Below are 72,089 nucleotides of genomic sequence, written 5' to 3'. Positions count from 1 at the left end.
TGTCACCTTTGACCCCGTATCTATCAACAATTCCATACAACAACCATTTAACTTGCAACGCACAACAGGGCATGCCTCGTCGGCCACACAAACTACCACCACCTCATCATCTACTGCTCCCTCCCCACGCTCTTCAGGCTGGGGAGGACTAACTAGTTTTTTGACTCGGTATCTGGAGCCCCGCTGTAGGCTTGCTTAGGGCGTGTCTCGCCTGCTTCTCTTTGTGGCTCCCCACGGCGCACGTTTTGGCAGAACCTGGCGATGTGTCCGCGACCCTGGCAAGCGAAGCATACGATTTCTTCAAAATCTCGCATACCGCGCCTGTAGCTTTGTGGCGGTCTCCGGTTTCCAGCGAATGGGCGCTGTTGAGCGCGCGCTTCAACCTGGCATTCTACCTGCTGAGATAGCAGCTGTTCTAAGCGATCTAACCGCTCTGTCAAGAGAGCAACCTCAGGGTTGAGCACCGCTCTCTCTATGACGCGTACTCTCGCTGCGGCTGTCGTTAACGCCTCATTTTGTTCCTCATCCAATGCGGCCTCCACGGCTTGGTCGAAATTGCTCGGCTTGCGCGAGAGCACGAACCGGCGCACGGGGTCTTGCAGACCAGCCACGAACAAAGCGGTCATTTCCTCTTTAAGTATATCCTCCGCGTATTTCTTCTTAAGCTGGTCTCCTTCCTCCTCCCTGCTTAACGTATCGCGCGCTAATCGCTGAAGCCGCGACGCAAACGTTCGCACGTCCTCCCCTACCATCTGTCCGGCGTCGCGGAACCTTTGTACTCGCACGTGACGTGGTTCAGTGTCAAAATGCTCAAACGCGAGCTTCTTAAATTCCGCAAATGATTTTGTGGATTTTACTTTTTCGTCTCGCCATGCAAAATCATGAGCAGCTCCTGCCATCTTACACCTCGCCATTCCCAGCATTTGAGCATCGGACCATCCCCCCATTTTCCCATTCTCTTCTAGCATGGAAAAGAAATCGCAGATTGGAACCCCTGTCTTATCTCCCGTAAACGTCGGAATGACGCTTCCTAATGCCAGCATGCTTTCTCCGAGCGACGGCTGTGGAGTGGGAGCTCCCTCAGATACAGTCATTTTTTTGTTTCAAGCCCTCCAGTGCCTCAAGCCTCTCAAATGGGGGTAAAAGTCCCACAATCAGTCCCGTGATTCCCTTTTGATTACAATTTTGAAGTCATGAATGTCACAGCATTCAGAGGACATTTGCTTTTGAGACCCCACTTCTGACACCAGTGTGATGACCCCCATAATGCGCAGGTCCACACGGGACGGAGAGGCAAAGAGACACCGTATGGCTCAGTTTAAACAAACAGGTATATTCAATAATTACACATGGTTAAGGTTATACATCAGAGGCTGGGGCGTCCGAGCTTACGTGCCGACGACTTCATGGGGGCGATGGAGTGGCTCCGGAGTTGGGCTCGAGCGGTTGCTGGCAGAAGCTGCACGCCGACGGGCTTCGGCGCTGAAGGCCCTCTTCGCGAACGATGTCGTCCTGAGCGTGCTTGCAGTAGAATTTCAATAGTCGTCCGTTTCTTCGAGGATGGTTCACAAACCCTTCCTCTAGTGTCGTTCGGCTTGGAAGATGAACAGGAGGCGAGCTTGTAGATGATGACAGCAGATCATAATTTTACAACAGAACAAACTTTGCACTACTTTACTCATCGACCGGGCAGGTTAGTGCCTAAGTAGCATCACATTACATGCTAAGCATGGAGCCCCAGCTCAGACTGGACTGCATCCGTTTACATGCGCTTTTAAGCACTTGATTAACAAAGGACTAAGGGCGGTCATTTTCAGTGGCCCGCCCAAAGCATCAATTCTCCAATCCAAAATAACATGCGAGATGGGGACCACCCCTTGGGTGGGGCTTAGCCTCGAACCCAGAGTCTGTTAACAATACAAACTAAATAAACAACAAAAACGCCACCACTCTCTCTCAAGTGAGAGTATACACAGGCTCTCTCTTCGGAGCTAATTCACTAGCGCCTGTCTTTCCACATTCTTGGCGAGTCTTGCCTGTCCGCCATGACAGGTGTCCGTCACGGCCCTTCTGGGAAGCTGTGGGTGCCTTCCCGGCGATAGCCCACGACAAAGGGAGGGGAGGGAAAGAATGTTGTCCCAGTGGCCCGGAAATTGGGGAGGATAAAGCCTGTTTCCCCGGGGCGGCGGCGGGTCCGGTTGTTCTGGTCGTCACTCAAAGAGCATGGCATAATGTGCCCGGAAATTGGATAATTGATGATGCCGCTGTCACGGGTCTCCGTCTACGCCGCGCCGTCGAACGTGGATCCTCGTAGCATACACGGAATGTCACAATGCTATGGCTGAGCGCTGTGCAAAATTAGAAAAGGAAAACTCAGCGCTAAAGAAAGAAAATGCCGCACTATCACAGGAATGCAAAGGACTGAAACAACAACTATCTGACCTTGAAGACCGGGTGACAAACCAAGAACAGTACTCAAGGAGCCGGAACATTGAGATTAAAGGCATTCCGGTCAGTGACGATGTGAAACTACCTTCAATCTTGAGCAAACTAGCAGACGTCATAAGTGAACGCATTTCTGATTCCGATGTAGACATGTGCCATCGTGTGCCAAAGAAAGACAAAGGATGCCCTAACATTGTCGTGCAGTTCCGCTCTCGTGCGAAACGGGAAGCGGGGATTGAAAAGGCGAGGAAAAATCGAATTTTAACCTCTGATTTTGGTTACCAGAGTACTGATGGTTCCAGTTTGGCCCCCGGTATTTATTAATAAATGAACACCTTTGCCCCGCCTTGAAGAAACTTCTTGGACAAGTTGTTGAGCAAAAGAAGGAAAAAGAATGGAAGTACGCATGGACAAAGGGCGGCGAAATTTTCGCGTGCAAAACAGACACTACTGCGCATATCTTGCGTTGCGACATCGATAAGATGAAGTGATCTTCGAATCCGAGTATTTTGCCAACCGCCATTCACATCAATGGCTGGTAAATCGCTGAACCCTGCGGATGTGACTAAAATTTATCATAAAAAGCCTTGCACATCTTTCTTCCTGTTAAACACTCAGTCAGCACGCAATAAGTCTGATGAGCTGTGTGCCTTGTTTTCATGTTTTGGCTTTCCATTTGATGTTATTATGCTTTGTGAAACATGGTACCAACACGAACACGAAGTAATACAGATCCCGGGTTACACAAGACACTACTTAAATCGCTCAGTCAAGAACGATGGAGGAGTACTTTTCATGGCCGGAGAAAGTTTTCAGTGTGATAAAATTGACGTTTTTACGGTGGTTACACCGGACTTTGAAATATTGACTGCCATTTATAACAAAAGCATATTTCCTGTTTTATATCGCCCTCCACGGGAATGTGGCAAAGTTTTTCACATATATGGAAAACTTCTTATCCTGGGAAAATGAAAACAGTTATGAACTTATCTTGCCGGCGATATAAATATTAACATGTTGAACGAAACACAGCTACGTACTGATTTCACTCGACTATTAGAAGCTAATGCATGTTTTAACACAATTACTGCTCCAACTCGCATTAGCAATGACTGTGAAAGTTTGCTTGATGTTTTCATTACAAACATTGGATCTCAGCGCTCATATTAGCAACCATTTGCCAGTATTTCTCCTCATGGAATCGCATGTCTCGGGTAAAGAGCCAAAGCAGTGTCCCCCATTGACTATTCAAAATATTAATCTGGCTACACTTGAAGAGTTCCGCACAAAAATGTCAAAAATATATTGGCTCGAGGTGTACAATCAATCTGACGTGGATGCCGCGTACGAGTCATTTCTGCATCTTTTCAAGAAGGCTTACTCGGAATCTTTTCACCCTAAAACACTGAAGCCTAAAGAAGCTAGAAAACCTTGGATAACCAATGCAATTCTGAAACTAATCAAACAGAAAGATGCTCGATTCAAACGTTTTTTGGGCACAAGAGACACATGCCATCTATCCGAATTTAAGAAATTTCGAAATAAGTTAGCTGCTACTCTCAGACAAGCAAAGAAAGATTACCTTGATAGGTTGTTTAATCCTGAAGATATAAAGCGAACAGATATCACATGGAGAAACATTAGCACAGTGCTTAACTTTGGACGTCAGCATTCAGATGGCGTACGAGAATTGATACTTAATGGGGAACGTTCGTCAGGTACGCATTTAGCAAACGCTTTTAATAATTATTTTGTGTACCTTGTGAATAGTTTGCACGATCCACGCTCCGCAGAGTACCTCAAATCCAGAAATGGTGATAGTGCTTTTCTGCATCCAACTAGCGCCGAAGAAATTTATCTCACGTTCTCCGCTCTGCGAAACAGTAAAAGCTGCGATATTGTTGACCTGCAAAGACGCCCCGTAAAACACGTTTTAGATCTGATATGCCCAGTTCTTGAGCATGTGTATAATTTGTGCTTTGTAAATGGTATATTTCCCAAGCGCATGCAGCTCGCGAAGGTTACAGTGCTCTTCAAAGCCGGTGATAAAAACAACCTGTCTAACTACAGACCAATATTCATTTTGCCTGTATTTTCAAAATGCCTAGAAAAATTAATAACACTGAGAATGACCGCTTTCTGTGAAAAACACAATCATATTACTGACTGTCAGTTTGGTGTCCGAAAGGGTCGCTCGACAGAGTTAGGTCTACTAACACAAAAGAAGCTAATACTACAAGCATTTGAGAAAAATTTAGTGACACTAGGCGCTTTCATCGATTTTTCAAAGGCTTTTGACACAATTAACCACACCACCCTGCTAACAAAACTTGAAATTTACGGTTTCAGGGGCCTATTCCTTGGCTTAATCAAAAGCTATCTGCAGTTCAGGTGTCAGAGGATTTCAATAATTAACTGTATTTTTAATAACTTACCCATTCATTCTGGTGTATTTCAAGGAAGCATTCTTGTACCTTTGTTATTTAATATTTATGTTAAAGACATAATATATATTGACGCCACTGCCCAATTCATGATATACACTGATGACATGTCTGTTTTTTACATCCAGTTGTGCAAGGGACCTGTTGGCTCTTGCGAACGCTGCTTTAAGTGAACTTAATCGATGGAGTTCATTGAATTCACTGTTTATAAATAAAGACAAGACATAAACTGTACTTTTTCAACCTAAAAACAATAATGTCCACATTGACGGCCATTTACAAATGGGTTCCTCGATTATCAACTTTATGCCATCCATTAAATGCCTCGGGGTCATATATCAAGAAAAATTACTTTCGAATCTTTATACAGACTCAGTTGCTAACAAAATCGCTCGTGTCGGGGGAATACTAACGAAACTGATTTTTTCTTCCCTTAAGCCTGAAAAAACTGCTTTATAACTCTCTTTTCCTGTCCCATCTGAATTATTGTCATTTAGTCTGGGGAAGCACCACGATGTCTAACAACACAAAACTTGTTCTATTGCAGAAGAAAGCATTGGGCGCTATCGCTAATTCTTCATATGGTGCTCATACGCAGCTTCTTTTCAGCACCTTTAATTTACAGCCAGTCACCTCCATATAGTATTTTACTCAAGCGTTCCACCACTGCAAAAAAACAGAACACGAAATTTTCTTGAGCATTTATCTCTATTGATAATGAATTCTAACATTTACAACACACTTCACAAACAAACATGGTACGTTCCTAAAGCGCGCGCTAACTACGGTCAACAAATGTTACGTCACACACTGCCATCTTTGTTAAAATCATTAGAAACTCAATAGACACCTATCTCTCCTTTTAATGGGCTCATTGTGGATTTCTTTTTTTTGGTTTTGCTGTGGTATACACTGACGCCATGAATACCAATTTTCTTTGCTTGTAAATAACTTATTATTTATAGTTATGAATTTCAAGGCTGTATTGTATCATTTCATACTATACGCTTTCTGTAATTTAATGCCTTGCAGCATTCTATCGTTGATTTTTTTTACCCGTATGTATTTCTTTTATAGAATGTTCACTAATGCTTCGTTTCGTATATCCATTATTGTATGTTTGTGTTCTCTTTATTGTGTATAGTGCCATTTCTGTAGAAGGTACAGACCCCGTCAAGCCGTATTCATTTGGCTTTTTGTCTGTACTCGTTATCTGTACATGTATAGATGGAAACAAACTTGAATTGAAATTTGAAATACAGCTATGAACAACGCCATGGAATTTTTCAAGCAGGACGTCAACTATACAAGAGGAACTACACGAAGAAAAAGCATCAAAAAGGGATTCAAGCATGTCAATAATTGAGTTGTCTTCAGCGCGAGAAAAGTCGAGAACAGTATGGTGGCTAGCGGGCTCAGGTTTACACATTACATTAAATTTAGTAAATACTGCATTGGGGTCAGACATTCCTTCGACTACTGTTGAACAAGAACCATTACGTGCCAATTCTTCATTAATAAATACAAGATCTAGTATGGAGGCATCTCGGGCAGCTGTGGTCGCAGTTTGGGTGAGGTCCAATGAAAAAGCCATGTCAATCAGTGAATCGCATAGTGCCTTACCGCGCCCGGTCGATGATAGTGAGGACCAATTTATTCCAGGAGCATTGATGTCACCAGAAATGATCATCTTGTAACCATTTAGTCTGTGTTTAACTGTTTAATTGGTTAATTCTGCAATTACTGCGTCATCACTGCTAAAGGGACTATGCAATGAATTAAAACTCGCTTGCAAATGTTTTCATTGCTTAGAAGTGATGCTAAGGACCATCCACATTAAGTATGAGTGTTTGGAAGTGAGCAGGCAACTTATTATGAATTTTTAAAAATCGCGTTTTTTAAAATTCGTGGGCCGATTGGTGTTTTCGTAGTGAGTGGTTTCATGGAGGAAGGAAAAACTAAAAAAGAGGCAGTCACGTGACATTCATGTGACATGTGACGCAAAATGAAGCCATTTTTGAAGCTGGAAACGAGCTCGGCGCCGTATTGTCCGGGCGAGCTCTTGTTTATTTTTATCCGCGCTCTTCTTTACGTTTCTCCGTGTGCGCATTTCAAACCACGTGAAGGAGCCGGCCTAAAGAGACTCCAGTGCGAGTGGCACTTGGTTTCTGGCCGTTGTTCATGTATGGGAGACGTCGGAAGCGTTCGTGCGAAACATTCGGCTCCTTCCAGTCATTGCTCTTTGCCGCATTGTCTCTACATGTGCCATCCCCAAGGGTGTGACATTCCCGTAGAGCCAATGGGGACGATTTTGAAATGCGACGGTGGCGGTGCCTGGGAGTTGGCGGTAAAGGCATAAATTGCTCAAAACTTTTTGAAACAAGCTCAGCCAAGCCAATCCAGAAAAATCCAATATGGCGGCGTTTGTTTACCCGGCTGGTTGCGGGCGGTTGCTCGCGCGTTCGTGGTGCTGGCGGCCGCTAGCTCGATGCAAGCTTCGTAAATACTGGTGACTTGCTGCTCCCGCGCTGCATTCCCGCTTGATTTCCTAAGTACTTACGACATCTGCTTACCCGCTTTTGCATTTCGATGTGTCTGTTGAGGCAGCACGGTGCATGGTGGCGAGCGGCGCGGCCAGCGCGGCTGATTAGCAGCTGCTTAGGGCGCTCGCTCGAGTACCAAAAACGTAAATAGTTTTCTCCAAAGAACAGTTTATTAAAGGAAACATCAGTAGTGACAATCGATGTACAAAAGTGATTTTAGGCATCTTGGGCATTGCAATATCAGTGACAATCGTTCTAAAAATCAAAATTAATAAATTCCATTATGGAAACCTAGAACACATGAGCCGCCAGATACCAGGATCGCTGCAATCGTTCCGACCGTGGCGACACTTACGGCGCGGACGCGCAACTTGCAACATGCCACAGCACTGCCATCCCCGCTCTCTCTTTCGAACGAAACAGTCCGGCCTTGCATGGCCATAATCAAGTAGCATTCGGCGAACGTACTTATCGCAGCTGTGGTAAGTGCGGGAAGGAACTTTCACTTATTACGGTGGCCCACCATGGTACGCAGTGTCTTTTTCCGCTTTTGCCTGCGTGGTTTTGCGACGGTGGAGGTATGTATCCTTGGGTTGCTTGCAGGCTGCACTTGGCAAAATATACTGGTATACTTACATCGGGTTCATCCTAGTCTCGTGTTAATCGCAGGGGTTCAAGGTTAATTTCACCAGATGAGGTGAAGTTCAAAAAAAATTAGTTCAGTGAAATTGTGTATAAATACACAGCTGCTGCCAAAATATAGCAGAAGAAAAGAAAACCTAATCTAGCATACACTTTGAAGAGCATGCTTGTTTGTGTTCTCTCTTTTTTTCTTATATAAACTGTTACCCATGGTGCCACTGAAATAGAACTTGTTACTTTGCGCTGTGTATCATCTTTCATTCCTTTTTTTATGCAGTGTGTCTTGGATCACGCTGTGTATTTCATAATTCTTCCAAACCAACTATCCCACCTTAGTGCAGTGCTAAGTCCAGTGTTCTGTTTTGTGGCACCTAGGCAACTCAGGCCATCATGCGCCAAACTCAAGGCAAGAAAAATTGCTTTCTGCAGACATTTTTTAGAAATATTAATTATCGGTGGTGTAGAGGGCGTAAAACATTGTTTTGTATTACCTAATGATGAAGAAAGAAAGAAGTTTTATGAATGGTTATTATTAAGAGCTTTGAAGTAGGCCGGATAGTCAGCAGGCATCCTTGGCTGGGCAAGGTAGTTGAGCCTCCCAACCAGTAAAACAAAACCACAGCCTTCTCAGAAATTAGAAGGTGGCTGAGGTGTATAAAGAAACTGAAGCGAATCAGTGGTTAAAAATTTAGAGTTTGCTGAGAAAACCTGCTTCTCTTAAAAAGCTAAAAACACATGTCGTGTCATCAATTGCATCTTCACTCAAAAGAAGCATTGGGTGTAAAGGAATGTGTTCATTACAAAACTAAGTAAAATATTTTGCCCTAAGTTTTTCAAGTTTTGTGCATGAGTATGAAATATGATTAACTGTTAGGACATCTCCACATTTTTCACAAATCGGCTTGTCTTCACTTGTCAATAGAAAATTGTATGTAATGTGCATGTGGCCTATACGGAGACAACATAAAATAACCTCAATGAAACGGTCCTGATGCAAACATGACTTCCATTCACCTAGAACTGGCTTTACCAAGTGCAGTTTGTTGTATACTTCATTGTTCCAAGCGGTCTGCCATTTTTCCTTAATTTCCTTTGTACTAATTTAATGCAATCCTTAAAGGACATATTTACTTTTTTTATTTCCTTGCCAAGAGATATAGCAGCACACAAATCTGCTTTCTCATTGCCTTTTATTTTGATATGACTCGAGACCCAGCCCAATTTTATGTTTTGTCCTAGAGCTGTGGCTGTTATAATGTTGGGTATGATGTCACCAATCATAGGAGGGATTGCATTTCTGGAGTGGAGAACAGTAAGTTAACTTAAGGAGTCTGTGTAAATAATAATGTTTGTAAGGTTCTCGTGTACTGTTTGTTCAATGGCTACACAGATGGCACAATATTTGGCAGGGAAAATTGATGTCCGCTGTGGAAGCCTATTTAATTCCAATTCCCTTTTATCACTGCACTTCCAAAGTAAATATCTGTTTTTGAGCCATCTGTATAAAAAGGTGTGAAAGTAGTGTATTTTTCCTCAAGTGCAAGAAATTCTTGTGTTATATGTTGCTGTGGAGTTTGTTTTTTACAGAACTGTGTAAGAGTGAAATCAGAGATTGTAGGAAAATGGTACCATAGAGGCAGTGGATCTCATCTTCGAGCAATGCCAGTGTGTGATATCACATTCACTAGCCCATACAATAGCTACTGGGAAGGAGAAACTGCACACGAAAGAAATGACGTTGAAATACATGTAAAATACCCGGGTGTATTTCATGACGAAAGTTACAGAATTATGTTATCCAAGAATTGAAAATGCTATGCAATGCCTCTTCTAAGGCAAGGGAGAAGAATGCAAGACAAGTTATTGTGACACATAGTCCTTAAACCAGTATGGCTTGCAAGAGTTCCTTCTCGGTCGCTCCGGTTCCAAACTGGATTCCTGAGGCGACGTCTTAAGTCCAGGTTCCGAAGACTGCCGTCGGCGTCTGTTCCTAAACGGAACAGGTGGGGCTGGCCCACTTTCATCACGCAGCACTGAACAATGGGCACGCAAGTTGGGAGGCACATCTTGCCTGCCCACAGATAAATCCCTTGAACACTGAGCACTTGTGACATAAGGCACATCACACCTGTTCACAGGTATATCACTCACATCACTGTGGAGGTGGGATGATATGGATTGTCCAGCTAGTGGCCGTGAAGAAATGGTGAAGCGGGTTCTAGCTTTTGAAGGCTGTGGTATCGATGATGCGTCAGGAGGCGGCCGAGGCAACACTGGGCCTGCCGAGCCTTTATCCTGTGCATAACTTTTAGAATCGCATGGAAAAGGTAATAGAAATAAATCAAAATATTCATTCTCTTCCCAATTCATTTGTCTCGGTAGTTTTGCCAGCTTAGAAGCATTCCAAAGCTTGCCATCATCTAGGCAGTATGATGCTGGGCCATGTTGTTGAATGACCTCCCGTGGTGCGGAGAAATGTCTTTCTCCTTTGAATTGATTGAAGGATTTACAAACTTTGACAAAATCCCCTGGTGGAATTCTGGGTGGTCATGCTCCACGCTTGTTATCTGTACATTCTTTCATCGTCGTCTGTTTCTTCTCAATTCTTTTCCTCAAATCTTGCATAGCTAGATATGGATTCCAAGCATACAGTGACGGAAATGAAGGAAACTCGACAATATCTAGCTTTGTATTATGGCATCTGCCATGCAGAAGAACTGCCGGTGCCACCCACCTCAATTGTGGCATGAGGTGTAGATCTATGCATCTCAAATACTGTGCAATTGTGGTTTTCAAAGGCCGACATTCGAACGATGTCAGTTGAACAAAAGACTTAAAAGTTCTGTTAAATTTGTCCGTTGGTATGCGGGGGATATAATGAGAAGTTAACCTCATAGCCCTGTTACTCAGAAATTGATTAAATTCCTTTGACATGAACTGAGGGCCTTGATCAGATACCATCTCTTCTGGATAGCCTTTATGGGCAAAAACTTCAAGTAAGGAGTCCATAATGTCTGTAGTTGTTACATTATCTGTAATCTTCACTTCCGGCCACTTAGAAAAATAGTCAACTAAAGTAATGGCATAGCGACAATGTCGAGGTGCTCGCTCAAAATGGCCGACTATATCGATTGCCAACTTTTGCCAAGGCTTATATGGAAAAGTAATAGGCTGCAAAGGTGGCACAGATGTTTTCGCTGTTTTTACAAAGTGAACGGTAGTAGATGGAATGATCTCCTCTGACGCACATGTCGTAGCTGGAAAGTAATCTTCCTTCGACGTGCTCTTGCACTTCTCTTTTGGAGGCGCTAATGTGAACCAGCAGAACACCGTAGGCACCTCACCTGATAGTAACCTCGCCCTCCCTCCAGTTCGGTCTAAACATAATTTGCTGAAATGGTCACTGCAAAGTCAGCTGCCTGGTGAAGTTTTCCACCTATTCTTTCTTAAATTCATGCCCCATTGACGCTATACCCTGGGCTTAGACCGCGACAATGTGCATGACAACAAAGAGCAGAGTTGGCGACGCTAGCGCAACGGGATGACACAGAGCTGAGCAGACGAGGCTCTGTACGTCCTGTGTGCAGCGACGTCCCGTCGTCTGCTAGTGTCGTTCCATAGCGATGCAATGGGCCCTTATTTTTGAAACATCTTTCCCAAAGAGTTTGCTGGTCTCCTCATGCAGTTGGCGGCGCAAAAGGTTGGCATTGTCGTTGAAAAAGACGAGAACGGCAACAGGACGAAATGATAAGTGGAAAACGAAAACAAACTGAAAAACTGTGCTTAGGTGCGATTTCGTGCACTTCCAAAGGCTGACTTTCGGGACAAGGCCGCTTACTTCTGGTGGCTTCACTTTCGGGCGCCCAATGTGTCATCCAGCCCCCTAGTGTAGATCAGTGGTTGTTTCAAGTGCAAACAGTTTAGTTGACAAACTTGACCGGTTATTGTTGAAAACAGAGGTAATTTGATCAGAAATTCCTAAATGCACCTCGCTGGCCTGAGCAGAGCTTTGGAAATACGTTACCAGAACAGATAAACTGAATAATGACTGCACCAGGTCTGCGGCTTTATGATAATTAACGCCATTGGATTCGTCTATGCAAGAATGGATCCGTCAAAGCGGCGTAGTTAAAGATGCTAATGCAGGTGTAAGCTGAAATGTACTCGTATTGAACGCGCCATGCCATGCCTGCCTCTCTAACAGCGCGCAGTGCTAAGTACCACGATTGTATGCGGCACTCAGCAGTGCGCAAGCCTGCACGTCGTTGCTGGAGATCATGTTTAAAAACAAGATTGTTGCTCACCGTTGTTCACCGTTGTTCAGGTAGTTTAGGATTTCGCTTCGTGCCAGGACCGGTGGGCACGTATGATGTTTGGAATGCGCTGGTTAGGAAGCGGATGGTGATTTCATGTTTATTTTCACCTTGGGGGTAGGACGACTGTAGCAGGTTTCGTGATGCGGTTTGTCGGTGCATATATGCAATTCGTGATATTGGTAAACTGTAGTGATATCACGGCGGGTACTCAAACGTGCTGGGCACTAAATGCAGTGCTGTGATGTTCGAGCGCAAGGATAACTTTATCACATTCGCCTGGTGGTTTCACGATCAGGGTGTAACAGAATTAGAAAAGTCCAAATGGAACTGCCAGTAACACTTCGGAACCGTTTGGAAACTGAATTAATATAGTAATAGGTCCTTGGTGGACTGTGTTATTTTTACTTTTCTGCTGAGCGACGGGCGGACGACAGAAGTAAACTCCGCGAATGACCGCTATGTCGTATGCTCGCCGCTCAGCAGAAAAGTAGAGAACAGCAGGAAACGTGCCCTCGAACTGCTGTCCTTGAAGGCGATCCCGCTCAAGCCGCAGCTCACGACCGCTCTCTGCCTTGCTCTCAGTGCCTTGGACTTTTCAGCCAGGTTTTTGTCCCGTTGGAAATGGGTTGTTGTCCCGTTAGGCCGTAGACCATGGCTTTGACCTCCGCAGGTGGAGGTCTGGCATCTTGAATCGCCAGTCTGCCGGCTCATAGCTTACCCTTGCAATCATTTAGTCAAAATTCTGTCAAGGCGTACCGTGGTCCCGTTGGCATTGGTCGCAATAGGAGATGGTGCAATTTAACTACAAAAACTCTCGTGATTCGGGAGCAGCTGAAGGCTGTGACCAGCTGCCATTAGGAAATTTCAGAGGTTCTACCGTTCGGCAAGAAAAGAATTGGAAGTCCTCTGATTTAGATGGTGTGGCGGACTTACTCCAGTGCACGTCTTTTGGCCCAGTGCCGGTCAAGAAGTTTATTCCCGAACAAACCTGCCTGCACTAAAGATATCATCTGCAGTGCTGATCCTTCAGCTGATTTTTGAGGACGTTTAAGAGGCCAGAGTTGACATTCTCTTCATTTACTGCTGTAGCAGGAAGACTGGCTGTTCTCGTGTGCCCACTAATCGGTGATTGCCACTTTTGCAGGATTCTCTTTCCCATGCGAGTTCAAGGTGTGGCCCATAGTCAACCGTGTCGACCCACTGAGCCACGAGCTTTGCAGTGTAGGAACTGCTCGTGGTTTGGCCACAGCAGCAAGTAATATAAGTTGACAACACACTGTCGCTATTGGGGGCAATTATCATCCATCAGATACTCGCACTTCAGAATCATTCAGGTGTCTTTGCCACTGTGATCACCCACATGAGGATCTAATCTACCCAAAGTGGTGAGCAGACTGTCCTTGACATTATTAAGCATGACAAGTGCTTGTAAGAGGATGCTTATGCCCTGCTGGACAGAAAAAGTCGCTTGTATGCAGGTGCTGCCTGCACAACAGGTACTGATCTTGAAGAAGGCTTGACAAAGTCAGCCATTGCTGCTGTAGAGGAGGCTCTCGCTGATATTTTCAACCATATGATCAGCGTGTTCAGCGATGTCGTTTCACAGGTCATCTCAGCACAGGTTGCTTCATCTGCATTGACTCTTTCATACCCAGTGATTCCAATTGGAATCATCAAATTTAGAGGCCACCAGTCTTGAGTTGAGCGAGAATGATCTGCTGTGTTTGCAGCAGTTCCGACATTTAGCAATTCATCAACATATGTTAGTGGCCTTTATCCTGACCTACGCATGCTAATAGGCAGGACAGGGTTTGAGAAACTGGTACGCTTTGCTGTCTCTATTGCCTGGTGCCACGGCCTACTTTGCATCTTGTAGAAGAAAGAAACCCATTTTTGTTTTTTTTCTAATCACATCGGAGGGTACAAGTAAGCCTCACGTTACTGCTTCAAAATAAATTTTTTCGGGTAAACACGTTTGCAAGTGCTAAACCATTTTGCAAATATTAATGATTCCAAATGGAATCACTGGGACCTGGAGGCCTATTGTAGAATAAGCAGTGCGGTCGTATTTGAGATGCCTGTGACTGCTTGTGTTGTGTACATGTTGCCTCTTTCGCAGTTTATATGCAACAATAAATGTTTCTTTCCGAAGAAGATGCATACATTCAGCACTAGAACTTTTCATACGGAAAGGAAGAAGTTTCAAGAGTGGCCCACCAGACTTGTTGAGGTGTCAATTCATCCAATGATGAAGAAATAGCATTCATCGCATGTAACTCAGCAACAACAGCAACAACAACCCAAAGGCAAAGCACAAGACAAAAGAATTGAACCTCTATGAAATATCATTCATGACAGCAAACTAAAAACAGCAGGACAATGTAGAATCAAGTGGTAGTGCAGCTAGGCCGAAGATTAAAAGCCATACAGCTTTAAACCTCCAAAAGCTTGCCAACTCATCCAACAGTTCGTGTTGGATTGCCGAAAAAGTCATCAGTGAAAAAAAGACTTATTGTGGAAGCAGCACAATACTGCTGAGCAAGGCAGAAATGATGAGTTGTTACCTTCACTGAAAGGAGCACCTTTACCGTACGAATACTTCAAATGCTTCTGCATCAAGTCAGTGTTTGAGATATTCGCATTACTAATTTTAGATTGTGCAGTAATCGGGTGCTGTAAGTTCGAGGCTGGAAATTTGGGTACTTGAAGCATGGCTACCCAGCCTGTTACATGGCATATCTGTAAAGAGCCAATGCTGTTCAACCAACTCAAGAATTCTGCTTATATAGGGCCACAAACAATGAGAAAAAAACAGAGGTAGAAGCTGTGTCGTGTCATTCTCGCATATTCCTGGTAAGAACTGTAGCATCCTCTACTCCAGTAGGGACTAGCGTAGTTTGAAAACAGCTGATATTCATTGAAAATTTCAAAGAAATCTGGAAAACTAACCATTTCACACTCTATAAATTCCAATGATTCCATTTGCAATCATCCAAGAAACTTATAAAAGATCCACCTCGCAGGGGGGCGTCTGCAGTGTGCAGATGTTGGTGAGTGGTGACACCACGGGTTCCTGAGCATCCGCAGGAACATTCCCGCAGGGGGTTGATGGTGAACAGTGCATCACCACGGACCCGAGCACCAGCGCTTCACCATGCGCGGTGTCGCCGTGTCCGGGGAAAAGGGGATCCTGGTGGTTGAGCTGATGCCGAGCATTTGGACCTTTAAGGCCCCTCGGCGAAGGCAACACGCCACTTTGGCCCCAGCTTCCTGTAGACGGCATCTCCGGCCTGAACCGACCGTAGGGAAATTGGCAGTCGCCTTTTCCTATCCTCCCCTCCTACCCTCCCCTCCTATCCTCCCCTTTTACTTTCCTACCCCTTTCTCACAACTATCCTGTCTCCTACTCACTTCTTCGGTTTTCCTTTTTTCCTGGCAGTGAGGGCTAACCTTGTGTGGCCAACCACTCTTAGTTGCATCATATTCGGTTATAGTTGGGTATACAGCTGGCGTGGGCAAGCCTTGCTTGCTAGTTCCTGTCCCGTTCCCTAGTTGGGCTCCATGGTGGGTGGCTGGCACCATGTCCGAAAAACTTAATTTTTTATGGCTCCACTCTTTTCCAAACATGATCGCTCTCTCAAAAGAGCGCGGAACGAAGCAGCAGATTTTTTCTCGAAAAAGAGACAACATTCACGAAGTTTCACGTTATCCAGAATAATATCTCCATTCCTTGTCTCTAAATGCTTAACCGCTACCTTGGGCCCTGGCTACAAGGTCTCAAGAATGGCCCGCGGTGACTTACTGCTTGAATTGCGTGACAGAATCCAGTGTCCAAACTCTCAAACATTGCGTCTATAGGGGACATCTCTGTCTCTTTGACTCCCCACCGACCTCTGAAAACAGTCCGAGTGGTAATCTCCGAAACCGACTTGATCCATCTGACAGAAGCCGAAATGCTTCAAGGGCTATCTGACCAAAATGTAATTGACGTTCACAGAATCAAAATCCGCTAGGACAACAAAGAAATAGATTGTAAGCACATGGTTATTACATTTAACACCAGCACCTTGCCGGAAACTATCGAATTTGGGTACCTGAAGGTCAACGTCAGCCACTACATACCCAATCCTCGCCGATGTTTCAATTGTAAGAAGTTTGGCCACGGCTCACAAAGTTGCCGCGATCGAAAAACTTGCGCGAAATGCACTTCGAAGGACCCCCATTATGAGGAATGTGACGCAGCACTACGCTGCGAAAACGGCGAAAGAGACCACGCTGCGTACTCTAGGGCATGTCCGTCCTGGAAAAAGGAAAAGGAAATAATCACCATAAAGACCAAAGAAAATATTTCATTTAAAGAAGTGAGGAGGCAATTTGCCCTCACCAATGCATTCTCCTTAACAGCGAAACCTAACTTCGCTGATGTGGTGTGCAGGGGCGCAGCACCGCACAGCACTCTGGCACCTGCTGAGGCCGCTTTTACAGAGTCTATGCCCCAGGCATCCACGCCCCAGGCAGGGTCAGCAAAAGTTGCCCTGCCATTGCCAAAGCAGGAAGCGCTGGTCCATGGGCCGACATCCCGCAGGACCTTCACCCGTCGGGGGAGGCCTGGAACTAACACAACCGCGGCTTCTCCGCGGTCCTCCAGCACCTCTGGCGAGGTGATGGATGTAAACCCCAATCCGCCCGCTTTGCAGCGGTGGAACAGCTCTCTGGAGCGAAAAAAAATACAGAGCCCTCATAACGGGCCCACCACATAAGTAAATCACCTTTCCTTCCCGCTCAAAAACATAAACGTGGGTTTTTAATTCATTGGAACTGTAGAAGACTTATGTGGAGTTACAGTGGCATAACACGTATTTTAGGGTCAATGTTACCTATAGTTTTATGTCTTCAAGAGACCAATTTTGGTCCACAACATGTGCATATTCCGAAACATTATAAAATTTTTAGACACGATCACAAGCAGGCAAATCGACTCCCGGGAGGCATCGCGATTGTCGTTCAAAGCAGCGTCCCTGCTCAAGAAATCTAACTCAAAACAAAACTTGAGGCGGTTGCAGTCAGCATCGTCAGCTACAAAACACTAACAATCTGTTTTGTATCCAATCCTCCACACTTTACATTAAGAGTCCATGACCTACAAGAACTGATAGATGAACGTACAGAGCGATATCTGGTAGTTGGGAATTTTAACGCTCACTCCCCTTTTTGGGGAAGCGAGCGCTGCGACTCTAGGGGGAAAACAATTGAAGGTTTTATTCTCACAAATAATATATGTCTTTTAAACACTGAAAAGGCCACATATTGCTCTCCAGCCTCGGGAAACATGAGCTGTTTAGATTTGTTTTTTAGCTCATCCGTTTTAATGATTTTAAATGGAGTGTCATTGACAACCCATATGGCAGTGATCACCTTCCTGTATTAATAAGTTTAACGTCTCCACCAGAAATCATCCCAACTAAACCGTGACGTTGGAAGCTGCATTTAGCGGAATGGCAACTTTTTAGAACACAAGCTAATTTAGAAAATATAGTTTTAAGAAATCTCGGCATCGATGAGATAAACGAAAAGTTCACGAAATATATAATTGCTGCTGCACAGTTAGCTATTCTTCAGTCTTCAGGAGTGGAATGCAAGGTAGCTAAAAAACAACAAAATAGAGCTTGGGGTAAATTTCGCAGGTATCCGACACAGAAGAACCTCGTAAATTTTAAAAAGGCAAGAGCTAAAGCTTGGTATGTCCGTCACAGTGCTGAGAAAGCATCATGGCACAGCTACGTGTCATCGATAAACAGTCAAATGACATCTAAAAAAATGTGGGAGCAGGTTCAAAAATTAAATGGAAACTTCTCAGCGTACAAAATTCTGCTTTTGACAACACCTGGTACACAAACAAAAATAAGGGAACAGGTAGACATATTAGGGGAGCACTTCGCTGCAGTCTCTAGTTCGTCACATTATACCCACTCATTTCTGAAATACAAAAATATGGCCGAGAAACAGACTCCCAAAAAGTGGAGGTGCTAACAAACAATACAATAGATTAATTACTCTCCAGGAAATCACTAGAGTACTGTCTGCCGGCAAAGAAACTAGTCCGAGACCTGACCAAATACACTATGAAATGCTGGCCAATCTTTCCCAGCCTGCTGTTGAGGCACTTTTAAGATTAACAAAGTATGGGTATCGGGGAATATACCCGAAGCCTGGAAAAAATGCAATTATTGTACCATTTCTTAAACCCGGGAAGCCACCGACATCTCCTAGCAGTTATAGACCCATAGCCCTTTCCAGCTGCCTAGCCAAATTCTTTGAAAGTGTCCTAAATATAAGATTAACTTTTGTCCTTAAATCCTGTGAACTTCTTGACAGCCACCAGTGCGGTTTTCAAGAGGGATGCTCCACTACAGATCACATAGCTCGTCCTGAAAATACCGTCCGAGAGGCTTTTGTTCATAAGCAACACTGTCTTTCTGTGTTTTTTGATTTGGAGAGCGCATACGACACGGCCTAGAGGTTCGGGATTCTTCATGACCTTGCCGAGCTGGGCATCCGAGGCAGAATGTTGAATTGCTTGAAAGACTTCTTATTCAACCGTTCATTCTATGTGTGCCTAGGTACAACCCTTTCGAGGAATTTCATCCAGGAAAATGGAGTACCTCAGGGGTGTATTTTAAGCACTACTCTCTTTGTTGTAAAAATGAACTCCCTTAGTAAAATAATCCCAAGGTCCGTTATGTACTCTGTTAATGTAGACGACCTTCAAATAGCTTGTTCATCCTCCAATGTATCAACTTGTGAAAGGCAAATAGAATTAACAATAAATAAACTGGCAACATGGGCGGACAGAAATGGTTTCTGGTTTTCCCCACAGAAATCGGTGACAATTCTTTCCTCACTCAAACATGGCATCCATACAGATCCCACCCTACACTTGAACGAAATAGAGTTGCCCATGAAAAATGAACATAAATTTCTAGGTATAACATTTGACAGAATTCTCACTTTCCTGCCTCACATTAATGCATTGGAAAAGAATGCGTCTCCCTGAGCATACTCAGAGTACTTTCCCGAAAACACTGGGGTTCCGATAGGACATGTCTTCTGCAAATTTATCGCTCCGTGGTACGCTCTACCTTAGATTATGGATGTATAGTTTATGGCTCAGTGAGACCATGGTATCTGAAACGACTGGATCCGGTACATAATTTAGGTTTGCGTCTTTCCACTGGTGCATACAGGACGTCGCCCATAAACAGTCTGTGTGTAGAAACAAATGAACCATCACTTACAGACAGAAGAACGATGCTCACGTGTTCCTACATTCTAAATATCTGTTCACTACCTAAACACAACTGTCACCAAATACTAGTCAAAAAGTGCCCGTCCAGATTACAGCTTAACAACAAACCGCAAAGTACCAGGCCACTCCTCTTGCGTTTTGAAGAGATGTGCTAAAATCTCGATGTACTAGGCACATTTCCTGGCATTGCTGGAAGACGAGATCCACTGCCATTATGGTGCAATTTCCTTGAAATCTGTGATTAAACTCTTACACTTTTCAGAACTCCACAACAGCATATAATACAGGAATTTTTTGCACTCGAGGAAAAATACAGTACTTGCAGAGCTTTTTATACAGATGGCTCAAAAACAGATGTTTTTGTTGGAAGTGCAGTGGTACAAGGGAACTGCAGTCAAATAGTAAGGCTTCCACAGTGTGCATCAATCTTCACTGCCGAATGTTACTCCGTCTATGTAGCCATTGAACAAATAGTAAAGGAGAACCTCACAAGCAGTATTATTTACACAGACTGCCTAAGTTTACTTACAGCTCACCACTCTAGAAATGCAGTCACTCCTATACTTGGTGATATCATACACAACATAGTAATAGCCACAGCTAAAGGGCAAAACCTAAAACTTTGCTGGGTACCAAGTCATATTGGAATTAAAGGCAACGAGAGAGCACACTTATGCACTGCTGAAGCACGTGACAAGCAAATAAATAAAGTAATTATTCCGTTAAAATATTGCATTAACTTATTACATTGTAACATAAGACAGAAATAGCCGTCCACGCGGAATAATGAAGTAAAAAACAAACTACACAATGTAAAACCTGTTATAAGTGAATGGAAGTCCTGCACCCACCAGGAACGTATTAAGGAAGTGATTATCTGCCATCGGCGTATAGGGCACACGCACCTCACACACAATTTCCTACTGACAAAACAAGATCATCCTGTTTGCGAAGAATTCGGAGACGAAGTTATGATTAACCACATTTTATTGTCTTGTGTGAAACTGGAAAAACTAAGGACAAAATACTTTACTCAGTTTTATACCGAATGCATTCCTTTTCATCCTGCACTGCTCTTATTAAATGATGCAATTATTGATATATCATGTTTTTAGCTTTCTTAATGAAGCCGGATTTCTCAAGAGAGACTAAAATTTTTTACCCACTGGTCTGTATCTGAGTACACTTCAGCCACTTTCTCATTCCAGAGAAAAGGGCTGAGGTTGTTTTATTTGATTGGTTAGGGGCCTCCAGTCCTTGCCCAGCCAAGGACGGCTGATGAGGTTACCCGACCTCCTTTGCAACATTTAATGTTAGCCATTTATAAATCTTGTTTTTACTCTGAATACCAGGTAGAAGAAAATACCTTTTCAAGCTTTCTACACCACCATAATTTTTTATCTTGGTAAAAATCTGCAGAAAACAATATATTTTTTATCTTGGTAAAAATCTGCAGAAAACAATTTCTTATACCCTGAGCTTGGCGCTTATGTGCCATTAAATCCAACAGAACAATTATTATAAAAGATCTGACGAAACTTTTGTTTTAGAATTATCCTCCTCATACGCATGATAGTTCCTAGCTATCAATTTTTTTCCATTGAACAGTTTTAATGTTAGCGGGAAAGGGTTAAGCAACCAGACCCTGTCAACGGGTTCTTCCTTCTGTGCAACTGTTGATGTGCAACTGTTGATTCAATCCAACAAACTACCTCTCTTTCATCAATACCAGTGTTGATGAAAGACAATGACAGATTTCTTCTCACTTAAGACTTGCCATTCAGACACTTTAATGGCATGTCCCTCTCAAAAGCGTCGCACTTCAAGACAAAAAAAAAGTTTCGTCAGGTATCAAAGAAATTTTACGTGTTTAAAGAGGCTGTTGTGGTAACTCAGCAATAGTCATGGCAGGAAATTACAGTCCTCCAGTGGAATTTTGCTTCATCGCATCTTCCTTCCATGAGTTACAGCAGTTCATAATCAAGCATAGTTCAGGCATTATTTTACTGCAGAAAACATGACTCTCCCATAGTTGCTCATTCTCACTTAAAAATTTCCATCGGTTTAGAACTGATCACACGAAAGACAGGGGTGGTGGCTTGTCAACTTTGATTTTCATCGCATGAATATGCCAGAAAAAGTTAAGCAACCAGATTGTGGGATCTTTGCAGTTGATATCCTTGTTTTTCAGTGTGCCATCTTAGAGTTGCGAGTGCCTACTTTCTTGCCGTAGTCTCTTCAATGGATTGTTTGGATGCTTTACTGCGCAATACCACCAAAATGGTTTTTGCGGGGGACTTCAATCTGCATCATACCTAAGGGGGTTTCAACATATATGTTAATGGGCAACTACTGCTTTTTGCCTTGGATGTCGGCAAATGGTGTGCGCTGCTATAACAGCCATGTCATTTTTTTATACGGGCACATTCTCGTTCAACGATTGATTTAACTTTAGCTGTTAATAATGAGGTTGGGGTATTTTTGTCGTCTCCAGTTGACTGTGGTACGTCAAGTGACCACTACCAGTGTGCAGTCCCCTTAGGGCAAATAATTCGCAACAGAAATTTCTCAACAATGTAATGGTCAAGAAACTTCTTGGTCTGGCCTTGTCCTCCCCTGTCCCCTCTACTAATTTGGACCAGGCCCCCCAAGTTTAAACTTCTCTGTTAGAAGCCACTAAGCATACTGTGGTACAGTTCATTCAGCGGTCAAAAAGAAGATTGCTTTGTGCGCGTAGAATGAAGACTGCAAGACAGCCTATCATCGGAGGGAGGTTGCATGGAAGAGGCTAGCAAATAACCAATGCCCAAAACAATTGCACAAATTACATATTCTTTGCAGCTTCATTTAAAAGGACTATATCTAAGGCTAGGGAGGAATACAGTGACAATATAAACACCCAATTGTCTAGCCCAGTTAGTCGAAAAGGTTTCTGCATTTACTTGAGTCCACTTTGGCTACACTCTTCCAAGGAATGCGAAGGTTTTGCCTGCCAGTGTTTTAAATGGGCTTTTAGAGTAGTAAATAGACAATTTTTCTACCCATACTGCAGCTCTCACAGTTGCCTTCCAGCAAAACTGAAATGAAGGTATTGGCATGTAGCTGAGGGGTCTTTTTTTGGAGTTATTCATTTTAGGCCCCTGATTATATGCCTATATTAATTGCTGAGCTTCTAGCAATTGTGTTGGCCTTTCTCAAGATCCCTGGCAATGTTTCTAAGGTTATTATACTTGCTGATAGCCAATCTGTTTGGAAAGCGCTCGAAGGACTCTCCTGAGCCGTTCTCTTTGTTTTTCACTGGGCACTTGGACATAGTGGCATTACTTGTAACACGATGCTGTTTTTTAGCAAAGTGTGCGGTTTGTGGACCTGTGGTCCCATTTTTTCCAAATGCTGTGCACTTGACAATAGCACGATTTCATTTCCTTCACCTGCACTCCTTGAGTAACGAGAGATCTCCTTGCTAGCAGTGGATTGTCAGCATTTTGCATTCCTTCGGAGTATCCCCTTATGCAGTTCACAATTAAATATTTATATACGCCGATCTGGGTTCTCTGTCATACCTTTGTTAGTCATGTGGTGAAATTGAATCACTTGATCGCTTTCTCCTCTCCTGCTGGTAGTTTGCTTCTCTGCGAGGACCTTATTCAGAGATCTTCCTTGCTAGATTAGGGCTTCCTCTTTCTGTTTTGGTTCTCCTCCCCTTTGGAGAAGTGCCTAGGGATATGTCCTAAAACGAGTGTGTGATTTTCTTCATGATTACTTTATTCCATCAGGCAGGTTCCTCTGTTATAATTTTCAAAATATAATTTCTTTTTTACCAAGTTCACCAATGACTAACTTAATTACATAAATGTGTCCCCCCTGTTGGAATTATCAACACACGCTAGCAAATCCTCCAGTGTATGTGCCATGCCAAAGGGGCCAACAACAAGAATGACAAAAAAAAATCGAGGATTTGACCTCTGGCCATTATGTATTGTGTGGTTCTGTGCTGAAACATGCTGTGTAGGCATTGCAAGGGTGGAACGCTGCATACTTTTTCCATCTGGCAATTTACTAATTCTCTGAGAGACAGTCTATCTCTTCGAAAACAAACAGCCACCTGTCACGGCACCTGTTAAACCCCTGTTCATGCCTTGCGCTCTTTCACTTCGTGTGTGTGTTGCGCAATTCATGGCACTAGGCGTTACGGGGTTAAGCCAATCAAGTGTCAGGTGTTGCTCTACTCCTCAAGTTTGTGTCTTTCTTTGCGAGACTAGTAAGAGGTTCTGCCTTTGTGCATGAAGCATCTGAAAGATTGACAGATCCCGTGAGGCTCAAAAATCCGCAGGCAAACCTTACATGGTTGTTGCCTCCATTATATGGATTTTTGTTTCGACCTCTTCAGGCTCGAAGCAGTTTTTGACAATGTTGAATGACATATACTCAAGCTCATAGCTTCCAGAAGTGCACTTGAATAAAATTGTAATATTATGGCAGATTGTAACACACCCAGGCCTTGCTTCAGTCAAGACATGATTACTTCAGCCACTGGTGAGGACGAACAAGTTATCCATGTAGCGTAGCAAAGCTGTATTGCACAGAGGTTTCAATACTCCATCATTTGCTCAATTACGGCTGAGTTATTTCTAAGCTGAAACACCGTTTATTCTTATCATTCCATATGTTGTCAGGTGTAATGATTTTAGTTTTCACCTTTGATTCCTCACTGAAAATAATCTGAAGTTTGCCATTTTCACAATGCATAAAACTGTACATTTCCACACTTAAGAGTTGCTGCAGCGAATAATAATGTGTTCTGCCGTGAAAGTATTCAGGCACTCTGGTTCTTGAGTTGTAAATTCACTATGAAGTGGTGCTCATTCTTTTTCTTCACCAAAGTGCACAGTAATATTGATGTTGAAACACCAGCTTCCTGCTGTTGTTATACAATGACGTGGCTTGGTTCTCTCTCTATGGCTATTATCTTGTATGGTTTGGAGTTTACTTTAATACTTCGAGATTTAATTTGTTTGGAGCACTCCATGTCTTCTGGCTTCGATGCTAAACAGTCTCTATAGTCAGTTAACACCACTGGCAAAGCATCTACCATATGAACTTGTGTAAGGGCCGCAGTTTTTAAAAATAGTGCTTGTTTGAATTTTGAAGGTGCAGCCCATACACAAATAAGAAAAAAACATTTAATCATATTTTTTCTCAGCTATCTAGTTAGTCCGAAACAGGTGTGCGTCCCATACATGGGTGCAGCCTTTACACAAGATTATATGGTACTTATCCACCAGTGACAACCCATCCGATGTTTAGCATCTTTTGATTGCTGGATTCCTGTTGCATTGCAGTCCTAGCCAGGGCTAACTCTTCATCACTTGAAAATCGTTTTACATAACAAGCACATTGTTTGTCAGTGTCTGATCACTGCCTTTGTCGTTCACCACTGGTCTTTCACCCTGTACTAAACGGCAAGCAGCCTCCCCTTGTTTCGCCTGCTTGGCACAATCACATATCCTTCCTCTTCACTAGATTCTGCTTTAATCCAGTGCGCAACTCCTTTGCGTAGCAAGACTTTTTTCAACACAAAAGGGCTCTTTGGGAAACCTCATTTTTGCCAAATCGATGTTGTAAAATAGAAGGTCGTGTTGTACCGAATTCTCAGTTCATGAATGCACAGACATGTCTATTTTTGTTGCATTTATGTACCACCCACCGGCATGTCTACAAACAAGGCACTGTTACTGGTGACAATAACTTTGATGTTCCAGTAAACCACACCTTCAATTTTTGTCATTGCTGTTCCAGTGGAATGAACTGTGCAGTATCAGTGTTGCTAAGCTCATACAGCACTTCATCTTTGGATGCTTTTTGCAGGTCACAGGTCAGTTTGCAGGTCAGTGATACATAATGCAGTCCAGGCTCCCAGGGTTAGTCATTGCTAAGAGCACTGTGTGCAATTTTTATGAGCAGTCTTTATAAACTTGGCTGGGTCATTGTGGATTATTCAATTTTTCTGTACCATCTGCTTCCTTACAGGGGTAGTGATCAGACAGTTCCTTGCCGTGTGGGCATACTTCCTGCAACTGCCGCAGGACCAAGTGCTTGGAGGCCAAGAGCCAGCTTCACTTATTCCTGAATAAGGTCTGAAACTACTGCTGCTTGAAGCTAGGTTGACAACGGTGGCAACCAGTGCAGTTCATCAGATACTGTGTCCGCAGGTTGTCACAGCTGACAGCCCTGACATCCGGGTGGTCTGATAAGAAAACCTGCAGTGTTCACTCGTATCGCCGAGCTCCAGTGTGTCCTTAGTCGTGGTAGCTTCTGTGGCAGGTTTGCAGCTGTCCTTGGTGAGTGTGTAGCATACCAGCAAAAAGTTGCTTTGTAACACTTTGGAGTGAAGGTGCCGAGCAGATGCATTTTGCTTGCTGGTTGCGGTGTGGGATTTGGTGGCACTTTTGGCATCAGAGATAGGTGGGGTGAGACTGAAAATGGTTTTAAAAAATTGGATGTACAGCACTTGTAGCAAAAGCTATGGCTATAAAATTGGTAAGGAATCTAAAACATAGATGCAGCTTGCATTGGAGCTCAAAACTAGATTGAAATTTTGTCTGGTATTTTTTTTTATTTTTTCTGCTAATGTACGCTTGTCCTAAAATCTATCTGCAGAGTGGTGATATTTTGTACGAGAGTAGCGATCAATGCTCTACACAACTGGTACCAAAGTTATGCACTTTGAACAAAATCGGCAGTGACTGCTGCAACCAGGGGCCCTATTCTCGACACGCATGGCCGCCGTTCGCCGCCATATTGTCTCTCTGATTGGCTTATTGGGCGATCACGTGCAAGTCACGAGTTTTAAATTTGTGGCGCGAAACTATCAGGCTTCGAAATAGCTTTCTGCCGTGACGTCAAAATGACGTGTACTTGAAGACTGATTTTTAGCACAGTTATATTTTGTGCCGGGTTGGTAAATTTAAATGTCTGTGGAGGAAAAACGAAGCTACAGCTGGCATGGAAGAAAACACTTGGCTCGTTTTAGCAATTTTGAGAAAAAAAGTTCGTACTGTGAAAGTTGCTTCCTAGAATGTGATTGGCTGGAGGAATGTCACGTGATTCACGTGATACGCAAGCATAATTCAGTGAGGTCAAAATGACGTTTAGTGACGCAAAGGAAATGCTGCCATTGCTGAAAAATGCCCCATTTGGCCGCCATAATTTGAGACGGCCGCAAGATGGTCGAATTATGGTGGACATAGTCGAATTATGACCACACTGATTTATACGGCTGTTAGCTCACCGTAGTTTGGTAGGCGCTTATTTCAAGTAATAAACTGTTCCGAAACATGGTTGTTTTGAATGTAGAAGCATTGAAACGGCGTTATAATGGTACCTCTTAATTAAGCAGCCTTTTAGAGCCTTAATTATCAGAGCGTAATTTTACACCCGCGTGAGGACTCTAGCTGCGCTCCCGTTTCAAACGCTTCTCTCATGCTAAGAAATTATCGGTCCGCGCGGTCGCGGTTGCTACAGCACGGATATGGCGGCGTCCGTAGCTGCCGTTTGCTGTCACGGGCTGCGAGAAGCGAAGCATTCGTGAGTGCGCCTCAGTGTTTTCGAAGGACTGCCCGGTTCGTGAGTGTGACTGCCTGGCCAGCGATATATGGTGTGGTGGCTGTGCAAGAAGATTTGCGGCAAGGGGCAGCTCGTGAGCACACTGGTCTGCCTTAAACATGGTATTGTAGGTGCTCCGGCCGTTACTCTGATCCTGTGTTTCAAGGCGCGATCGGTAGCTGTGAACGTCTGGACACCAATTAGTTCAGTGTTTGCCTCTATTTACACGCTGTCGCTGACTTGATATTCTACTGCGTGAGTGATGAGAGGGTGGCACAAAGGGTTGTCTGCCGGCTGAGCAACATGCTTCCAGAATGTGCTCGGCTTGTCGGCGGGACTGTGCTCATCAGGAAATTGCCCTCATCAGTGCATCATCTGTGTGCATCAGTGTCTGTGTGCATAAGGGCAGTTTCTGAAGACAGCGGTGTCAGCAAGGCAGCGTACATGTGCCAGGTACATCGTCTCGAGTATCGATGAGGTAAGGGAAACAGCAACGAAAAATTGCTGTTGTCTTTCTTCAGATGGCTGCATGCAAAGTTCATATTGATGGCTGGTGGCTTTCTTCGGGTGTGTAATAACAAGTCCCTTATGTTCCTACCCTTTTTTGGTCACATGCAAACAGCTGTGAATCTCTTGGCACATTTATTTGTAGCCTATTAAGCGAGGAAGCCTTGCGCAAATAAAAACAGCATTTCAAAATAGTCTTGTCTGTAAAGTAAAACGCACAACGAGTTTTCAGATTACTACAATATGCGGATGTGGGTGACTCGTAGGGCGTCTGCATGTCTATGGTTTTCTTTCATTGCACACAAATGCAATGGCTTGGCATCTGCATTTTGATAAATGCAGTTGCAAAAGCATTCGTGTAGTGAGATTTTAATGCAGTTAAATATTCTGAGGTAAAGTTAACCTTGGACTTCCCCTACAATGTGCCTTGTAGCAGTGGCCTTCACTGCAACACAATAAAAATAAATATGTAATAATTATTTATACCCATCAGTCTGGCTGTAGTCAAGCTGTTTTCACAGTCTTGTTTTACTTCCTCCGTCATTTTGATAGAGATGACCAATAAAATATAACTGTTACAAAAGCAGTTTATTTGAGTAGTAGTTACAGTCATACATGAAACTTTAGTTTGATAATTACAGCCCTGTGATGTCTCGTATTTGAAAGTCTTTTCTCTTCTGTGTGTATGAAACTTGCATTGCACTCAAGCTCACGCACTAAAGACAGTGTTGATTGCCTTCCAGGTGACATGTGTATAATGTGCCTCTTCGATGCATCACTGCTATCCTAGGAAGTCATGTGCTGAGGAATGCTGCTGCAAGGTTCAACATCATTCACCTCTCAGCTAGAGTGCTTCTTAAGCAAAGAATCATTCTTTGGAAGGGTTGCATTGGAAGTCTTCACAGGTGTCAAGTGCTGTACATATGAAACAGGATTCTTTTCAAAGGCAATCACAACTTGCACTGTGCGACACATTGCATGCATCCGCACTTAGCTGCAGGACTCACTGCCATAGTTTTCACCTGTAGTCATGCTATGATCAGTCTATGTAAACATTTTTTGTGCTTCAAGTTTCATTGCACACAGCAAAAAAGCTGTTCAGGTCTGTGATTTTTGTGCTGCTCTTTAAACAGGACCAAATTTTCCTTTCAGTTTGTCACTAGAGTGTGTAATGACAGGTGTGTTTGATGTGTAGACTAGGCTTTTCTCTAATGCTGCAGTTCTTCACGTGACAGGAAGCGTAGAAGAAACTTTAATCCTACCATCTGCAAATTGGCCGGATGTGTGCTTATACACATGCTTTAACGCTACTGAACATTTGCTAATTCTTAATGTACTGCAATGCTGTGTGCTCTCTTTATGCAGAATGTGCATGTTGGTGCTTTAGTGCAGTGAAACAGAGGAAGTCACCAAAATGTTTTTCTCCTGCCAGCAGAACTTTGAACCAGTACTTCTTTGATTTGTGTTGAAAGTTTGTGCTCCATGACGTGATTACTGCTTCACTGAAATTTCTTGACATGCACGAAACATAGGGATGTGTATGCAGTCATTTATCACATCTTGCTCAGGGCGCAGTCTGATTTTGTAGGCAACTGTTCGTCCAATAGGACGTCCCTAATGTGTCATGTGTGTGTGCTCACAGAGCAAAGCAAGCTTTGTCTCCTGGCATTTCTTTGCCTCTGTGCCTGTTTCCTACTGTTGCTTTTAAATGCTATTTGTAGTGATACAGCAATCCACTAGTTTTCCTCTGAACAAAAAGTGAGGCAACTCTTTCATGTTTGCCATCTGCCAAGCTTGTATGAATGAAAGACAAGGCAGCTGTCTGCTAGTTCGATTAGTTTCGCTGTGTAACGCCCCGCTTTTACCAACCTTGTTGCTGGCACTTTGCTTCTTGGCTGCTGCTAATGCTGTTAGGCGAATTTGACAAAAATTCCAGACAATCTGTTCAACCTATGTTTCTTTGGTAAAACTGGGGCATCAATGGATGCATTGCTATTTTTTGATTCAACACAGGAATCTACTGGATTTGGCACTTCGTGAAATGGGCATTATCAATGTGTACATATACCGTATCACACTTCTTTCACACATTGCAACTTGTCTTGTTACCGGAGAAATCTGCCTCTGTGACCCTGCTGTGTGCGGGATTTTACCACTTTTGCTGTGTGGCAGCAGCAATCGGCTCATTACTGTCATTGCCATCACATGTCCTGCAGCAGTCATGAAATTTTGTTTTGTATCAAAAACAAATGTGTTTGTTGTGATACTTTGCAGAAAGGAAGTTTGTTCTACAGCTGACTTGCTCCAAAATTTTGCTTGAGCTTCAAAAGAAAATTGGAAGCAAAGCAATTATTTTTTTTTAAACATGCTAATATTTCAGGAGGCTCAAATGTTGTGCAATATATCTTCCAGTGCACTCAATTTCCACTAACATATTGCAGTTTTTTGTGCCTTTGTATTACAGTTGATTTGTTTAGTCAATAAAATACACCAGTTTCACTTACATCTATTCTGATCACCAATTTATTGTCTACTTTACCCAGTACTCAGGCCTTCCCTTGCGATTAACTGTGTCAGTGCCACCAATGTCTAATCCCACCTCTGTGTAAAATTATCTATGCATGTGTGGCTGTGCTGATGCTCGGCAAAAAAAGATGCAAATGACTAAATGCATGAGAAAATTGCATTCAACCCTTTAGGGCACTTTGTACACAACTGCGTACATTGCGAATTAATTTTTCTCGTGGTTTGCTTTAGTTGTCACTGATGTATTCATTTCAATCCCATTTAGCATCCATCGTCCTCTAAATAGGGTGCTTTTTATGGTTTCAGCACATATTTTTCTGGCAGAATACAACAGCATAGCAACTGCTTCAGTGTGTATGTTTGTAAACAATGCCTAGATCAAAAATTGGAATGCTTGTTCTGCTTTGTATTTGGCATTTCTGTTTTGGTTTTTAATGGTGTGCCAGCTGTCTTCAATTGTAATGAATTGCAGGGTTGTAGTCAAGTCTTCAGGCCACATGGTCTGCTTTTGATCCCCGAAGTGCAAAACTCAGTATTCTTGAAGCTTAAAGGGCCTTTAAAGACTAAAACAAGGGTTTTCCTCACCTTGCAGAAGTTTATAGCATGATGGGTGCCTTGAATACTCCACTACACAGCTAAAAAGTGAAGAACCCTGTGGCGTGAAGTCTTCACGTAGGGGTCTACATGCACTGTATCGTTGCAATTCCTACTGCTGACTTCTCCTTTTAGCTGTGTATTGTATGGTGCTGTGAGGATAATTTATTTCGTGTTGAACAATCTCCTGTGGTTTATTAATTATCATGAATACATCCTATGTGGTGCACACATTAAAAAACCTACCGAAAGCCAGTGGCTACCGTCGCTGGCTAGATTGCTTTTTGTGCATCCTGGAGACTTTTATTTTAATAGTACCCTAACCAGAACACTACCGCTGTCTGTATTGGTGCCTCCTATATGTTGTCCTGAGGGCGACATCAACATTGAATGTCTTGCCTATTTTCTGTCTAATCTTACGCTTTTGTTTTTCCTGCCATGTTCCTGCCTCTATTGCTGCAATATTTGGCTGTATTAAATTCAAAAAAGCAGTTACCAATTTTATGTGTTCCCCCACTCTTCTTTGTATACTTCCGGGCCTTCAGAATATGGAAATAAATTAATTTCCTCCTTGTCTGTAGTGCTCCTAAGTTTACTGTCATGTTTTTGTTCTCCTTCAGCTCTTCGGCTCATGGTGCCACTTAGTTGTCTCTTTAAATACTGCGTGCAAGACCAACCGGAATGCTTGGCCCCAAAACACATGTTCGGGCTTTGTGTGACATGTACTAGGCAATGAGTGTGCATACATGAACATTAAATTAAGTTTCTTGCATCGTACAAATAAAGCTGCCGCGGTGCCTCAGTGGTTATGGTGGTTGGCTGCTGACCCGAAAGACGCAGGTTCAATCCCGGCCGCAGTGGTAGAGGCCCGTGTACTGTGCGATGACAGTTCACGGCAAAGAATTCGAGGGGGTCGAAATTATCGAGAGCTCTCTACTACAGCATCTCTCATAGCTTGAGTCGCTTTGGGATCATAAACCCCATAAAACAAAGCAAATAAAGCAAGTATCTTGCACATTGCATGTGTCTTACTATAACATGGTGTCGTCACCGATATTTACTCTCTACCTCTATGTTCCTCCCCTGCCCCTTTGTGGAATAACAGGTGAAGGAACTTTTCCTTATCCGACCTCTCCACCTTTTCTGGCATATATCTTTCTCTCTTACTTGGAAGCTTGCTGTACTGTACTTGATCCGGCATCTAAAGGAGCTGCTTGATTTGTTGTTGTTGTTAGCCTATCAACGAAGAAACTTCAAGACGCTGCCTGACTCGTGTTGCTTGTGTGGACAGCAAGGGAGGTGAGGCGGCCTGTAAGTGCTCAAGAAAATAATTTTGCTCCACCTCACAGAATGTTGTGCTTACTTGCATCGCACATATAGTGTAGCTGCTTCTGTGTGGTGGTCGTGAGTGTTACGCATTCACTTGAACAAGTAGAAAAAATTTATGCCTTTCTAGGAAGGGAAAAACAAGCAAAATTGCTGACAACATTTGTAATTTTTATGAAGTAATATATGTGCCACTTACATCACAAAAGTGCATGCGTGCAGGCTTGCGAAGCAAAATATGAGTACATCACTGAATTTTGTGAGGGTACGCTCTATTCAAATTATGTTGTGTGTGTGTGTGGGGGGGGGGGGAGTTTCCGCTTTGTTTTATGTTGTTTGTTATTAATGCCAGAAAAGAATCTTTTTTCCCCGGCTTTGCACATTTAAGTTGATAATAAGGGATGCGCACTCGGTGTGTTCTCCTTGACGAGATTTACTCCGATATTCCGCGCTTTGCAGTTTCGTTTCGTGCGCGGGTGCATGCAAACATGACTAACAACAGAGTCTGGTGCAACGCGTTGCCTAAAATGTGCACATCGGCTTGCCTTGCCAAGCATGCATTTCAGCACTAAACACATCTTGGAGGCCTTCCAAGCGCACACAGATACAACTCCGCTGCACCCCGCTCTCTGTTAAAGCCGATACGTAGCGATTAAAAGCTTTAGCACCTTTGCTGACCTGACGGTAGCTGACGCGGCGCCTAGGAAACAGTGGGTTTCCGCAGAGTTTACAACGCTAAGTATGCGAGCGTTGTCCTCAGACAGGGACTGCTGGCCTGCGCGTATTTAGGCGCCGTTTCGGGCGCCTTTTCAGCAGTGGCGGCACCACTCTAAAAATATAGCTCTCGTTGCTTCATTTCCTGGCCCGGACGAGATCACTTTTCCCCCAGAAAACTGCCTTAGTCTCAGTTCCTGCATTCAACTGTGGATGGTAAGCAAATCTGCGCAGCTGTCGTCGACCGTTATAAGGAGCAATGCCACAAAGGCATCATGCCGGCCAAAGCTCCCACTTTCCGCTCCCATTCGGCACGTAGCCATTACGAATACCCTGGCCCCGTTCCCGATGTTCGCCAGCTTCTCTGGGCAACAGTACGCACGCGTGTGGCGCCGCTCGTGACTCGCGGGTACGCCATCAGTTCACCTCGACTGAAAAGTCGTCTAGGCTGCGCCCTCGCTCGCACCGCCGCATCGAACTCGATGAATCCTTTGACAACCGACGTGCGAGTCTTTCGCACTGAGTAGCCTACTTAGCTGCTGCCGGACATCCGACATGATACTCAAGAGGCCGCAACATATTTCACTCCTTCGCACTGCCCCTCGACGCGTATGCACCGAAGATTGCAACGCAGAGGCTCAGCGCAAGCTCCCGAAGCGGCGTTCTGTTCCGTACTTGGCGCCAATAGTAGCAGACGACGGTATTTATTTCTAGATCAGTTTTTACTTTTTTTTCTCTCTTCACGTAATCAGATTCTGTGAGTACGTAACCTGGCACCGCCTTGATGGTTACGTCACACCTACGTCACAATTTGAACAAAATGGCGAAATGTCGAGAATAGGTCCCCAGGTCGAAATAACGCAAGCGTTATTTCAACCCATGACGTCGCATCCGTTTTGAAGAAAACACGTCACGTCCGCCAATTTTTTTTTTTTGTTTGAGCCATGTTTGAGCCATGTTTGAGCCGAGCCGAGCATTGCTTTCAGGCCGGTCGGCGGGTCGGCCGTGCGATCGTGTTGCACGTGAGTAATTTGTTCTATCTTTTGGCATGCACATACTGAGCAATTTCCTGTTATCTGACACTCGGCATTCCGTTGTCAACTTCCTTGCGCCCGAATATTTTGTGTTAGCAGATAACCCAGGACTAGCACGGAGCCCGCTTGCCCGCCAGTGGACCCAAAGGCCCGGAGGGAAAGACTCATCTGTTTTATCGTAAGTTCTGCTCAAAAGCTCTGAGCAGGTCTACGGAAAAGAGCAAGCGCTGAGCGTGTTTTTATATCTTTTGTCAGCCCAACCCAACGTAACTCATGGTAACGCATAATTGCCAGCTTTTGCGTGCTCCTGAAAAAAGGCGGGAAACTTTTGACAACAGTCTAGTTGAACCACTAATAAAGCCGGTCGTCAGTTGATCTAACCGTTTGTGCGATGAGTTTTGTACGCGGTCCGATATTTTGTGGCCCCGCGGCTGGGAAAGTCTGTTGAGTGTTGACTTAATTGCACTTTACAATTGTGTGCTCTTGTTACAATTCGCTTTCTAAAACAGGTGCAAAAATTGTGGCGAGATAAGCGATTACGCTGTGGTGTCTGCAGAGGGAAACATGTTCTTCTTTTAAATTCATATTTATTTCAGACGACAGCACTTGAAAAACTCGGAGGCAGTTTTCTGGTATGCACGGGCCTTCCCGATTCCTGCTTCGAGTCCGGCGTTCACTTGTTGGCGCAGAGGCTGAACAAATGGGACGTTAAAATGCTGATGCAGCAAAGGCTTTAAGGCGCCACAAGGTGAGCCCTCCACCTTCTGTGATGATTTTAAAATGAGTGCTGTGCCACCTGCACCGAACGTCTGTTTTACGTGGGGAAGGTGTTTGGACTTAGGTGGCCAACTATCATAGAGGCAACTGGAAAAGCTTGCTTCCTTTTAAGGCCTCTAATCTTAAGACCTTTTTACAGCTGATGTTGTAAAGAGGCCTTAAAGAGATGAACACTGTGGACAATGTGCATGATGTCCTTTGACTGTTTGGAAGCTTGTGAAGTGCATAAAGCTCACAAGGCACTGTTGTAGTGTGTGACAGGTCATTGTGGTGATATTAGAAAAAGACATAGTACAGCACAATGGGACAGAGAAAAGGAGCACACAGGATAAGTGCTCGTCCTGTGTGCTCCTTTTCTTTGTCCCGTCCATGTCTTCTGATATGCTATACCAACAAGCCCAAACTACCACTTTGTTAAGATTGTGGTCATGATAGGTTTCTTTGATTTGGCTGCACTCTCTGCACTAGTTCTGTGAAGTTCCACGGTGGTGCCGGTAGCATGCAGTGTCAGTTCAGATGGTTCAAATGCAGCTTGGCACTGTCCGCTTCCAAAACGAATGGTCGAGTGCAGGCCCGATTGATAGCCTTGCTGTTGTCACGAAATTGCAGCCAACTGCATGCTGCCGACGCCAACGACCACCAAAATCCTGAAACACTTGGAAGAATTTTCAAGCAGCAAATCGCAAAGAAGTCTTACCATGAACCTGCTCTAGGAAATCGTCGTTTCACAGAAGAAAAAAAATTGTTGCATGTATACACACAGGCTACTTACGAATTAGCGCTGAAATGGTGCCCATGCAACTGGACTTGACCGCTTAGGTTTTCATTATGATGCCTCAAACAATCACTCAATTCTTCCATGTGTAGGTCGAAGAAGCAGAGAAGGTATGGCACATGTTATTTAATGAAATGATGACAGTTATTTGCTGAAAGGTTATGGTTTATGGAGGTTTAATGTCCTAAAGCAACTCAGGCTATGAGGGACGCTGTAGTGAAGGGCTCCGGAAATTTTGACCACCTGGTGTTCTTTAATGGAGCTGCTGACCTGAAGGACATGGGTTCGATCCCGGCCGCGGGGGTCGAATTTTGATGGAGGCGAAATTCTAGAGGCCCGTGTACTGTGCGATGTCAGTGCAAGTTAAAAAACCCCAGGTGGTCGAAATTTCCAGAGCCCTTCACTACAGTATTCCTCATAGCCTGAGTCGCTCTGGGACGTTAAACCCCCATAAACCAAACCAATCTTCTTTGTAATGAGGTGTAAGGCATTATTATACACGGATTACACGTGGTATGCTCCTACGGCTGCTAAATAATTTATAACTGAATTTCTTTCTCGTGCTGTTTCAGTTTCAGCAGCTGAACGATGAATGTGACCTTAAAGAGAGGTTGTAGGTCATGTGAGGCGTGCAAAACTGCAATATAATTGGTGCTTCTGCATTTGTTGTCATTCCTCCTCTAGAGGAAGGCTGGCTTCAGCAGTGCAGTAAATAAAAACGATAAAGCAGCAATTATATCGCAGTTTTTCTATGCCTCTAATGACCTAAAACCTCCCCTTGTCGTCACAGCTCTCATTCGGCTGTTTAAACCGAAACAGCATGACAGAAAAATTCGATTATGAATTATTTAGCGGTCGTAGGCGAATACCAAATTGTGATTCATGCATTGTAGTGTCTTCATTATAAAGAAGAAAATATGCCACCAATATTAGGTCTCTATGCTCCATTAACATGCACTGACATCGCACAGTACACGGGCCTCTAGAATACCGTGTACTGTGATGTCAGTGCATGATAAAGAACCCCAGGTGGTCGAAATTTTCAGAGCCCTTCACTATGGCATCCCTCATAGCTTGAGTCACTTCGCGACGTTTAAACCCCCATCGACATTTCAACAAAGAACGGTCATCATTTCATTAAATAACTAGTGCCATACCTTCTTCAGTTCTTCAACCTACACATGGACATTGCCATACTGCTGCACCGCAGCTGCGGTGCAGCAATTCGGCTTTCATTTCATTCATTTCGGCCAGCCTAGAACTCGTACCGCACTAGTGCAGAAAGTGCAGCCGAATGAAAGAGACCTTATGATTATGTGGCTACTTCTGTTGCATTGGGTGGGCAACAGTTTTTTGTCCTAGCCATTACATAGAAAGAAGAAAAAAAAGGAAACGTGGGAACATTCACTATTAAGACAACAGCTTTCACCTGCAGACCCCAAATGAACAAACCCTGCCTGTACAGTGAACAAAGCAACTAGGCTGTTACGTATCTAGCAAGTTTTAATTTTGAAGGTGGGCCTCCTGCTGTGAAACTGGCAACGTTTGTGCCCCTAGAGACAAGCAGTGGCGAGAGGCGAGAAGTCGCAGACGAATGTAGGTAGGACAGGTAGCTGAACGAGGAAGTAGTTCCCGTAATTGAAGAATACAAAGAAACACAAGGACGAGGCATGTTTACGTTCTTCCTTCTATGTTTGTCATTTTGTTTTCACAAGTTAACAGTAGATGTTCGTTGTAGTTTCACTTTTTGAGGAAAATGAGGAAGGGGTTGTTCATCTTGAGACATGTAGCCCAAAAGACGGAGCACAGGAATGGCTCACACATTAGTGCTTGCGTTTTGTTCCTAGTGTTCAGTGTGCTTGCACCCCTTGCCCCCAAATGAGGCATTGACATGATCTTACGTGGTGCTATGCTGGTAAAGGGTGTCTGCTGCATGCATATGGGTGTGTGGCATTCAGTTTCAAGCACCAACACACGGCTTCTAGTGCAGTAGGAATTATGGGAGCAAAAAAACCTCAAGGATGTGGATGAATAGTTTAGCTCTTGTACACGATAGCAAGGCGGGCGAGTTGGTGATACATATTTAAAAAATTAACTGCGCGGAAAACGGGGACTTCAAGGGTAGAAAACACAGGACAAGCGCTTGTCCTGTGTTTTCTACCCTTGAAGTCCCTGTTTTCCGCGCTGTTATGTTTTTAACTCTCCAGTTTGCCTTTTCTGAAAAAATTCTGTGACAGGAGGTTCTAATACATGTCAGCCCACCCCTCATGTAATACTCCTTTGTGGGCCTTTGAGGTACAAATAAATAAAAAAGTAGTGCCCTTTCAAACAGTATAATTTGCAACTTTGGGGCAAGATTTCCAGTGGCCCCTTCAGGGAGTGTTTGTCCAGTGCTTGTAGTGATTGCTTAATGTCACTTGGTCCCAAGAACCAGAGAGTTAACCAATTGCCCTTGTGCCTCTTGATGAGAAAATCTGAGAGGTAAAAATGATAGTTTACCATAGCTGTGAACAGTAATGAGCTGGATGCATTGCCGAAGAGAATCGAGGTCATCTACTTGACAGTGGTAAGAATTTTGGGTTGGTTAGAGCATAGATGGCTTAACATCATCTTCCGTATCTTAATAGATGTGGCATTGTTGGCGTGTGTAATTAAAAATTTGTTTCGATGTGTGTGTTTCGATGTGAGCTGTCAACTCGGGCATGACGAAGTTGTAAGCTCGACCAGAAGTACCTGTGCTGTTTGAGCTCAGGGCAAGAGCTTTGAGCGAGGCCACTGCACTACGTCCTTGTTTTACATTTGGCTTTCATGGTGCTCCAACTTCCTCCTTCCCCCACCTCTGTTAGGAATGTCGCCATGGGGCCGAGCGAAAGTGGTAGGGTGTAATTAGAGCAGTGGCATGGCCATAAGGTCCATCCTAACAGTACTGCTTAAGACTTGTTTGCTGGATTGGCCCCGCAGTCAGAACTGAGGTGAGTTATGAGTGGGCCACTGTGGAGAAAGATAGTAGAGCAGCGAAAAACATGCCACGAATGGTGGAGAGCTATAGTTTGGAAGCAACCTTTGATGCCTTTGTTGCCATTGTGGTCAAAGTTATCTGTGAGACCATCTAGAGCACCACCTGTTCTGAATGCATCGCATAGCAATAGATCAGGGCTTCAATTTTATAGTTGGATCATGGGCTTTACTGCAGGAAGTGTATGAATTGGTTCAGATTTCACATTGAGGCGCATCAAATTCAGCAACGTTAGTACTCACAGGTACAGTAAAACCTCGTTAAGGCATACCTCGCGGCACTGTGGAAAAGCTGTGCAAAGCGGCAATATTGTCACGAAGACGACGAAGCTGGCAGTGGTGCGGGAACGGAAAAGTCACGTTATAGGCGAGCGGCCATTAAAATCATCTCACTGTCATCATTCATCGCCGCTTACTATTCGGCTGGTCGCCACTTAACATTTGGTGTGAGATGCGGGGTATCATCCCAATCCTGGTCCTGGATCTTCGGAGTCTTCTGCCTGCCGTTATCGTCGGCCGTGTGCACCTGGCTTGCCCCGCTGTGCCCCAGCCCGCCGAACCTGAATCGACCTCGCCGCTCACCGCAGTCCCGTCCCCTGCCCTGACCACAAGACGCGTTGACATGACAGCGCTGCCGCGACCCGAGACGCCGCCCACACGTGAGGACACCACCCCCCCCTGCCCATGCCATTCGATGCATTCAAGGGCTTCGTCCGTTGGCTACTGGTGACCTGTGTCCCAAGCGCTTCGTCGACTAGGATTCACTCACACATATCTTTCATCGTGGCAGCCAGCACTTCCCCCCATGCCATTTGTGTTGTACCGTCCTCCTCTGTACCCATCTCCACTGAGCCGTCTCTCCGTCGGTGTGTTCTTCTATTCACTATCGGGATGATCGCTCGGCAGCCCCGGGTAGTGTCACTGAAACGACAAAGCTGGCACCGGCGCGGGAACAGAAAGGTCGCGCTATAGGCGAGGGGCCATTAGAATGATCTCACTGCCATCGTTCATCGCCACTTATAATTCGGCTGGTCGCCACGTAACAATATGCCCAAACTGAAAGCAGCCTGAGTATATCCGTTGACCTGGTAAAAGATGATACCTGAGGCATTTCAAAGAATGTGCAGGCGAAACCTTTTAATCACATAGCTACGAGTGCAGCCTCGAAGGTATGTAAGCCAGGTCTCGTGTCCCAGCTGCTCTATTAGGCCGTATTTGAGGGAACAAGCAAGTGTCTAGCACGCATGCAGTTTTTTCCAACAGTACAAGTTTAGCTGTCTTCAGCTTCCACGTAGGCGTTACTTTCATTGGATGGTGTTTTGCCAGTGATGGAAGCAACAGTGTCAATACCAAACTGTGCTGAAGAAGTCTTCGACTGCATTGTCTAATCCATCACCAATCATGCAGAAAAAAAAATGAGTCTCCGCAATGCGTCCTCTGTAACAAAATACCTCCTGTAAACAGGACGTCTTTAGGATTACCTGCTCTATTCCGAGGCCTGGATTGGGAAAAGTGGGGATAAGAGTTAATGGAGAATATTTTAGTAATCTGCAATTCTCAGGTGATATCGCTAAGTCGCTCAGCAGATGAACCACAAAGCAAGATCAGTAAGCAGAATGGTGGGTCTAAAGAATTAGAGGAGTATAGACACCTAACTTTTGGGTGCGTGTTTTTTGTTTGTAACGATGTGTAATGCGTTGTTATACATGAATTACCACCTGGTATTCTCCTATAACCACTAAATAATTTATAATAGCATTTCTTTCTTGTGCTGTTTTGGTATCAGTTTCAACAGCCGAATGAGGACTGTGACGCCAACGTGTACTTACAGGTCACGTGAGGCATGAAAAAACTGCAATATAATCGCTGCTTCCACATTAGTTGGCATTCCGGCTCTTCAGGAAGGCTGGCTTCAGCAGTGCAGTAAATCATAACGATGAAGCAGCGATTATATGGGCGTTTTTCGATGCCTCACGTGACACAAAAGCACTCTTTGACATCACAGCAATTGTTCGGCTGTTGAAACTGAAACAGCGTGACAGAAAAAATTCATTTATAAATTATTTAGCGGTCATGGGCAAATATTACATGGTGATTCATGCGTAGTAGTATTTTCTGCATCGTTGTAGAGAAGAAAACATGCCATCAAAATTATGTCTATATTCCTTTAGCACGCAGAAAACCAAATGGAAAATGCTCTTGGCCATTCCCTCCAATGCAAATGCTGTGTGGTGTATAATATTGTTACGTGGTGGCTTTCCAAAGAGTGAGTTGCGATGAACGATGGCAGAGTTATAATTTAATGGCCGTTGGCCTAGCGCGAGTGCTCTGTAACGCACCACAGCCAGCTTCGTCGTCTTTGTCACAATATTCCTTTTTCTCATGAACATTGTCACTAATAGGAAACTGGGTGGTGTGTCATTGTTTGCGTAAGAACTTAAGGACACTGAGAAGTTCCCTAGGCAGCCGCTGACCACACACCATACGTGGCAAAATTACTTTTGAAAAGTAATTAAATTCTATTACTAATTACTTTCCTATAAATCACAGAAGTAATTACATTACAAATTACTGGTCTCAAAGTAATGACATTACATTACAATTAGCTGCCTTAAGTAATAAAAATTACTTAGTTTCGATGCTAAAATGTTGCGCATTGGCCATGGTTTGTGCAAAATTTCTAGAGTTTTTTGTTTTTGTTTGCACCGCCACTGAGCTTGAAAATGGGCGTCAGAAATTTTTCCTCTTTTTAGTCAATTTGAACTGCAGCTTTGCTGATGTAGATGAGGTCTTTGTCATATCATTCTTCAATCAGAAGTACATTGTTCAATGTGTAATATGGTCCCACCATCCTGATTTTGAAGAATTTGTCATCCGTGTAAACAGTGGGAGTGCAGTGACTGCTTATCCACGCATCATCCCAGAAGTGCACAGGCGCGCGAGAAGCTGCCAATTCTGCTGTTCAATTGATTTGTTCTGGAGGCAAGTTGGTGGAAATACATTGCATGTCACTGGGACGCTGTTGCCTATCTTGCCCTTGAGTTAGAAATACGGCCTCAGATGAGGCCACAAAAACCCGACAACTCGTGGCCAACTTTCTTATACATGTCAGTTGAGACTTTTTGTCAGTGTCAAAGTACTCAAAGACGTCAAAGTACTTGCTCAAGCACTCGCAGTGCGTCTGCGTGAAGGTGCCATATGGCATGCCTTGGTCATCGAGCTCTCCTGGTGGCCATGCAGTGCGTTTGCGTGTGAGTGTGAGACCTTATGCAGTGCAGGGAGATGCGTAGCAGTCCTGTGACTGATATGCAGACTCTTCAAGGCAGTGCTGACGCCTGCGCGCACCTCTCGTCCGCGTGCTTCCCCGGGGTGCTGGCTATTACTACTTGCACGCTTTTAAGGCACAAGCCTTAAGTGGCACATTAACATCGATACCCGGCATTGTTGTCGATGTCCAGGAAAAGTGGTCCATAACCCCCAATGACATCGTCAGCAAAGAGAAAAATTTCTTCCAAGGGTACAGAGAATTGAACCCAGGGCCTTCAAATTACGAGGTGATCACACAACCCATCGGCCACAAAACCGCGTTGTTTCTTGGCAAGTAATGATTCATTTAATGTATGTGTTGCCCTATGACTATAAGCTAATGAGTAGGTTGTCACTAGAAAGGAAGGAACCAATATAAATTAAAAAGTGAATGTTTTTTGCCTTCAAAGCATGAAAGTAGTCTCTAGTGTGTCCGTAATTTATTCTTGCTTTGGGAGTCGCCGCGGTGGCTTATTGGTTATATGGTGCTCGGCTGCTGACCCAAAAGACTTTGGTTTCATCCCGTCTGCAGCAGTCTCATTTCGATGGAGGCGAAATTCTATAGACCCGTGTACTGTGCGATGTCAGTGCACGTTAAAGAACCCCAGGTGGTCAAAATTCCCGGAGCCCTTCACTATGGCGTCCCTCATAGCCATAGTTGATTGCTTTGGGATGTTAAACCCCCATAAACTGCATCGTTGCTTTGTATATGCTCATCTCCCAAACGCGAGGCCAAAGCATGGCAGATACGAGAAGCATGGACTCGGTATGCAGCAAAAGTATTATTGCTAGTAATTGATTACTTTTCCGTGAAATTACTGCTTGAAAGTAGCTCATTACATTACGAAATTACCAGGCCACAAAAGTAATGAATTACATTATAAATTACCGAGAAAAGTAATTTAATTACTGTAAATATATTACACTAATTTATTTGCTGGCTAATCTGCCACACACTGATTTCAAGGTGATTGCACACTGCTTTTCAATGAATGCGAAATCCTGACATGATAGCTTTTGCAAATGGTACGAAACAACGCCTTTTGCATATTTAAGGCAAAGGTTTGTGCCACCTTCCCTTTTATTTTTTGTCTCCCCCCCTTTCCCCCTTCATATGCTTTTTCTTATGTTATGAATGCAATGTTTTAGCAATAAGCTTGAATTAGCCCCTATGAAAGATTTTTTTGCTGGTCTGCACAGGACTGTCTCTATGTCCAGGTTTTGCGCCATTTCCTAGTCCCTGGCATTTATTAGCACTTTCACTTCAATAAAACTTCTGTGAATGTGCTGGCACAAATTTTGAAAAGTTCCTTTGCTAGCGCTTGCAAGATTCCATATTTTTGTTTTCCATGGGGGTGAAGTTTCATGGCATGTGCAGTCCATCAACTATTTCTTACAGTTCTCAGATTTGTCCCGTTTCATGGCATGTCCAGTCCGTCAACTGTTTTTTTACCGTTCTCAGATTTGTTCCGTTACACTTGTGCATTGTGGAAGAGCCGCAGCTGCTTTTAAGATGCTTTGTGTCCTTGCCTTTGTGCAGGGCAGCAGCGGCGTCTTCTCCACAGTGCTCAGTTGCATGTGGGCAAAGCATCCAAAAATGATGACTAGCTTGGCTGGCATTTTCTCTTGGTCTCTGAATGCATCATGTGGTCAGAATTTGGCAAAATTATGCACATGTGTATCAGGGAACCGTTTCAAAAAGTTATCCAGGATTTGTATTGTGAATAAAAATAGCACAACACGCATAATTTTTCGTTTTGTGATACTGCAGATTACACGAACCAAGAACAGAACAGCAAGGTTCTACTGTATTTCTTTGAAGGGCTGTGACAGTTTTAAAGGGTGTCTAGCAACCTAGAATTGTCCAGAGGAATTTCGTTTACCTGGAAAATTCTGGCAGTTGTGAGGGATACCATCAAGAAAGTGGTCAAGTCGCGGAAAAGGACGGACTGAAATTAACGCAGAGGTCTGCTGCGAGTTTTAACGATACTGTGGGTGTCCAGCACACGGTCCGTTCTTATTGGCATGACATAGTTTTGCTTCTAATGAGTATTAGGCATGGCAGCCTGTCTGTTTTAGCTGTCTTTTTCTTGTCTTCAATTAAGTGAGTATTGTATATACTGTATTTACGCACATAATTTGCGCACTTTTTATTCAGAAATTAGGGCTCTAAGAAGGGGGTGCGCAAATTACGCGGGGATTTCCGCGAGCGCGACTTAAGCTCCACAAAGGTCATAACGCGCAATATTAGTATAGTGTATGTTGCTGCGTACACGTCAGCACCCGAACCCGCACCCTACGCTGGCCGGCCCCCGAAAAAAAAACCCAACCAATCGTTCGATAGTTCCATATTCCGTAAGTTTGCTTTCGCAACTTCGTCTGGGAAAGCAACCGCGGATCAATAAATCAATTATCAGACCACACAATTCTTTAACAGTACCGCGCGAGTATCGACCAAACTGCTTGTCAGCGCCTTATCACGGCGCGCAGCTGAGAAGCCAGCGAGAATAACCACATGCACACAAGTTTGCTGACACAACGATTGTCGTCTATCGACAAACTTGTGCGCACGCGGTTATTCTCGCTGGCTTCGCCGCTCCGCGCCACGATAAGGCGCTGACAAGCAATTTGAAACTTGCCGTATAGTTGTGATATCCCATTGCAAGACACGACCGAACAAACACAAGCCGTCAGAGCGACAGAGAAAAGCGTAGCCGGCAGTCGAGTCACATGCATCAGCCAAACAAACAGCGGTGTTGGCTCTTCTATCAGCTGCCGATCCTCCCTGAAAGCGCTGCTGGCCGTTCCGAGTGGCGATGCCGCTGGTGCCACCGCGATTGTAACAGCGGCCCGACACCACCATGAATGCCCAGTGCACAATAGATTCAAAAAGCCTTCCGAACAAACACGCGGAATAGCCGAATGCTACTGGGTAGAGCCCGCGTGCATGATGGTAGTCTAGATTCATATTTGAACAGCGCAATAAAACAAGGAACACAACGAAGAAAGAACACCACAAGCGCTGACTCGCAACTAGATTTTTAATTCTCCTTTGTGGGCATAATTAGCAGCTTTGTGTCGTTTTTCTTTTGGTTTTTTCCCTCTTGTTTGTGTTTGGCGTTCTTAGTATTTAAGATGCTTGGACGTGAATTAAAAATCTAGTTGCGAGTCAGCGCTTGTGGTGTCCTTTCTTCGTTGTGTCCCGTTGTTTTATTGCGCTGTTCAAATATGAATCAATACCAACTCGCCCTGTTCGCAGCTTTAATGGTGGTCTAGCGCAGCACGGTGCGTAAAATATGCGAGTAAAATAATTTTTTTGTAAACCCGAGTGATAAGTTAAGGGTGCATGTGAGGGTACAAATTATGTGTGTAAATACGGTACTAGTTGGTTCTGTACAGGTTGCCACACTCCTCATTAAGTTTGGTCTGGTGCATATCAATAGACACAGCTACGTTCAAAAGTATTTTCTGTGGAATAAGCCGTAGTCATAGGAATGTGCAGAATTCATGCGCTTTCAGTATACTGATGCGAGGTGCCACGCCACCCCAATGTGGCATCAAAATCGATCTGTAAATCTTGCTCTCAGGCCTCGTCAATCTTGTAGGCTATTGCAGAAACAAACAAACAGAGGCTAGTTTCTCTGCGGTTTGAGCTGTGATGATGAGGTCGTAAAAAGCTGTTAATTTTTATGGAAATGCTTGGTGCTTGTCCTGTGGCATTGCTGCTATCGAAAGGGGTGCCAGAGTGTGCCTTCATTGGAAAGGCAGTAAAAGGCAGTGCTTCTCAGTGATGAGCAAACCAACCTTTGTCAGCCCTCTTGTTCAAGGGTTCCTTCTTGAAAGCCTGAAATATTCTTTTGCAGTACAATGAACAGTGTATGGAGTCCCTGAAAGCATGCATAGTGTTCCGTTTAGAAATTTTCCAGAATTTTCTCAGAGCTTTGTTTCTTTTGTGAAAGCAGATGTAATGTCAGCACATATGGCCACCACTCTTATGAACCATTAAAAGAAAGCAAAAACTTGTGAGCATAATTTTAACAAACTTCCAAATCTAAGAGTCCGGATCAGTCAGGCACTTTTCGTCCAGTGAGAAGGAAAACAGCTGCTGAAATTTCAGCACACATTCCTAGTTGAAATGTGCCAGCATCTGTGGGTCCGTTACGGCCAGGGATTCCAGTGTGGTGAAACCCATACACAAGAGTTAAGTGGGCCATGTCCCGTTAAGAATGCTGCATCTGGGGCAGCATTCCACAGCTGGAGGTGTCACAAGAAAGTGTGGAAGAGGTCGTCTTGTTAATGCTCTCACTTTTGTTGTATCTTAAGCTGCTGTTCATAGATTTTTTGTGTCATTAATGTTTCTCAACAATGCCACATCACGTCATGCGCCTTTTCAGTGTCTGAACTGTGACAAGAGCATCTCCACAGCAGCCGTGGCCTCATGCTTGAGTGCTCACCTCGGCTACGGGAGGTCGTGGGTACGATTCCCGCTGCCTCCGGTCCACCAGCCAATTAATCCAATAGGAACAGGCGGTCCCCCGTCCTAGTGCTCGGCTCTCCAGGGCTGCACTGCGTGGGAAGGATAGCCTGCGCCTCAAAATTCCCATCAAATGCGGGCACAAAAACGTCTCCACGTGGTTAAAACCCGCAGTCCAAAACTCTCGCCTTGTGCCAGTTACAAAACTCACAACGTTCACTTCTCTAGCCTCAAGATAGATGTGCCATAAGCACTCTCCGCTCACAAACCCCCTTCGAGCAAAGTGCGGCGGTATTTGATTGTTACCGTTGTGGCTGGCTCACACGCATCAGCAGGTGTGCATGACGGGTTAAAAAAAAGATGGGCTTCTACCGCACGAGGTGGATTTAGGGTTGCTTGACGGCGGAACTTATCTCTGATCCATCAAGGCAACGGTTTGGTCGGAGACCCTTCTCCCAAGCATCTCACCCTAGATGAGCCAAGCACCATGGCGGGGAAATCTTAAAACCGGTGGGTACCCGGCGGCACTGGGAATCGAACACAGCACCTCCCGAATGTGAGACGGATGCTCTGCCACAAGGTCGCGCTTCGGTGCTATGATCTTCGCCAAAAGGCCGAGAAATGAAAAGCCGACAGATTGTCGTTCGGCAGCTTACAAAGTCAAGCTGTCATGTTTTTTCCTGAACACAGTTATGGCTCAGGCTAATTGTACCATTCTACATGATTTTCCCTCATTCATTGAGACGCTCAGTAAGCTTTAGGATGCGATAAATTATGAAGAGGAATGAAATATTTGTATGAAATGTTTCTTTTCATCACTGCATTTTGTGGGAACATGTTTGTACTGTAATTTCAAATGTTTTATAATTTGAACTACTCGAAAATAAAGCATATCGCAGTACTGGCCGGCATTTCGAAAGGCCCTGATATGCACACCATGTGTACGAGAGCAGACGATGCAGCGGTCCCTGTGTCATTACTTTTGGAACCCACATGACCAGGGTTGCTGCTCTTCCTCGGGAGTGACGTAGTAATGCACCCCGACACTCGGAAACCGAAATCGCTCAGTATAAATAATGTGGTAATATTTCATGTTCATATTTAAATTGCGGAGCACGTATCACGCACCGGGTGGGAGTATGCAATGCTTGAAACTAAGAACACTCCAACCAAAAATTTGATGTCTCCGCTCCTTTAAGGTTTTGGGTTTAGCATATGGAGCTTGTGAGCTCACAGTGTGCCAGCTTCAGAAGCCTTTCAGAAACCCTTTCGTTGTTTGTCTTGACTGTTTTTATTCATTCTTGGTCTCTGCCTTGTACACACTTCTTTTTGTGTGTGGTTTCTCTGGCACATCTTGAACAATGTTCCTTTTATTCTTTTTTTTAAGGATCTTTCTAATGTCCTTACGCAAAACCACTACAGGAGTGCGTGGGCTGCTGCTGTAGCCTGTTGGGAGATCTCCTTATCTTTTTTCCCTCATATGCAGTCCATTTTTTGTGTATTTGTTTGTGGGTTTCTCTTAGTGGTTTATTAGTTGCATTTTATTGTTCTGAGCTTGCATACTTTTTTCTCTTTTCATGGCATCCAACCCAGTGTATGACTGACACTAGTGGAGGGACTGCAGCAGCCGACCTTGCATGGTGCGGCAGTCTCTGGTCCAAGGCACCTATTCCCCGTTCCAGGCTATTGGCTCAAGGTTGTGCCCACAAGTCTGCACCTTAGCCTACAGGCAGAGTCGCATTAGGCCCACGTCAGCCAGGACTTCCTTGCCAAATAAAGTGTTCCTACCGACACGCCTTGTCAGTAATTGATGAAGCGTATGAATAAATGAGTAACAACTTCGTTCGCCGTATAGAAAAACCGTGTTACAAAGCAGTTTTTTTTAAGGCCATACCCAGCCACCACATTGTTTCCTCTGAGCAACCTACTCATCTTTGAGGTAAGTGCTTGCCGTGTGTCGCATCACAGTCTGAAGTGTTGCTGCAGAACCGCATATTGCCTTCCTGTTTATGCCATTGCAGCAGGAAATGCTTCACAAAGCTAATGAAAAAAAATAAATTTCGCCAACATATTGCTTTGAGACAACTGCTAAACGGGTGCCGAAGCCCACTGAACATCGTAATTGAGGCCTTTTGAATTGAATGTTCTTTGTAGGCATTTTACAAAGGCAAGATAACAGTCCTAGCAGTTTTGGGTGCACGAACTGGGTAATATCAGGCTTTCTCTGCTAACAAGAGGCCCTAAATATTCGCTAAATTTGATTTATAGTCTTCTCTTACTGTTGTAAACTATCTTTCCTCAAGCAGAACGGTAGCTGAAGTGAATTCGCATTGCCTGTTAATGTCAGATTTTTTCTTTTCGAGGGCCATTATTGCCAGAGGGGCATGTGAGGTGTGTACTGTAGACAGGTAAATCGCTTAATTCAAACGGACGGTATTTGCAAACTGGCACTTCGCTCCCGTCAAAATCGCGTATTTCAGTGCGACAAAGCTGACGGTAATATAAGCATACGCAACGGCCGTACAGCTTACCTGTCCGGACCGATGAAGCATGGCAATGCAGCGCGCTGCATGCGGCCATCGTGGAGAACCACTCGTCTACTACCCCTGTCACACGGTGCTTTCGAAGTGCAGTTTCTCTCCCCAGCTGCGCTCCTGTTCCTGCCACGACGTGGGACCAGTTTATTTTACCGTATGCGGGGCCTATCGAGTGGAATCGATGAGGCGCCGCTGACAGTGCTGATGAGCGGTCGCATAAGAATGAAAAGACCCGTACCAACCCATGGTCGGGCTCCCAAATTTATTCCGAATTCTGCGTAAAGAACTATTTTCGGTCCCCTTACCCTTTGTTTCTATTCAGCATAGTTTGAACAAATTTCCAGTCGCTTAATAGTTTGAAGTATCGAGGTGCCGAATGCCTGACCATTGGTACGTGGCCACGTACATACTTCCCATCCATGGCGCGTGCACAATTTGTCCCTAAACGTAATGGCCCTTGGATATATTGTCTTCATGTTCAAAAGACCTGTCGCAAATCTCGAAAGTTTATTATAGCGACAAATTTATAAGACTGCTCAAAGGGAGCACGGCTTCAAAACCACCGCCGCACGCCGCTCTTAATTCAGTTCCAATAGATTGACCGAAAGTTTGAGCTATAAAAAGCGAGCACTAAACAACGAGAATTCACTGTGCAAGTGTGTGTTTGAGGACGGATCGCGCATAAAAGGTTTTACTACTAAACGCACTGATCATAGTGCTTGCATGCGGCACAGGGAAACGGTGATATCAATATAAGATGAAATTCCGCATCTGGCGCATCTAGCCCTCGCAATGAAAAGAGGCAGGCTTAATTTTTTCCTTTGCAAAACAATCATCTAGTAGAACCCGCTGTTACGTTCGCGGTTGCTGCGTTTTTCCCGGTATGTTTTTTTTATTCATATGAGCCAGATAGTCCAGCTGCCACATAAGCCCCTTCAACTGAAACTCGATCGCCTATATCTGTTACATAATGCAATTGTTGCATAATTCCCTTGTCGTACTTCGCGAAAGTCATCTCACGATGGTAGTTTACACCGTCCCGGAATTCGTTCAATGCGCGTGTAATTGCGACGCCGGGCAGAAAAAGCGATACTATACACGTACTCTATATAGGCACTTGTTTGCCGCTGCGTTCGGCGACGTCTGGAAGCACCCAGGCCAACGCCAACATACAGACCAGGTGATTTTTTGTGCATCTGTTGGCGCAGTTACATCGACGCTGCGACGCTAGCGCGAACGACAGCACAAAAACGAAACTATGCCGCGGCAGACGGCACAAACAGCGCTGTACGAAATGCGCTTGCGTGGGTTCGCTCCGACAGTTTTATTTCTGCCATCCGCTTTATTCTTGTCGCCTGCGCCTTCAAATACACAATTTCTAGATTCCAATATAGCGATTATTCTATGGGATTAATGCGGCCACCGCGATAGCAGCGAAGAAGCGCACGCGTACCGCATCTTCGCACGCTCCGGGTATGCTCCCTCTTCATTGCTAAATACCTTCCACAGACAGCTGCTCAGGCCAACTGAGATTCGTCGCAGTGCGTTTCTGAAGGACGGTATTTGCTTATGTCAGCTTTGTCCCCCTTTCCCTTATTTATCATGTTCATTCTACTTGATCGCCATTCATTGGGGGCTTTGCCATCCACTACCATTCTTCTTCACTACCTCTATTAATGTTTGCTTGGATTTTGGTCAAAGCTTCTTTATTAATATAATCGGAATACCATCTGGTCCTTTCGACGTGTCACTAGCAACCTTCTTCTCTTGTCATAACGCGAGCGCATGGTTGCGCTCTCTGGAGGGCCACCGCGTCCGACACGGCCGCGCATCGAAGCGAAGTGGCAGATGAGGCGAAGCGCCACGCGCCGGTCCAACTTCTTTTGCGCCACTCGGCTGCGATGAGTGGCCGTGTCGAACGCAGTGGCCCTCCAGAGAGTGCAGCCACGCACTCGCGTGTTCAGGGTGCACGACCCTGTACGTATGGGACCGCTGCTCGCTTCGACCGACGAATGCCTCGGGGACTGCAGAACCACCGTGCCTGATCACGTTGTAAAGAATTCACATTACTAACTTGCCCATACTCTGCGCAAATCAAGGATGAAAGCTCGGAACTTATGGGCGCACATATGCCCACTCGAACAACCCATAAATTACGCGAAATGAAAGCGTATTTTCATACGGTCAATTGCGACAAGATTTTCCTGAGAAAGCTTCGAAAAGACTCATTTTTCTGGAGCGCCTTCCAAGGCACAGGCACTACACAAGTACGAGCACACAAACCACACAAGCGTCCTTTCACAACGAATGTGCCACACCACACGTCCAGAGCATCCAGAGGCCGACCAAACAAGCAAGCGATGCAAAACGCCCGCGCCCGCACGACCGCGATCCACAAATCACAAATGACGCCAAGCCAATCTATAATCCATGGGTGAAAATAACGCTTCCGTTATTACGACCAGGTTGGAATAACGATTTGGCTTGGCTTTTCGTTATTTTCACCTGGTCGAAATAACGCCGGCCATTTTCACCTGGTCGAAATAACGCCGGCCAACAAAATCTAGATTTAAGTTGCCGACGGTTAATTCGGACTCCAATAATTCGAACTTGTAGGATATTTCAAACCTCAATGAGGCGCCGTCAGTCACCCCATAGAAGCACATACATATTCGCGACGGATATTTCGGACATCAAAAGTCCGAAAGTTCGATTTTTCGGACTAATTTCAGTCGCCTGCGGTACCGTACCTGCGGGCCAAAATCAGCCATCTTATCGGCTTCTCGCAGGCGCAAAAGGTGCGATTTTGGATTGAGGTGGATTTACGCTGCAGTTGGATTGGCTTGACATACTTTCGGTACCTCAATGTTGCCAGTAGAGGTTCTGCGATCTCTGACACTTCGAGGTGGCAGCCGGATTGTCATCGCCGTCAACTTGTTTTTGTCGCCGACGTTGTCGCAGGCAGTTATTGCTTGTCCCATACGTTGAAGATTGGTTGTTGGGGAAAGGAAATTGTGCAGGAGCAATCTCGCATCTCGGCCGGAAGGAATAAAGGAGGGACTGAGAGAAGGAAGGAAGAGGTGCCGTAATGGAGGGCTCCGGAATAATTTCAACCACCTGAGGATCTTTAACACCGCACAGCACACGGGCGCCTTAGCGTTTCGCCTCCATCGAAACGCAGCCACCACGGTCGGGATCCAACCCGGGTACTACTGATCAGTAGCCGAGCGCCCTAACCACTGAGCCACCGCGGCGGGTCTCATATGTTGATCTCATATGCGGCGGGTCTCTTACGTCGTTTCGTCACTTGGGTTCCTCTGATTCTGTCGACCGAGTGGCGCTCAGTCTTCACGAAGTTACATCCGTTCGCCATTTTGTGATTGCATCCGGCGGTTCCGCCGCTTTGAACGAAAAGTGCCTTATCTTTGCATGTGTTTGACGAGTGGTGTGGTGCACTCGGGTTGTGGACAGCATGGCCCCACCGGGTCCGTCAAAGAAGCGTGGGAAGTAATCCAACTAAATGCGGTGACCTTACTGTCTAGCGTGTACAGTGAAAGCACAACTTTGGCGCAAATACAGGCGCAAATCGTCGCCAGCAAGAGAAATTTGTTGCAAGGTAAAATCAGTGACATTTTTAAGCTGATTTCATCTCTATAAAGTGGCTTTTTTGTACTTCACGGATTTTTCGGACTGTTCGATTATTCGGACCATTTTCCGGGTCCCTTCGAGTCCGAAAAATCGGTCGGTGACTGTATTGTTTTTCCTTTTTCAGTGCAACAAAATTGCCTCCCATGAATGGCTTTTTTTGTCAGAAAAATAAAAACAATTTAGTCTATTGTGGTACAAGCTATGTAGATCGCAGTGATTAACACCTGTGAAAAATTGTTTGCTTATACCGTGTAGTTCCCGAGAAAAAGATACACACACCTTCAGCAGTGTTGTTTTGAGAAAAAGCCAGTGTCGGAAAGCTGTTCTGTTTGTCAAAAATTCTCTTTACAGAAGAGCTACTGGAGGAGCCCTAGTAAATGAAAAATGTATTACTAACAAGGCTTAATTTCAAACTGATACCAAAACTTGTGTTTGTGATGGACAACGTTAGAGCAATCAATTTTTTGCAAGTATCCGAAATGAAGAGACCACATCGAGGCACACCCACTTTTTCGGTCGATGTGATGACAAATTTTAGAAATCGTGAATACCGAAGTGTAATTTATTTTATGAAAGATAAAGAAATTCTCTATCAGATGACTGCAGTCTCAATATTGAATTTTTTCTTACAAAGCAATGTCTCGCCCAACCTTAATCTGTTAATTTATATTTGAGAAACCAGGATCCTGACAGTGACAGTGCCATCTTTAAGGAAGAGTTTTCAGCAGCGGACATTACTCGCGCTAACCAGCTGTTTATGTAAGCTCCTTAAAAAATGATCAGTCATCACCTTGTGCATTTCCGTGAATTCAGCGGTCTTCTTGACCAGTATCAAGCTTGATTTAGGGCTAAACGGTCAACCTCTGGCCAGATCGTTGCCTTTGAGCCTTACGTAAGGGACGCTTTTGTGCATATAAACAGCATTGTTTATCTGTTTTCTTTGATCTAGAGAAAGCCCATCATACCACATAGTGCTATCGTATTTTCTGTGACCTGCTCATCTTTGGGATCTCGGGGAATATGACCACCATTCAGTGTTACCTGTCTGACCGAACATTCAAGGTCCGTGTAGGAAATTTTATCTCAGATGTTTACACAAGACAATGGTGTCCCTCAAGGCGGCGTTCCTAGCTGCATGCTTTTCATAGTCAAAGTGAATTCATTAAAGAGTGTTCTTCCTAGACCTGTATCCTACTTTGTTTATGCTGATGATTTACAAATAAGGTAAAAGTCATGTAATTTGCCCATCTGTGGGTGGCAAATTCTGCTAGGAGTAAGCAAAGTATCATAGTGGGCAGACGAAAATCGATTTAAACTTGAGGGAAAATAGTCTGTACTCTTCACGAAACTACGTGGTAATAGACCCACACCCGACATTGCACTGAATGGGCCGAGTATTGCTGTCCAAGAAGACCACAAATTTCTTGGCATCATAGTCGACGGAAAGCTTACATCACGCACATTAAGCAGTTAAGATTACAGTGCACGAAGGCTCCAAGCCTTCTAAAGATCCTGTCATACCAGTCATGGGGTACAGATCAAGACTGCGTGCTGAGTCTTCTAAACGGCGTATTTCTATCACAAATAGTCTACAGCTCAGTAGTGTACGAATCGGCATGAAAAACCACCTTAAAAATGCTTGACGCAGTGTACCACCTGGACCTGCAGTTGGCTACTGGTGCTTGCCACACTAGCCCACTTGCCAGTTTGTACTTTGAGGGGGACCGATGGTCACTTGAACGACGACGGAAGCTTACAAGTATAGCATAAACCACGAGGTATTATCCCATTCTGACCATTGCTGCAACGTGCTATTGCAAAACCGAACTGCTGTTCTCTAAATGATCGTCTGAAGCACTACCTTTACCCATTAGAGTCTCCACACTTTTCCAAGACATGATACCTGTCTCCAATAATATGGCAACTTCTTTTAAAGACATAATTGCTCCCTGGGATGTTCATCAAGCTGGCTGTGACAATCTTTTTCATGAGGTTGGCAAACGTGGGTCGCCAGTTGGCATAAAACAGCACTTCATGTCCCTACAAGCAAAGTATCAGTGCGCAGAGTTCTACACAGATGCCTCCCAGACTTTTTCAGTTGCATATGTAGCTTAAAGCTGTCAGTTCTCGGAAACAAAAATAATGAATAGACACACAAGCATATTTACTGCAGAATGACTAGGTATCCTGTTGACTGTTAGATCCACCCTACAATAGAAAACTCCAGCCTTTGTTATTTGCTCAGCCTCCTTAAGAGTGGTTATGGCCCTCTCCTCTGGGAAACCATATAGAAACAGTGTAATAAATTCTCTCCTGAACTGCCTTTTTTCTGCATACAAATTGAACCTTAAATTTACAATAGCTGGGTGCCAGGTTATTGGAGTGTAAATGGCAATGAGGAAGCTGATAGTCTTGCTGCGTCAGCTGCCGAGAGGAGTCTGATCAATATAAACCAATTTCTGTACCAGGACCTCTGGCCATATAATAATACTGCACTCTGTAGAGAGTGGCAGCAGGATTGGGACAAAGAAACAGAAAAAACTGCACACAATAAAACCAAGGATTGGAAGGTGTGCCACAGAAAAACAAAGCAGATTCGAAGGAGTCGCTTTCTGGAGACTTCGGATAGGACACACATAGATCACAGAGTCAGAGGCACCACAATGCATGAAATATGGAGCCCACATCTGAGTTGTCCACACACAAATCATGTGCCTGAGACTAGAAACAGAAAAATGACAGCACTTTTCAGAACTCTACATATTTATGCCAATGGACCCTTCGACGATTGCATGATTTCATTAGATACCGTTTCTAAGTTTTGAATTGATGTCGGCTTTTTACGAGAGATCTCTTATTCCAAGTGACCCCAGCCCCACCTCACTGCTGAGGAGAAGGCTGAGCTTGGCGTAATCAGCCAGATGCCTCACTCTTCTTGCTCAAGCAAGGACTGTGGTTGAGGCTGCCTGGCTTCATCTTTTGTATGTAACAACTCTTACCACAACTTTCAGGTGCCATACACCACTTTAAGCCATTCCACCTGACTTGCACACCCTCACGACACACATAATACACACTACTCTTAGGCCTTATACACCCAGCATTGATTTTAACATGTGTACATATTTTAGCCCTAGCTGACTGAAAAATTTGTGTTTGACACTATGATCTTTGATGCCCTTGTGACAGAAAAAAGACATCATCATCATATATGACTTGCGTAATGGAATTTAATGTACGCACAGTCATTGGGTAAGTGATGTGTGTGTCACAGATTTCCTTAGTTATTATAGAAGCTATGAGCACAGGCAACAGTTTGCACAGGTTTACTGTTCTCACGTGGTCTCAAGCCAACCACGGAAACATGCAAGCCAGGGCTCTTGCTTGTAGCCTCCACTCAGTTGCGAACAACTTGTGAACTGTCGGCTGTCAGTATAGCAGATTTCTGGATAGGAAGAGAGATGGGGCCTCCAGTGGTGTCTTTTGGGTCATTCATTTTACAGAGCTTGTTTTGTGACACACGTGCTCATTCTTTTGCCTCACTATGAAAAATTGTTATAGCCTTGTGTTACAATCTTTCAGAGTTGGTCAGAAGAATGTGCATATGTGCCACAAAACAACCTCTGTAAAATGAGTGATCCAAAAGAAACCACTGGAGTCCCCACCTCTCTACCTTTTCTGAGATCTGCCATACTGATAGCCGACATCTCACAAGTTGTTCGTAGCTGAGTGGAGGCTACAAGTGTCAGGCTCTGGCTTTCATGCCCATGTGGTTGGCTTCTAAAGACATAATAGCACACCTGTGGAAACCTTTGCGTCATGCTCGTAGCTTCCACTTTTCTGCAAACAACTTGCTGTGATGCGATGCACTCCCAACGCGATGCATTAACTAACGCCCAAGGCAACTACAATGACCAGACTTATTTTGAGTTTTGTCATCTGACAGAACTGTCAGGTGGTGGCTAAGCACAGCCTTGCTTTTTCTTACTTTACCCCTCGTTACTTTTTTGTGAAATCTTTTGCAAATTATTGAACTCTTATGAACTCTATGGCAAGGCATTACTAGGCAGCCTGCAAAGTGCCATCATTATGGAAGCGGCACTGTCAGCTTGTGCAAGAACAATTTACAGCGAACAGGCAACCTTGCAGTGTGGACTTCTGTTATGTGTATGGATAGACTGTTGCAATGGGCCCCACTAATATGTGTCACTGGGAGAGTGAAATAATAGATGGGAACTGTTAGTTTACTGAAGTACTGTTGCTGCTGGTTGCTTCATTATAAGGCCAATTTGTTTGTATTGCCAGTCTTCTTCAACGCGTTTATTGTTCAACTCATACCAATATTACTGCTACTGCATAGTTTTGGTGCACTCCGGATCGATGACAGTATGCTAACATTGCCAACTACACTTTCATTTCCAGACTCTACAGCAGGCCTTCGAAAGCTGAGTGGAAGTTAACATTTCATTTACTAGTAACTTGGATATTGTTTATTGAATAACTTCAGTTTACAGAAAGCGCAGTTCATTTTTGCATCTCTAGCTATGTGACATGAAGCATTCACCTGCGGCATAACTGGCATCACTTCATCAAGCATTGCGAGGTCTCTTTAAGGTGCTAAACAGGATTTATACCACTTTTGAACAAATTCACAACATAATGTCAAACCAATCTTTTTCACAGCCGAAGGCCCTCACGCAAAGGTGAGAACAGTAGACAAGAGGGAACAACCTCTTGACAGTACTGTTGCTAAAAATGACACCGGCAGTGAAAGCAGATGAACCTAGCTTCTTATGGCAGCATGCAGTAGTATTAGTTGCCATTTGTGAAAGGTTTATGGTCAATATATGCATGTTCTTGTCCTGACAACTGTAAGAGGAAAATCTTGGTTGCCAGACACTGAGTGTTTTAGTCAAAATACACATCTGCATCCAGATAGAATGAAGGTGTTGTCTTTCTGTTTCTATTGACCATGGACAGGAATTGGTTATTGGAAATCTATGACATGGAGGAATGTAATATGCTGTCGGCAAGCCTAATCCATGATACTGTCTGTGTTGTTATCTCTTTAGCCTCTTCTTGACCGTGATGAAGCCATTGTGTTGGGAAAAGGCAATTTATTTTTTTATATTCGCTTCAGTTGGCAGCACAAGTTGCAGCATCCGGACATCAACTGAGTGTACTCTGTTACCGTGCAGGTGTTTCGGGCGTAGCCTGAACAGCACAGCACATCAAAAGCATCAAGACAAACCCGGACACGACATGCACATCCAGTCATTACATGTGACCATGGCATAGGTACGAAGGCAGCAAATCTGACTGTGACTGCACCGGCGCGGACCATAGAGTGGCAATATAAAAGTGCCACTTCGACTGGCCCCCTTTCACTCAGTATCAGCAGTTGCAGCATCCAGACATCGACTGAGCCTGCTCTGTTACCATGCAGGTTGGTGGCCAGCACTTACGTGAATCCTAGCGTTTGAATTTTTTTATGCTGTAACAGCCGCTGGTACTGGTGCTGCTGCTGTACTGTTACGTAGTGTCTGGCTGCTTGGCTGTTTTTAACAGCTAACATACTCAGCTCAGGCGGCAAGTTTTTTTTTCTTCTTTTTGTCTTCTGTGGTGTTGTTTGATCAGAAAATTGTACCTGAGAAATGTCTAAGGAATTAAATAGCTGTTCTAAGAATACAAGTATGAGCTCAAACAGGAGTTCTATGACTTGCGTGAAACCCTGGAGCGAGATCTCGGAAAGCATATAAGGGAAATTAAATCTTCTCTTACTTTCATGAACCAGGATTATGAGGAAATGAACTCAGTAAGTCAAGTTGAAGCAGAAAATGTGGAACTGAAGAAAACTATCTAAGAGTTCCAGGAAAAGTGTGATGTCCTTCTTGTGAACTTGAGGGACAATGAAGTTGGACTTGTTCAGAATGAACAGTATTCCAGGTCCTTCAACGTCAAACTAAAAAGTGCCCCAGAAACTCAAAGTGAAAATGCACTGGAAATGACAAAAAAATTGGATTGTTGACTTGTCTCTCGACGACAGTGACATCGAGGCGTGCCACAGTATTCCAACTCGAGATGAAGACAGGCTACCAAACATTGTCATTCAGTTCTCATGAAAACCAGAACGGGACTGCTTCCTTGGAAAAGCAAAAAAAATGCAACATGAAGTCTGAAGATCTTGGGATTGAGGAGGAGGCAACTGTTTACATAAACGAACATCTGTGTCCCAACTTGAAGTGCCTCTATAGTAAAGTGAATGCTACAAAGAAGGAATGAGGTTGGAAATACACCTGGGCGAGGAATGGAATGATCTTGCAAGATAAATCTGAAACAGAAAATGTCTTTGCTGTAGTCCACTTTGATGACCTAGCTAAAATTGTATAAACATGTTTGTTTTGCCTCTAAGGAAAGCGAAAGATAAGAAAATTGGTGGTGGTTTAGCTCTGGTTAAACATGGAGTGATGTGATAGCTACAGCTAGCCGAGTGGAACTTGGTCACGTGACCAACCACGTGACAGCGTCTTGACACAGCCACGCTGAAGGCTCGTAATTCTATTGTAATGTAGCTATCACTACAAAAACTAAACATGGGCCATAACCCATGAGAAGTTAACTAGTAACAAAAAGACTCATTTGTCCTTTTTTCATCCTAATGTTCATTCCCTCATTAACAAAGATTATATGGCAATTATTCTCACAGAAACATTCTACACACAAGAGTCATGCATGTTCCATCCCTCTGGCTGTCAGTATTTTTCCAAATCGTCAAGATAAGCGAGGAGGTGGCATTGCACTTTTTGTCATAGGAAGCATCCAGTGCGAGAGCATTGAAGAGTTTAGCACAGTGACATCTGATTATGAGGTCCTGAGTTTGCATAATAAAGGATGCATTTTCTCTTTTATGTATAGACCACCATCGAGAGACATGATGAAGTTCACTTTTTTCTTAAATAAATTCTGCTGTTATTTTTTGTTAATGTAAACTACATAAACTACATAACTGTTTATTGGCGACCACTTGCATTCATTTTTGGTACTTGCTGTGTCCTCAATAAATGCTTAAAATATTGGTAATACTTGTGTGTTTCATTTTTTTTTATTTTTGACCTGTGAAACACTTGTGCCATAGCCATGTCTGTATGAATGCCAATTTGTAAGGAGGCAGGGCCCGCGTCAAGCCATTGTCACGGCTTTTTCTCCTGTCTCTTTCTCTGAAAAAAGGAAATAAAAGCTATGAAATTCAGTTGAATTGAGTCTCGGAGGGACGTCGGGCATGCAGCTGTAGCTGCAGTTTTAGCTGTTTCTCTGCCACTGATGTTCGTGAACAGCTTGAGGAATTTTCTGTTAAGGGAACTCTGTGGCATAAATAAAGCATGAAGTCTTTATTTTTTGTACATTGTGATGCCTGAACACCCAAAGAGATCATTGATGTAATAATATTTGATATTTTAATCTTCCCCAAAACTGCTCGATTTGAGCCGATGGTGTCAACGCAGTGGCCATTTTCGATAGCGAAAATGAGGTTGCATTCAGATTGGACGCTGCTTTCTGATTGGTTGGGTGTTTAGTTTGAATCTTGTTTTTTATACTCGCTAAATGGATCCAAAATATTGTCTCTGAGTGCTATACGCTTTTTGCATGCCACAAAAACTGAAGAGAAGCAAAAGCAAATGAAAACTAATAAGAATAATGCTAGGGGCGACATTTTCCATTCCGCTTCAAACTTTGATGGGGGCAAGCGCTGTTTTTCAAACCACACCAAGAAGGCAGTGGAAAAAAGAAAAGCCAGTCTACACATTTTGCCCAAAAATGTGAAGAGAAAGGCTGGAAAGGAGATGGGAGATGAGGTTGGGTGGTGGGGACAGTCTTCCAATCCTGCCACCAAAGAAATATTGGGGAGCTTCCTTTGTTGAGTTAGTCAACCCTGCCCAGTCTACAGTGCATAGATAAGGTATGACGGCATCAAAATGCGTGGCTGTGGGCTGCCGCGGCTTGCCATGCATGCAAGCTTCCGCTGTATGTGTGCCAGTGCGGTTCTGATTGGTAACACCCAGTCTCAGTACTGGTTGAGTGAAATGGGTGTGTGAAGCGTGTTTTCGTTTTGTCATTTTATTTTGAATTTTCAAAGTGTAAGAACTTTCGTTTGCATGCTCCAATTTCAATAATTCTCTTTACACTGATCTCTGGAATACATGAGGAATCCATTTAATGATATTAATCTGCACTGAGGAAAACATTGTGGTGCCCCTTTAGGTGATTCTTCAGTCATCTTAACATTCCTGCATTTCTGATGCTATTTCATGCAGGACTTTGCTTGCTGAAAAACACTTGCCTTACATTGGGTTGTCCCAGCTGTGGAACTTGGCTACCACATGCTCAACCTGAGCCGCTGTTCTGCATATTCACCTGAAGAGACCAGAACAAGTAAGAGGTTCTTGCGGCTTCTGGAAGATAACCGATACTCACATCCTGGGCAGTGCCACGAACAATGTGTAACTTTTAGACATGCAGTGTGTCCTTTCTGCACGGAGGCGAACCCAGGACGCTGTGAACGTGTTGAACACAGCTGGCTGAAATGTGTGCACCAAATTGCCGTTAGGTAACATTTTTTACTGGCCTTTAAAGAAAATGTATGACATTCAAAATATATTACTTTACAGCAGTGCTACTTGAGTGCCCTAGATGCGCTTTCACAGAAAAAAAAATGCTTGTACCGCATCTTGTGTCCCGTGCAAATGCAAAGCCTGGTGATAGACAACATTCTAGCATTAAGTAGGGTTTTTCCTTGACAGCATGTCACGGGGCACTGAAGTAGTAGCCCCACTATAAAATGGTAGATTTTGAGTTTCGCACTCCTTCTTTTAGGGCCAGTAAATAAAGCTACATAAGCAGTGCCTTGTTGCAAACATTTGAGCCAGCTGTTTTTCAGGGCGATCTACAACTTTCGAATTCATGTGTTTCCCCTGAAGCCAATGTTCAAAAAATTAGAGTGAAAAAATACTGCAGACTGGATCATGTGACTCAACTGCACTTTCTTGGCTTCACTTGCCCAGGACACTCTAACATTTGCAGGTTTCTCTGAGCAGGCATGACAATATATTATTATAGTCAAGCCAGTGTTCATTACTTTCTTGGCAAATATTTCAAGCCAGAAATCAACGGCAGCTGTTATGGGCACACATTTTGGATTTGTAACATATAGGGCAAGTGCTTTGATTGTTATGTTTTGCACTGATAATCAAAATGGCCTACTTAAGAGAGAATGTGGCTTCTAAATCCCAAAATATGGCCAAAAAATGACTTTTTAAAATTTTTTTATATCTTCTTGTATGCTTTGTTTATTGTGCTGTCCTGAAGCAGAATTCCATTGCGGGGAAACACTCGAACAATGGGCATTTTTCTCTATTACGGTTTTCTGCCTTTCTACTCACCTTACGCTCAAATTTATTCGCGGCTGTTTTACCTGTTTTGACCCTGATTGTTTTGTTGCATTCCTAGAACCATTATGTAGGTCAAGATTTTCTTTGTTTCTCATATTTTTTAATTTAAATTTCTTGTATGAAATTTTGTTCTCAGCATAGATGTCAACGGAAACTGCATATCAAAAATTCAGAACTAAAATTTCTGCTTTTTGGGAAAAATTCTTAGAATGTCTTGACCTGTAACATGCCAGTAGAAATGCAGTGAATGTTGAACCAGTCTTCTGCCACATTTTCTCAACTTTGCAGCCTTTTCACAAGATTCAGAGCTAAAATACAGATAAGAAAACAATTTTTTGGAGATATATCAGTGAAATTTTGTGAGAGTAGGCATAAATTTTTTGTAATATGCTAAAAAATTGCTTGTAAGTCTATAGAAATGAAAAGCAAATCTACTGAAAGTCGTGCCCCCCCGAGGGCCTTAGCGTTGGTGGTTTGGAAGCCCCCTTATTTTGTTTACTTTGGTGGCCGCTTACTTGATAAGTAATTAATTGCATCATTTTTGCTCTGTTCAGTTTTTGTTTGGGTTGCCCAGAGAAATATCTTTATTCTAAGTTGCCTACTTGCCTCACACTTTGCTCCCTCTAGCACTTCTGACATTAGCTTTTTATGCAGTCTAATGCATTTTTTTTTCCAGATTTGTGGGCCAAATTTCTGGGTGCGGCCCATACACGCGATCTGCGAAAAAAAATTTTTGCACGCTCATCTCAAAAGAAGTCGTGCCGCACGTCCACTTTTAAAGCGTAGCTGTTGTTCCGTGCTTCCATCACTTAGCAGAGCAGCTCTTCTTCCAGTTCGGGCAACTTGCACGGCTTGCCTCAGAAAGCACGCTTTTTGCAGCTTGTGTTCCTCAATGCATCCTTTTGGTTGCACGATCGTTGGTAGCATTTCTCGGCCACATCGAATTTCCTGCCCGTTGCACGCTTGCCATGTTCGACAGCAAACTCCCAGCTGTGTAGCTGTTAAGGTGCTTGCACATCGTGCTAAAGCTACAACGCTCGGCGGCAGCACGCGAAAGCCGCAACTACGGTGAACCACAACGCCCGTGCCTTTGACAACCACAAAACGCTGGAGCTGGTGATACTGATGCCGATATGGATAGCGGGAGCTGGTGGGAGCTCGCGACGGAGAAAAAAGTTGACGATGATGATCATGAGCCGCGGCCTGTAGCGCTATCCATGGGCGGCACCTGAAAGCTCCTGTGCGCATGCGTCGCCTCCGCGATCAAGCGTGCCGTTGCTTACAGCCGTAGCTGATCGTGGAGGCCACGGCACGTGCATTGCGAAGGCTATTCCCAACTGGGTCATGTGGAAAGTTTGGGTGCGGCCCTTACACAGATATTTTTTTCTAATATTTTCTTCTGGAAAACAGGGTGCGGCCTTTACAGGGGTTAATACAGTAGTTTATTGTCTGCTGTGCACATGAAGTGCTGTTACTTATTGTCATGCTCGCACTTAGAGGTGTTTCACAGGCTAAGGTGGGTTATCATGTCATTGCACTGGTTTCATAAGTTGGCTAGCTGTACTGTGATAAAAATGAAGAAGAACAGTGAGGTGGCTACGCTGTTGTGTGAGCTGCAAGGTACTGACTGCTGTTTGGTTACAGCTGTATGGTTGCTGAGATGATTGTGATGTAAGTCAGTGGTATTTTTACTTAGCGTTGTCTTTGAAGATGTTGTACGATACTTTCATGGGCTGTCTGATGGGAGTACATGAAATACCTGTTTGTATGTGTGGTTGGGTTTATGTTGAGGTATATTTTCATTAGTCACAGTGTTCATGACTCAATATGCTCAATCAATGCAGTAAATGGAAAGATTGAATTGTGACTCAAATTCTGTCCGACACTACAGCAAACCTTCCTGTTTGTTGAACCTCGGCCATTTTGCTCACATGCATGGTTTATTCTAGAGATGGAGCTTGCAGCCCTGCTCACACTTATTTGCTTTGTTTTTGGATCACTAGGGCACCTAGTCATGGAGGTGCACTGAGATACAGCACTTTTGGGAGACACATACTCGCACTGTTGGTGGAATTTCTTGATTGATTCTGAAAGCAGTCACGTTAGATGGGGCCACTGGAATATCAAGCATGTGAAGTTTTGGTTCCGGTACAATGAAATGGCTCGGAATCATCACTCTCGTCGTCATTGTCACAGCTCTTCTTTGTTCAGGATGCCTGCATGACTCGGAGCTTGCACTTTTGTTGAAGCTGTTGTCCAAGGAAAGAGTTTTCTGGTTCAGGTAAGCTGGCTCCTCTATAGTGTGTCACTGTAGCTCAGCGTTGCCCACTTCCTCTCCAGCTCTGCGTGGCCTTCAGTGAATGTGGGCTGTTCTTTCTGGGTTCTCATTCAAAGTGGCCAAAACTTCGGAAGGGCTATCAAATGTGATGCCCAGTGCCTGAGAACATACTACACTGACATACTACTGCACGATATGTTGACTACTGTCTTGATTGCTGCTTTTTCCTCAAGCAGCAACCAAATGCATAAAATGCATTTCATCTCACCATCTCCCCCAAAAAATGTTTTTTTCAATGTTCCAGATGTATAGGTTGTTACATGGGCTGAGTGTGAATAGAAAATAAGTGAGATTGTTCAGGAAAAAATGTCATTAACTTTAGCCGAAATGGACACTGAATGCGCTCATAAAATCTGTTCGGCTGGATCTGAGAAAACACGACCAATATTTGTTAGATTCACACATCAGAATATAATGAAAGGGTCCTTGGTGCAAAGAGGAAACTGGAAAGTCGAATATCACAATTACTGAAGATTTTTCTCCGGTCACCAGGCATGCACAGAAAAAGTTTGTAGGATTCACAAAGCAAAGTGAGCCCAATGAATTGTGTAGCCTGCATTACAACCAACAAGATTATTTGAAGAGAAAGTGTTATTCATACTGCGCTATAACTGACAGCATTCAGGAAAAAGATGGAACACGTGTTGCAACTAACTCCAGTCCTCCTTCTCCAGGATAGCTCAGTGAATATGAGCATTGAGCTGCTCAGGCACTTCACGACATCTTGGTTCTTTATACTGCTATACGCAGTGTCATTTGTCATCACAACTGCTTATTCTGCACTACTGATACTATGGTGGCCCATATCATTGCACTAAAGGAAACTTGGCATGTAGAATCTGTGTGCAGTAGTGAAATATTTTCTTATCAAAAATGTTACTGTGTATTTTGTTATGGCTGTTCTTCTTGTCAGGGTGGCGGCGACTTAATCACTGTATCTGGGAATCTCAAATGGTCTGAAATTCATCTTGACACTTCTCTGGAGTTCATTTTTGTAGAGGTAGGTATTAAAAATAAAGCTTTTATTTTGTGCGTGCTACCGTGCGCCATATACGCCCATCTGCTTTAGTAATTACCTTCATGAGAGTCTGAACATAATTCAAGCAAGGTTTCCTAATCACACTATTTTTATTTTTGGAGACTAATCTCCCTGGCATTAGCTGGTCAAGCACCCCTTAGGCAATGATGGATCATCTGAATCGGCAAGTTTTTTGGCCCTTTGTTTGATCTTTTCACTAACACAAATAGTCACACAGCCTACTAGGATGACAGCTACAAGCTCTAACGTATTAGTACACCTTTTGCTAACTAGTGCTCCAGTCTTTGTTCCAATGTAAGCTACTTGGCAGGTTTAAGGATCACTGCTTGCTACATATAACATTGAACTCATCTAATAAATCGCCAATAAAACCAAACCCATATACGGTTCTAATTTTTTTTTCAGTTTAATGATGGTCTCCGGCTTTTTCTTGATGACTTCAGCCTCAATTTTGATTAACAATCTGCTAATGACAATTCATGCATGTTTAATAACAAGCTGGATAAATGTATTGAAATGTATAGCTGTCGCAAAATTAACATGGCTAATTGCTTGCCTCCTATAATTCACCTGTTCATTAAAACACCTTGGAAAGAGAAAAATGCGGTGTACATGTCAGGGAGTCATGGGAAAAGTCTAAGCTTTAACAATAAGAGCTGTAGATTGAAATTAGAAAAAAGCTTTAAAAGAAGGTAAGGAACATTTTTTAGTGTCACAGTGCCACCACTTTTGTTATTGAGAGTACAAAACTCTGGAATGTTGTCAACAGATCAAAGACCTGCCATCAATATTTCTCCCCGATTATTTCTGAAATCCCATCCATAACATTGATAGTGCTAACACACCTAATGAACCTTGTGCTAAGGCATTTGCTTTTACTTTTATCACATCAGTACCAGACTATGAAGACGATATATTATACTTCAAATAGATCCCGCATTGTTTTAACTTTGAAAGCATTATAAGTATCATAGATAGTTTTAAATTGTCTGCTTCTTGTTCCCGCGATAATATCAGCTATAAATTTTGGAAAAACTTCAGTATATTCTGCCATAATAATAATGAAAATATTTTAGCAATCCCTTCAGTACTGTGACCTCCCCGACGACTGGAAATTAGGTAAGATGGTTCCACTCCACAAATTGGGTCACAAGCACCTATCACTCAACTATTGGCCAACATCATTTAGTAGTTAGGCCTGTGTGAACATGTGATACTTTTGAATATTCGGTTTATTAGTAAAGTAGCTGATATTCGATTTGATCCAAATGTTTGATATTCAAAATCTGGAGTATTGGTCTTTAGCTAATAACGTTCCTGGAACTTTTGGTTCGTGTGGTCTCAGTTCAGTGTACAACTAGAAGCCGTATGAGAAGGAACACGGGAACGTGTGGCCTTCGCGCTTTAAGAAGTGCTGCCACCGACAGATGACGAGAATCGGCGATAAAGGCTCATGGAAAGTAAGCATGGCCGGTTGCTCTTTCCGAGCATGCCCCTGGTGCTGCCCATTCTCGTTATTCGTTGCTGGCGGTGCATTGCGAAGCTTGGAGGCCACGCGCTTCTATGTTTCCTCCCACACTGCTTCTAGTTGTACCTCCTCCAGGATGGCACTGCAGCGGGTTCGCTATCACATTTAGTCTATGTCACAGAAAAACCTCATGTTATGGTCTTTATTTTAATCGCGTTCCCGTTTCACTTGCCCCCGACATTAGAACCTAAGAGAATATGGCTTTCATTTGTGGACACGATCATTGTAGGACTTCTTTAAGGCTATAGAAGGCAGGTTAAATATTTCTTCCCGAGAGCGGACCATGTGTTTTCTTTTCTGTTTATCACCCCAGCATTTGAATATTTTTTTTACTTACCCTGACTTCGTAGTCCTTGTCAAACAGGAGCACGCAATTCTGTTGGATTTTAGCAAACTCTCGGGCCTAGGACAGAAGAAACAGCCAACAAAAATTAGAACCAGGCGCGTATCCACGGCTGTAATGACAGCTGATGATAAGGCTCCATTTGAAATAGCCTTCGGCACATGAGTACAGCTGAAGAACGACATTTCTTTTTGCGCACGCTAGTCCATATGAGCATTTTATACCACCACAGCATTCCGCAGCGTCAGAACATCGCCTTCCTTTGCACTCAGGTTCGGTAGGGTATCAAGTAACTACTGAAGTAAACCTCAGGTGACGGCGCTGGCTGTTTTACTTGCAGGACACTCCGGCAACTTGTACTAAGCGCTACGGCTCGCGACATGTGCAATAAGCAATAATCATCCACAGAAACGAGCACTTGTGTCCCTTAGAAGTTTGATCAAGTAAGACAATGCGCAGGCGTTGGGCGACTATGTAAATAATAATATTGCGAAAATCCCGGCTCTCGCGGCTGGTGTTGTGGAATTGCCGACTGCGGCGCAGTACACGATGTGTGCTGAATCCGTACCCAAGGGCCCGGCGTTTTCTGCGCGAAAGCTAGGCCAAGCGTTTCGTTTATCGTTTGGTTCATTGGGGGCTTAACGTCCCAGAGCGAGTCGGGCTATGAGGGACGCCGAGGGGAAGGGCTCCGGAAATTTCGACCGCCTGGAATTCTTTAACGTGCACTGACATCGCACAGTTCACGTGCTTCTGGAATTTCGCCTCCATCGAAATTCGACCGCCACGGCCGGGATCGAACCCACGTCTTTAGGGGCCGGCAGCCGAGCGCCGTAACCGCTCAGCCACCGCGGAGGCTCCTTGTCGCAGTTGCGTGCCGTTGCATGAACTTAGTCCGCCGAGCACTTGGAGGTCCTCTGCTGCTCGCGGCACGCATAGCCGCGAAGCAGGCAAAACATGCCGAAAGTGAGCTGGCTGCATGTTGCGCCGCGATATGCAGGTTTTCTTTGACTTCCAACATAAGGGGTTTGATAAAAGGTTGACATGTGGCGGTGATACCTGTATTTGAGTTCGTGCTCTCTTACTACCTTACAAGTGCTTTGTTTTCAGAAAGACCGGCGTCCGTGTTTAGAAGCAGATATTCTATCGATACAAGCAGACATCAATTTCTTCGCAGTCTCCACTTCTAATTCAGTTGACGTCAAGACGCACTCAAAGAATTATGCATTGGCAGCCTGTTTTAATTGTTGGATTGTCGTAGTGCAGGTGTCCTCGGCACCGATACGTGAAGCATAAGTGGAATTGGGGCTGTGACACCACCAACACCACCACACGAATATCATGTGCCTTCAAAACGATGCAATGAATAGCGTACCGGCCGCATCATACCCCCTTGAACGAAAGCTGGAAAGTATACCAATGACATTACGGATAACAATAGCAACATCCACTGTCAGGCAGCACTAAAGCTGGCGCTGAGGGGCACAGGGCGCAATGCGCGCACCTCGCTCTAGAACTTCAGAATTGCGTTCGCTCACCTTTTCAGGGTCGCTTGTCGCGCTGTCATAAACGCTGTTGGCGAAGATGTACAAAAGTTTCTTGACGTAGTCGTTCTCGACAAGCTTCCCTAGCTTGCGCGGTGAACCCATCTTCTCTGTCCCAAAGATGCCAGCTGCAGCACACACGCTTGCGAGCGTGGCGGCAACGCCTATCAAAGAACCGCACCGTGGTGCACCTGTTTTACGCAAAAGAACTGCCACGTGACGCTGAGAATGTTCTGCATTGAGACGAACAGAGGGCGCGCTAGTTATTGTCCCTCAATAAACAGCGCTGTGAGCGTGCACAAAATATCGTTTATCACCAGTGACAGCTCATATATAGTGCAGGTAAAATTTTTAGGTTCGCCAGCAAATGAATAAAGAAAAATAGGTAATCTTGTTGTAGTCTCAAGGAGCGCCGCGTTGCACAGACACGCGGAAAATGAAAACTGAGAAACACGCGATATCTTTAACCGGAATCAGATCTACGACGTCCACAGCCACCGTTTTCACAAGCGCATGCTTTATCTGAGTATTCATCGCACATGGGCTGGTGATCTGGCTTCACTTTCAAGAGTCCAGGCATTGATAAAAAATTGCACGGATCAAGCAACAGCGTAGCATCAAGCGGATCAAGCAGCGGCCATGAATGGAGAAACGAGGAAGATCTTTGTCAGTGGTGTTTCATGCATCATGGGGGATGTCCAAACCTTCACGTCGCCCCTGAAAGGAAGCTTTATCCGTGTCGAAGTTGCGCTTGAAGTGGACTTTATTCACTTGTTCACCATCCTGGGCGACAGCACTGAAGACAAGACCAATGAAACGGGTGCATAAAGGATTGTTTACTTACAACACAGGATGTATATGCACGGCGACAAAACATGACGCAGTCATGTTCATGTTCGCAGACATTTTCGTGTTCGTGGAGCCGAAAGTGAGGCAGTCAAAGAAGGATCCAGAGGGTTCGGTGCACGGACCTCTCAAGTACGGGTTGGCTGCATCTTTCTGTGCGTTATCGTCACTGCATGCCAAGTAGCGCTGTTTTTTTTATTACCAGTTCTGTAACTTAAATTAATTCTTTTATAATCGCGCGCGCGTGTGCACGCCTCTTCCGTGTAGTTATGTTTTAAGCGATAACGTATAAGCTAGTTCGGCCGAAAAGCCGTCGGCGTAGTAGTCGGCACCAGAGGTGGGCATTTGACTTCAAAAATCTCGACCTCACCTCAACCTCAAGAAAAAATTTGCTGACCTCACTCAACCTCAACCTCAAATGATGAGGGTGAGGTCTCCTGAGACGCCCTCACCTCACTTTTCCTGAGACCACTGGCGACCTCACCCAACCTCACCTCAACGTCAAAATATGAGGTTGAGGTCGGCTGGTCCACCAAGAAAACAAAACAAACAAACAAACAAAAAGCAATTAAGAAGTTTTTCAATTAAAACAATTCTGATTATCCTGTGACACAGGAAAGACAAAATCATAATGGTACAATTGTGATTACTAGTTATTACAAAAGCGCCAATAAGCGGTCTGTGCTTGCTTAATAAGATGTGCACAGACACTATTGATGTGTACGCAATAAGAGAATCTTGTAATCTGGGATGAACCCTCGGAGAGTTTATGGCCTTCGGGCAGGGGTGTCTTTTACGCGGATACCACCAGTTCGTCGGAGGGTTCTTTTTTTCATTAAGGTGGGTTCACTAACTGATTGCAAGCTTATCAGCGTGAATATTTGGCAACTGCTTCGCGCATACTTGTTCGTACTGGAAGCCTCTCGCTCATTCACGCACGAACCGGAAATTGACAAACACAGACCTTCTACACCATCTACCAGAAATTAGGAGGGTGGGAGGGGGGGGGGTATTCACGACGCTCTTCTTAGACTTGAGAATTGCATATATACAGAAACTAGCCTCCGATGTTTGTTTCCAATGTGAGGATACGCAGACGCATATCAGTATATTTCAATTTATTAGCTCTATCCGGCATAGCGACAGCACTCAGCGTGGATGAAAATTTGGCCACCCAGCAAACGCTCTTTTCAGTCCTCTGTTTTCTGCCTTCGAAAACAAGCTGCGACTTTAACATACTGACAGTGGCGCGTTGTATTGATGTCTATGTAGAAGCGAGCGGCTTCTTTTATTAATGCGAAATCATTAGTTGCTCAGTTTCAAGGTCATATCTACAAAATACGGCCTACAAGAAACGGCACCTTGTGACGTCACGAGCCGAGGAGTCACGGGATGAATATGATGAGGCCACATAAATTATTCACACTAATTACCATACATTGACCAACATGTCTACCCAATGCTTATTAATGTAGTTAGGTAAGGCTAAGACTAATTAATATTAGTGAAAATATCACAAGAGTGTGACGTAAACCAGGTCACGTGAAAGTGATGCAATGTGACGTCAAACCTAGTCACGTGACGAAGTTGTAATGTGACGTCAAACCAGGTCCCCACCCACCCCCATTTCAAGGTCCATGTGGATTCTATGTTACTGCACATGCGCGCATGACGCATTACAGAGTGTGCCCACAGCTGGGTTCACATTAATGTCATTTAGATTTTCCAGCAGGTAAACACGCCAGTTCTCATTTGGGAAATATTGCAACAATCATGCAACGACACATACCGTTAACCTTCGGGGTGATGGCGATGATGATGACAGTGATATTAGTGTATGTTTATGAGCCCGGGGAAATCGATATTCCGCTATCACATGAAAAGTTTCCAGAATATTGATTAAATATTGTACATTACCAGCAACCGAACACAATAATTCTGCGGGAAACAGGAATAATAGCAGGTAAAAATTAATGATGATGATGATGTAGATGTTCTTGGGAGGTGAAGAACCTCCCCCGTTTACGCCACTTCTCTCCAGGTGGGGATGGTAATGGTTTCAAAATCCTGGGAATTCTCCGATGCTTCGGTGATCCCGCGGCACTTTGCAGGAATGGGCTACATTGCGTCTTCGAACACATTGCCGACTATTGAAATCACACGGGTCAAAAGGACTGTCAAGAGCACCACGGCTCTCCGCTGAAATTTCGCCACAGCGAAATCTTTTCCACCCCCCCCCCCTCACCCAGGACAAAAAAAAACGCCTAAATAGTATACGCCTGCACATAATTCTGGGTACCATTTTGTCAACCAGTATGAGATAAGCTGGTTTCATTCAATCACTTGTTTTCCTTCAAGACTGATCTAATGAATGGTACGCCAGCATCCTCGAAATTTTTTACCCGCGAGCACCGCGCGAGCATTCTGCGAAGCTGCTTAGGGTGAGCGATACGTGTCTGCAAAATAGTTAAATG

General features: G+C 44.2%; 1 long non-coding RNA gene across 2 annotated transcripts; it reads left to right on the top strand.

Annotated features, from left to right (window-relative positions):
* Positions 1 to 33,931: 33,931 nt before the first annotated feature.
* LOC144105587 (uncharacterized) lies at positions 33,932 to 48,130 on the top strand. 2 transcript variants are annotated; one of them, XR_013308835.1, is made up of 4 exons: positions 33,932 to 33,990; positions 34,102 to 34,180; positions 34,599 to 34,750; positions 47,943 to 48,130. It is a non-coding gene; the product is annotated as an uncharacterized LOC144105587 (long non-coding RNA). The 2 variants fall into 2 exon arrangements; XR_013308834.1 differs by lacking the exon at positions 33,932 to 33,990 and having other exon boundaries at positions 34,005 to 34,180.
* The last annotated feature ends 23,959 nt before the right edge of the window (positions 48,131 to 72,089 follow it).

This window comes from Amblyomma americanum, chromosome 1 (assembly GCF_052857255.1).
Source record: "Amblyomma americanum isolate KBUSLIRL-KWMA chromosome 1, ASM5285725v1, whole genome shotgun sequence".
NCBI classification, from domain to species: Eukaryota; Metazoa; Arthropoda; class Arachnida; order Ixodida; family Ixodidae; genus Amblyomma; species Amblyomma americanum.
Note: the sequence above shows the minus strand (reverse complement) of the source record. Positions and strands in the feature narration are given on the sequence as shown.